This window comes from Parus major, chromosome 2 (assembly GCF_001522545.3).
Source record: "Parus major isolate Abel chromosome 2, Parus_major1.1, whole genome shotgun sequence".
In the NCBI taxonomy this organism is placed as follows: Eukaryota; Metazoa; Chordata; class Aves; order Passeriformes; family Paridae; genus Parus; species Parus major.
In genome coordinates, this window is record NC_031769.1 from 110,124,555 (window position 1) to 110,196,643 (window position 72,089).

The 72,089-nt window shown below is 39.4% G+C and overlaps 1 protein-coding gene and 1 long non-coding RNA gene across 2 annotated transcripts; one reads left to right on the forward strand and one right to left on the reverse strand.

Moving 5' to 3' along the window:
- The first annotated feature begins 39,278 nt into the window (after positions 1-39,278).
- On the forward strand, positions 39,279-51,864 carry LOC117243943. The gene is made up of 2 exons (XR_004496086.1): positions 39,279-39,381; positions 51,685-51,864. It is a non-coding gene; the product is annotated as an uncharacterized LOC117243943 (long non-coding RNA).
- Positions 51,865-55,660: 3,796 nt separating this feature from the next.
- SNAI2 (snail family transcriptional repressor 2) lies at positions 55,661-59,333 on the reverse strand. The gene is made up of 3 exons (XM_015649531.3): positions 59,034-59,333; positions 57,904-58,449; positions 55,661-56,941 (listed from the first exon to the last, which is right to left on the reverse strand). Exons 1-3 carry the CDS (start codon positions 59,110-59,112, stop codon positions 56,760-56,762), a joined length of 807 nt encoding a protein of 268 aa, XP_015505017.1. The 5' UTR covers positions 59,113-59,333; the 3' UTR covers positions 55,661-56,759.
- Positions 59,334-72,089: the final 12,756 nt, after the last annotated feature.

Sequence of the window (72,089 nt, forward strand, 5' to 3'; positions counted from 1 at the left end):
AAAGGATATCTAGATTTCAAATAATTAAGGTGATGGCTGTAAAACACTGTGTCCTCAAATGATAAAATAAGAGAGAAACTTAGATGCAAGCTGAACAAAAATTAAGGAATATGAAAGACTAAAAAGACAAATGTTGATTCTGCTGGCAACAAAGCTACATGGATGACAAAATAAACAGGTTTCTCTAAGTAGGCTACATCTATCCTGGTCAGAAACACACACACACACACACACACACACAGTCAAGCTTTGAGCAGTGGCTGATGATTGTTCAAGCAGTTGAGTTGTTTGCACAATATCAATAAATGTTTTCCATATAATCTCTGCATGCAATTTAGGCGATGCCACAAAGCAAGGATGTCTCTGAATAAGTAGTTTATATGCAGCCTCTCTGCTGTTTTGGGAAAATGAATATTGCAACCTTGCTGTTAGACTGACATGATACTCAGACCATAGCCTGGAATTTCCTGATACTGTGCATGATCTGGTTTATAATTTCATTGGTGCTTGCTGTAAAATTCTTTTAGTTCTCCTCTATGTCCTTTGATGGATAGAAATTTTCTAATTACAGCAACGTTATATATCTAGGCCCAATATAATCCCAGTGATTACAGTAAATTAGATTGCAAAAATGTGACCAAGTTCAAGCAACATACAATGAAAATAGCTTGAGGTAGGCATAGGTCATCAAGAAATTCATGAAACAAGACACTGGAGAGATTAGTAGCCCTGAGCTAGAGCAGGGACCCTGTTCTAGGAGAAAGTGTGGGACTATGTATGTGTGAATGTTCATGGCTTGATCTTAGGCAATACTTATAATTAGAAAAATTAAAGTTTCAATTAACTGTCACACAAGAGTGACATGTGAAGCTTCCCATGTAGAAAGATGGGGAACTACAAATCTTTGTAGACTTTGTTGGACTGTGCTCCAGTTCATCACCAAAACATCTTCAATGTGAAAAAGGAAGAAAAGTCACCCTGGCTTTCACCCAACATGCAAAGCCAAAAGCATATATTGGACAAGGTGGAGGCTGCTTCATGGCGAGCTGAAGATAGAAGCACATTGGACATGTAGACAGTGAGGATACAGAGAATTTCTTTAGCTTCAGGGAACACTGGGCAGCAGGAACTGTCAGTCCTACAGTGAAGAGGTAACAGTACACCTGTTGAAACAAGCACAGAACCAGTCAGAAAACTCCTGCTTCTGATCCTAGACATCTGTTAGCTTTTGAGAGACTCCAGCTGCACTCTGAAAAATGTAGAGTGTTTAGGAACTAAAGGGTGGGAAGAAGTTTGGTGATTTATAGGGATGCCTAACTTATCTTTCTAGATTCTGCACATGCTTATCAGAAGCCTGTGAACTCTTGAGACAGTTAGCACATAGTGGGCGTATGGTGAGATACCAACAAACAGGCATTTGAAGGAGTAAAGAAAAATGTAAGTGATATATCAGGCTTTAAGTACTATCAAGCAAAGCAGCCCTGCAACTATGGTGACTATGTCTACATAGACACACCTCTAAGAATCTGTGATTGTTCCTTTGGACCATGCACCACAAATTTATGCCCAAAGCAAAAACCATACAAGGGATACCCTAGTGTCAACAGTCTGCTTCCCTCTTCCTTAAATGCCTGCAGTAAATTACTACAAGTCTTTTTTTTTTTAATCTTTTTTTTTTTTTTATTTGAGGGGACATCAAATATATATAATGTCTATAAAAGTAAGAAGTCCTCAGGAGAAAAAAAAAAGAGTCAGCAAGAAACAAGATGGTTTCTGATAATGTAAAGCTGTTTGGTTTTTCTTGTGTGCCAGACCAGACTGGGGATAAGGCAGCCTGGCCAGGTGTAAGTGAAAAGCAGATGTGTCTGTCTGACTGACTCACACATGAGCAAAGCATGGTGATGATGTCCTTGTTCAGGATTTGTATATTGATTAATTTTTAAGTGCACCTGGCACTAGATGGAGGGAGGACTTGGACTCTGGCACTGAAGGCTGGGCAGTGTTTCTGGAGGGCTAGACTTTTAAATGCCTATCTCTGGCACTGGAGGAACAAAGGTATTTGCCCATGTGGGCACAAGATGAATTTAGGCACCTCTTAGAACTGAAGAGCAAGGTAAGATGTTGCATGGATACACCTTGCAGGGTTTTAAGAGATGGGCTGTAAGAAGTAAAGGAAGCAGACTACAGCAATTTTTGTCAGAGCTCTGATACACAGGGAAAGAGGTATCTTAGTACTGGAAAGGATGAAATTACTAAGATTTTGGAATACAGAAATCAAATTAGTTTACCTTTGGGTGGGACATGGACATGTGATCTCACTGAATCCATTAGAAAGCAATGTGTAAATAAGCTGATACTAAACACATCAAAACACTCATCCAGTGTAGTAGTCGAAACTACATTGATCATGAAGGAAAGAGTAAGGCTCATGAACATTTTGAGGGCTGACAGACACATATGCAGTATATCCATTTGTGAATATAAAGCATCTGGGACCCTGGAACAGAAGATCAAAATCCCCAAGTATGCTACAGTACCTTTCCATCCCTCATGAGACACTTCAGGCAGCTGAAACAAATGTGCTAGGAACAGCAAAGTGACTCATACTCCAACATTAATCGCTTCATAATAAAAGACCACAGGATGTTACTTCTTGTTTGGTGAGTAGTGACTATGGTGTGCAACACATGATCTTGAGTGCAGGGGGCCAAGCAATCACACTGTTGGACTTAGGATAGGCATGAAAGCTTAAATGAAAATGTAGGTCTTCTAGAGATGAGCCAGGAAACATACTCAGTGGCCAGACATGAAAGGCATACGTAGAACAGTGTGCATAGTGCAAAGTGCTGGCAGCAGCAGGAGACTCCTGTCTGATGACAGCCCAAGGAAACACTGTGAAGTGCTCTGCTCATACTGCAGAGCAGACACTCAATTGTTAAAATAAATTATAACCCAATTTCTAAAAGCTGGATTCTCTTTTTAGATGAAATCTTTGTCTTACAGGGCTATTTTTTTCCCTGCTAGTCATAATGTAGTACTTTAAACAGCCAGGAGCCAATGGCTGCTGGAAAGAGCGTTAGATGGATGACTACCAACTTTCTGCACAGGGAAAGCTGGGCAGAACTGTTGACTCACAGGTGTGTCACTCTGCCAGCTTGAATTGTTCCTCGGGTGATGCAGTCTGAGCACCACACCTGTCTAAGGGCCGTGCCTGCACAGATGAAGAAATATGAATCCAATTAGTTCATAAAGAGAAAAAGATTGAGAGGGGAGAGAAATGGATTTTTTCTCAGTATACATACACATGAAAGCAGGAAGCTGGAGGAAGTCACAAGAGCTGATTTAGGTAAAAGGACTCCTCAAAATTGTTCAAAAACTGAACATGAATACATTCAAACTGGAAAATTAGAATGAATTTCTTACTAACAAGTAATAGGAGGGGTAAAAAAGAGTTGTATCTTGTTCAGTAAGAAGCTCAGTCAGCTCAGGAAGGGACAATATTTTCTAAGTTTGCAGGAGATATATTCACAGCTCCAGGATTTCCCTTTTATCCTACATTCCTATATTTTAACAAAGGGAACACCAAGATTTGCATTCAAATATGCTAAGTGTAACTGTTTACAGCTGTAGGTATTCCTGCCAAGGATGGTCTGTAATACTTATACTTATGTACAAATGACCACTTGGGCATCTATCTTCTGGTTTGTGCAGTCATGTGGCTTCCATGTACAAAAGCAGTTGTGCACTGAAATAGACTTGCACAGAGCTGTGTGTACAGAGTCTATGCAAATTATGAGCTATTTAAAAATGTCTTGAAGTGAAGAGATAAAAAAGCCTTGTCTGCTATAGCTGTTTGTTTCATTGCTGATTCCAGCATTCTAAGCCTCAGCATATGAGATATGGACATTAATGAACCTATCTGTAATACATTGACAACACAGAAATAAGTATTTCAGTGTTTGGGGTTTTTCCTAATTTTTTAATAAAAAGACTGTTAGTGGAAAAGTTTCTTCCTAAGAGTGACTGGATGACTTTCTAAAATATCCTTCTTTTTTTACCAAAACAGCAGGATAAAGTCTTGATGCTATCCTTTGGGGAAATACAGACTTAACAGGCTACTTCAGCTAACCCCAAAGTCACTGGGAGTGAAGATCTCTGAAATCTCATGAGCTCCAGTTTAGCAAAAGACTTTAGCACATCCTTAACATTAAACATGTGGGCTGTGCCTTTGAAGTCAGTAAGTGTACTCACATGCTTTCGTCTGCTGCTGGATTGGGCTTTGACCACCTGTTTTTTATCTCAGCAGGACAGAGCACCCAGTCATTCCTGACATCCCCTTACTCATGCTAGTGGTTCCTGAGCAGTCAATAGGCCCACTGTGCGTGCAAGGCTTGCTCACTTCAGGCAGTGTTAAGCCCACCAGTAGCACTGGAAGTTTTGTACTGTTTGGCATTCTGCTTGGACTTCTTTTTTTTAAAAAATTTTGACCGATAATTCTGTTTGAGCTGCGTTGCTCCAGGGATTCCTGCACTCTTCCCCTCCAAAAGCCAGACAGTCTAGTTAATAAACATTCATAATTGCAGGCAGTCTAAGACAGAAATTAGCTTATCCCTTGTAAATTCATTTATTCACTTACTTGAGTCAAGCTTCCATTATTTTGTTTTTCTTATACCTACTGGAGGGAACAGAAATCAACGCCCTGAGCTCCTTCAGGCTGCATATTCACTAATTTTTCTTTTAAAGTGCCAAAATACTCAATTTGTATTTTCTTCCTCAGTCTGCAAGGAAAATAAGGTAATGGAAATCTAACTCCAGTGAAAAATCAAGTGCATATAAAGTGCAATCCAATGAAGAAGATTTATTTTGAGTGTCCAGAGATATGGCTGCTAATTTCCTCTTCTGGGGCCCAGACTCTGAAGGTACCTTTCTTTTGGGGAATGGCTGTGTGCCACTGGCTGGTATCACTGGCTGGTTGTGCCTGTTTGCTGCTTATGGCCTGCCAGCTCCAACATTTTCCTGTATTGACAAACAGAGTCCTTGACCTACTTTGGGAGACTGAGGTCTGATTCTCTTCTCAGACTGATTTTGAGACCAATATTGTTTTACTGCATTTGTTGGAGTAACTGCAACATGCAGAGAGAAGACAAGACTGCTGGAGGCAATAAATGGGATTTCACTAACAGTGTTTTTGGGTCTGTAGACAGTTTCTTGTTCTCTGCCATGCCACTGCTATCGAGTTGCACATGGTTTTCTGCTGACTGTTCTGGATATTCACATTGCCTTCTAATGCCATTGACAGATGCAATGATACATCCTGACACTGGCAGACTGAGGACTAACTTTACTACCTAGAAAACATCAGTGAAAAGGAGTGAATTTTCACAGAACAGATTCAGGATATTGCCATTTCTTCTATGTTTATGAGAGGAAATGACCCTTTTTCCCTGCACCAAATTTGCAGATGCTCCCTGGAACATTGTTCTTGATAAATGACAATGTCTCAATTTTCAAACCTACATTTTCTTGGAAGAATGATGTCATACTGGGCTATGATGAAAAATAATCTGCCTGGGCGGGAAAAGAAAAAAATGAGACTAAAAGAAAAAAGAGAATAAGGATGCTTACAGAGAATCAACTTATGAAAAAGTTCTGAAAAAAACCAAAAACAAACTTATGAAAAGCTTATGAAAAAGTGGGGCCTGTAGGTTTGTTCATTTCAATGTCCTACTGCATGAGATTTTGTTATTTCTTGTGGCACAAATATCAATCAGAAATCATCTTCTCATAAACAAATTGTAATACAAAGATGAAACATTAGCCTATTTTTAGAATTTATGGGTTAAGAAAAACAACCAAAGTGGAAAAAAAATAGCAAAAAAAAAAAATCAGACTTTTGGAGCTCATCTGACTCTTCTTTCATTTTACAATATCTTAAGGCATTTGTAAGGCAAATGTACCTCAGGAGGAACTCAGAAGTCAACAGATTGAGTATTCTATGAATTAACTCTGAGCCACAATTTTTAGTTTGAGAGACTAAATGCCAGCACATTGTGTTGATTTAAACAGCACACTCACCTATAATCCACTGTGTTGATAATGTAAACTGAATTAGAATCATATCTCAAAGCTAGCTCTAAACTAGCAACCATTTAATCTCTTCATGCCTCTGTTGATTGCCATCCTCCTGATTTATATTACCAATACATGAAATGCTCCCATCTCATGGCAATCATCTTAATTGAGAAAGCAGAAGTACAGGGATGATATTGACTCAGGAAAATGGAGACAGACAAGTATGAACTTTCCATTATTCTGGATGCTGGTTATAAATGTTTTTCCTCTTCTGAACTTTGACTTGTTATGGTTGGAAAATCATTACAGCAAGTAGCTGTAGATGCCATTCAGTGAATATTACATGTCTGTTTGGCTCCTCTTCTAAATCCTTCATTAAAGCTTCAGCCAATCTGTGTAACCATTTCTAGTCAGTCTCATAACTTTGTCTGCAAAAGATGGACTTCAGTGTCCATCCACTACAGCTTCCTTACAATGTAATGGTGATGTGCCAAATCAAAACACAGTGCAAGATTCCTTCCAATTCTCCTGAAACCTTATAAAAAGTATATTAACTCTCAAAGTAGGTTACTATTTCTGAAAACTGCTGTAGTGACAGACCTCCTGATTCAAGCCTTCAACCACACAACAGAAAGAGCATGGTTAGCAGCAATACAGCTGCATCTGGCCTGCCTATAGCAAACTTCTAGGGATGAGAGGAAAGTCAGTTTCCATGCCCATTAAATTTTCACCTTCTCTGTTAGAACAGACAAGCAGAATGCTAGTTTTGGACTTTCCAGCCTCATTTTAAGCCTGATCTGTGAAGTCTCATGACCTTAGGCTTATTGAATGAGCCGGGCAATGAATGGCACAGAAAGGCTTAGAGCAGAACTGTGATACATTTAGAATGGAGATGCAGGCTTGCTATATGAAAAAAATGGAGTACTTTGTACTTTCCACAATAGTATCTTTCACTCCACTGGGCCCATTCACACATTTGTAGATGGTTTGGCAGGGCTGGAAGAGGTCTATAAAACCTGGACATTTGCACTGACCCTTCTTCTTCTTAGCTCCTCTGAAACATTCTTCCAATTGCTTTAACCCTTTTACATACTATTTTTGATGGTCATTTGACTAGAGTTACAAATATTGAAAAAATAGGTCTCCAAAGGAGATTATACATTTTGTTGTGGTGGTGAGTTATTTCAATTTCCTTGGGTTGCATGGGCAAGGCAGAAAGAGAAGGGAAAGAAATGGTTCTCTGATGAGATACCCTTCCAACCATATGACTTCAGTGGGGAGAGAGGAGAGAAGAAGCTGACAAAGGATTGTAGAGACAATAAAAGGCAGCTGGTTTGTCATCATAAGAAGCTGCACAATGGAAGGAAGTTATGTATATGTATTAGGTGTATATATATATATAAAATATTTATATTAGGTATCAGATTGAGATCTGTGAAAAAAGGTGCCTACTTTGTCATACTGCATGTATTTAGTTTCCCTCTAGGAAATTGGCAGCAGTTACCAAGAACGAGGCATACATCACCTGAAGGACACAAAATACTGTGTGATTGCTGTATTTAATTCTCTCCTAGTCTGCTTTCACTTATTGACAAAATGAGATGATTTCTGCAATGAAGAGAAAGAAACTAATAAACAGGTTGTTCTTGCAAAGCATGGTAAATCAGAAGGAACACCTGGAAGACCTCAGAGATAACACAGACCACACAAGTCTTCCACACAAAGAGAGGTAGAAGCAGACTGGAAGCTAAGGGAGAAGTGCACACACAGGGGCAACAGCTCAGAAACTCAAGGAAATAGGAGTTAAACACAAGTTCATTGATTTTTGAATGGGTATAATCTGAACTGCAGCCTGAGTTTGTCAATATTTCACATGAGACCAAAGCCGACACTTTAATTATTCTTGGAAATGAACATTTTCCCCAATGCTCTCCTGTGTTGGTAGATATTGGTAAAGCTAAAAGCACTGAATTGACATCATAATACTCATATGGGAGTGGCTGGAAACAGAATCAAAATAGATTTTTCTTTTTCAAATCCACAAGATTTAGTTTTGTAATATTTATTTTCTGAGCATTATTTCAGTTACAAAAGTTCAGCAGGAAAAGGGAATTACTCCCCAGGTGATCTAAGGACAAAACATTCACATCTAAGAAGTGTCAGGTGACAATCATAAAAGTTTGCACCAAAAAAGTATTCAATTTCAGGATTTAAAATATTTTCTTATAACTATTCATCTTAATTTCTGAGTTTTCAACTTTTAGTTTAAAAAAACCCTAAAATTCTTTTTTTTTTTTTTTTTGCTAAAACCATCTCACTATCAAGATATTTTCATTTGCCTTGTTACAATTCTTTCCATAGTTGAACTACAGTAATTCTTTACTATTCACCATTATGATTTTTGCTGTATCATCCCTAGAATTAAAAGTAGAGGTAAGTGAAATACTATTTTCTTGCAGGAAAAGTCTTGGTTTTGTAAGCTATCATATCTTATACAGTTTATTCTTGCATTTCTAGAATTTCTGATTGCTTTCTCTGCTTTATAAATAGATCAAAATAGTCAGGCCAAGTCTGCACAATACATTTGAAAAGGGTTGGTATCTGTTAGAATAAACAGAAGTGAAATTGTGTTTAAACTCCTGAAAGGAAAAGATAATTAGCATGATATTTTTATTTGGCGAATAGAAATGATGAAGATTTTTAAAATCAGCGAAGTTAAAGCCAAAATATATCCAGAAACAGCATCCTGAAGAAACTGAAATATCTGTTTGGAAAATGACATGCAATCTTGTGTTGGGACTTAGCTGCCAAAGCTGTCTGGCTGCTTCCTGGGGATTATTGACTGCAAGTCTCCAGTGTCTTACAGTGACATGATTGCCACTTCTCTGTTTAGTTAATTGAAGATTTGAGTAACTCATGGTAAAGAGAGACAGAAAGAGCAATTGTCTTGTGGTTGCTTTGCGGCGCGAACTTCAAGGGCCGTACCCTTCCAATGAGTTAACACCTTGTCCCCAGAGTAAAGAAGGATAAAAATAAAGATCTGAACAGTATTGTTCCAGCTGAGTAAAATTAGAAGCCGTTTTTAACAGCCCTGGCTCCTCCATGCTATTGTTAGAACTTGTTCACTCGCTGAAGTGTTCTGCGTGACGCTACAGTGTGTGCTCCCTCCTCAGAGTAAGAGGCCTTTTCTGATCGCCTTCGGGAGCCAAGAATGTGCCATATAAAATGAAGCAGCTATTAAAATGTGCATGAAAAAGCAATTTGCTTTGTGCCTAGTTATACCTTTAAGGGTGATTGTTATCGATGTATTTAATCTGAGTCTCTGTGTATAATCAAGCACTAGAACACAATGTGATTGTAAGCATAATAAAACCATGGCAGTAGGAAAGCCAGTGGAGACGACCCAGTGATTTGCTGAAAAGTGAGTGGGGATTGAAAGAGGGGAGGGGAAGGAGGAGAAAGAAGAGGAACCATATGAAACAGAGGTTATCCTGTCATTCATTCTGTTTGAGTGTGCTTTTGTATAATTTATGCTAGCTGGTTAGGTGATTTTCCCAAACACTTTATAATGAGGAAGGATTTTTGCACAAAATTTGCATGAACTGTAACATGGACACTATATGGATAGCCAGCAGGACCCTAAAACAAGAGCACAACAAAGACCCTGCATTGTACTGGTAAATTGTTGGAACAGATTCCTTCCGCTATTTTTTGTTGAAACCTTCATTTGCATGTCTTAATAAACTAGTCATGCCAGAATGACCCCAAAAGCATAAATTTCATCATAATATTCTTACTCTTCTGGACCTCAATTCAACAATTACTAGCATATTTATGACATTAGCAGACATGAATATTTTGTTAATAGACATGTACTATTGTAAGTATATGCTATTGTTGCCCTCTTCCTTGCAAAAAGGTATATCATGCCATGTGCTAGAAAGCTGCAAAGTCAAAGGGAAAGAGGAAGGGGAAAGGGAATATGCACTCCTGGAAACACAGACAGAAATTCTAGGTATGGAAAAAATGCACATCCTGCCAGGAATTTATTCTCATTTCAGCATGAGTGGGATTTTCATGTCAGGGATTCTGCACTGATGTGTGTGCTGATAGAAACCTGTGGATTTAAATAGGCTTCTAGAATCTTGAGACAAGAAAGAGTAAATATTTGGTGGGCTTCTACATTGGTAGAGTTCAAGGTGACATCTGAAAGTAGAAGAAAAACATCCATGCAACAGCAACCCTTCCTTTTTCTGATCCTTTTCCTTTCTGTGAGCACTCCAAGTAATATAGTTTGTTGCAGTATGAGGAAGTACCAGCAGCACAAGCTACCTGCAAATTCCACAAAAACTCAAAACCACGGTCCTCTAAGATGCATTTGGCTCTGTAAATGTGCCTAAATGGATTTAAATGTCCATTCTAGAGTCTGGCCTCAAGATCATGATCCGCCCTTACAGAAAACCCCCAGTAAAAATGTGGGATAAATGAGGCACCGATAAAATCATATTCTTCTGCAACATAGCCTGAATGTAATCTTGACTTCAAGGATTGTGCAAGATTGAGGATCTGGAAGCCCTTGTAGGTGTCCTGAATCACTCTTTGCTTTTTGACATCCAGGCACAGGAGTCTGCTGAAGGGTGTACTATGTCATGGTGTTCCCTCAGAACTCAAGCCAGGCCTTGATCCTCTGGACTGTTGAAAAGCTAGTGGAAAAGATGCAGGTAGACAGTCATTCCCACATTGCTTCACACATTTCTAACTGAACAGCCAGGATCTAATCATATGTGTTTCTTACGTGAATAATGTATCTGTTTCCCCCTCCTAAGAGCCCTTATTTGACTTTGAACTTTCATTATATCAGATTTTTCTGCAAGTGATAATTAAAACAGTAAGTACCTTTGTCTGGATTCAACTTTGGTAGAATTCTTTTCAGAGAGATACAAATTACATTCCCCTTTTCTAAAAATAGCATTGGTGGAAGGAGACCTGATACAGTCTCTGTCAAATATTAGAAGGTCTATGAAACAAGCTTTGATTTCCTCTACATAGAAGAATAACCTGGCAAAATTCAAGGGAACTGCAGCCGTTGACTGGAGGAATTTCTAAGGCATTTGCCTCTCACTTACTGAAATGTGTTAGTCCTTGGACATGGTTCCTTCTCTGAATGTGGTAATACTTAGAGCCTTGTGTTGCCTTTGATCACACACTTTAATCATAGAAATTAGAGATGGAACAGACATATTCATTGATCTAGTCCATTTCCTGCTGCTGCAAGATTGGTCTGCAGTTTATTTTTGAGGGTTTTCTAGTTCTTGCATTTCTTCCTGAGATCAATGGGTTCCTCACCCAGATCAAGGGCAGTGAGTGGCTCATAACTTGTGAAACTCATACTGAATTGTGTTTTGTACCATGCTGGGTGGTAGAAATGGTGGAAATAATGGAGTACTCTTCTCACACAGGTTGAAGTGAAACATCTGATGGGGAAATAAGCATGGTTCATTACTAGCTGAATAGGAAGAAAAGTATATCACAATTAGATTTCTGTATATTTAGCTTTCTAAACATGAGTACCTTCCTGTCTTGTCTGTTCCTGTCTTGTCTGTGAAATGCTTTCAGTCAGCTCTTCATTCTTCCTTGATGCTTTTTCTACATTGAGGTGTAAAAAAAACCTTGAACTTGGTCTAGTTTTTCCTCATTGTGTTTTAAAAACACTGAAATAGTGTTTTGCTAAGTCAAAAAAGTATTAATTTTTAACTGACTGGTTGTGGTGCATTCCTAACATTTAGCATTTAAGAAAGGACAGTCATAAAGTTCTTAATCTCTTATGGTGAATTTTTAAATTTTGGCCTTTGAAGAAATTGCTAGTAATTTGCCTAATCACTTATGCTGTGAAAATTACAATAGAAATTTTTCCTTTGGGTTTCTGATAAAACAATATTGTCTAATGCAATGATCATGCAGTAGGTGCTGTTTACACTTTTTTTTTATTACTGAATTTGTTATAATCCCTGAACCTTTCCTCCACCCAACATTCCCCACATTAATTGTTGTTTCACCTCAGAAGGTTCTGATGCTTTGCAATATTCCCCTGGCTGCCATGATACAGTCTATCTGGCATTTCCTTTTTAGTACAGTACTCTTCAAAGTAATTAAAATATAAGCCACAACATGAAAAAGCCTGAATTCAGCTGTCAGGCATGTCTGCATATCATGGCACTGGTCCGACAGTAAGCTTCTTAAACGATGCCCTGCCACACAGTTCCACACCATGGAAGATTGCCAAACACTTTTTAATTCATATAATTTAAGCTTGGTGGCATGAATGACTAAGTGTGAAATACAGAAAACTGTCAAAAGAAGTCCAAATACTTGCTGAACTACAAAATCTAATGTGACTTTCCAGCTTTCTCTGTGGTTTGGAGTTAGTGTTCATTGTCCTATAACCAAACATAGCATCTCTAGTACCTGCTGCTTATTTAATGCAGGTAGAAATTCAGCAATTGCCCTGAACCATGGCAGTGGAAAAAAGCAGCAGAAGAAAAAGCAACAAACATGGAACTGCCCTTGCCCTAAATATATTTTAAGTGGGCATCTAATGAGCAGGACCAAAGGAATTCTATGGAGGAGGAAGTCTTAAAATAGTATGGTTGTGAGCTGAGCTGTGCGAGGTATTTGGCTGGCTCTCAACCCACAGAAGGCAAAGTGTCACACAACAGCCTAGTGTTGCTGGGAGCAGGTCATTGTTAGTCCCCGCAGGAAAGGGATTAACTAGACAATTGCCTTTCTGCAGAGCAGAAACAAACTTCCCCATTAATTGCTACCAGCCTCTTCCTGTTCCAGTGGGTTACTCTGGCTTCTTTCACTGCAAAACCTTTGCTATCAGAGCAGACAGTATCTATGGGCACAGGAGGCACTTCCCAATTAACTCTTTCTGTATTTGCTCTTCTGCATTGCAACTTGATGTGAAGAAACTTGCCTTTTAGAGATAACAAAATATCTTAAAATTTACCAGGGAAAATTGATCATTACTATTATGCACAGCATGTAACTACAGCATAAACTCCTGTTCACTTTCAGTGTAAGGAAAAACCCATGTTTTATCACACCATTTTCAGAAGAGAAATTAATTTGTATGGTATTTGGTTTATATTTTTCTACCTTCACTTGAATTGCAATTGCATGAATTTTCATCCTGGAGGAGAACAGTAAACTAACTGAAGTGTATTATCTTCCCTCCCTCCAGCTATGTTCCAGGCTGGATGCCTCTCAGGAAAGTGAGGCTGCATGGCTGCAGAAATGCATATTTTCTACCTCTTTTCTCATTATGCACAGACAGAAGCCTGTGTTTTAATGTATGTGCAAGAATCTTGATGTTTAGGTTAATGCTACGTTATTGCTGCTGAAGGATCAGCATCTTGTTCCTATGTTAAAAAAGATAAATAATGCTGCACTTTTATCTTCATCTGAGATTTGGAGAGGGGAATAACACAGTCTGATTTTGTTTCTTTTGTTTTGTTTTATTCTGTGTTTACTTTGGTATGGCTGAATATGTCGGAAACCATTCATTGAACTATGCTATCACTTTTAGAAAAACTTCTAGCTACTCATAGTGGTTAGTGAACTATTTGAATATTTACTTCTGCCTATTCTCCTGCCTCCTTCATGTACACGTATAACTATTTTTTTTTTTGCAGATATTAAGATTTCTTCTCATGTAGGTGTGTAAATATATCAAATTTCCCCACCATCCTGCTATTAAAATTTACCCCTTTGTGGGTCCAGGAATTTCCTGCATTTTCTGGATTCTTGCTGTCACTGAGCAGGATTTTGCTGACAATGTCACTCTACTCTCTTGCAAAGCTATACTTCCTGCCTTTGCATATTCTAGTATCTTTTTTCAGCATCTTCCAGTCTTTTTCACTGGTGCTTATGCTCTTTTACTAATGTTTATGTCCCTTCCTCAACCTGCATCAGACTTCACTCCTTACTTTCATACTGGTCTGTATGTCCTCTGTGCTCATCCACAGCCTGGGAGAATGTGTCTTCTTATTTCCAAGGGTTTAAATGTTGTGATCACAATTGCACATTTGGGGAAACTCTCCTGGTTTTATATGTCAAGCACCTTTCCTCCTTCCTCAAAGAAACAGGCAACCCTGCCAGGCTCCCAATGTGCAGTTCTCTTCCTTCTGGGAAGGAGAACGAAACTCAGGAAAAACTAACACGCAGTAGAAAGTTCCTCACTGAAACTCATTGCGTACCACACTCAGGCACTGTAAAACATGAACTTTTTACCTGAAATACTATTACTAAGTTCGGTAAAGAGCACAAAACCTTGATTGTTTCCCAAAAGTGTTTTTCATGTGTTGCCTGAAATGTGTACCTTGAACCTGACACTTCAGAGAGGGAAAAATATCCCATTTGGGGCACATGATCAGCTATACAGCACTGAAAATATTAGGATATATTTCTTCTTACATTATTATTGCTTATTACTTTGCAGTTCTCACTGGTAGCACTCTATATTCTAATTTTAGATTAGATAGCTTGAAAGTATATGCTAATCACTGTTTAGAAAATGGAATTAATGACTGAAAATGTAAATGACTACATATCTGATAAAGTTTGATTCTGCTATGATTTTTTTTCTCTGAAATGTAAGCTTTTTCCTACATAAACATTTAGTGTTTTTAGTTCTTTGGCTACTTGTGATCATATGATCTTCTGAATGCTCTATTTTCTAAGTGCAAAATTGATTTTCTACATGTATGCTGCCATGAAGCATGAGATCCTAGGCAGACATGGTCTGAACCAGTGACTTGTGAGATAATTGATGACTTCAGTTTCTGTATCATAATAGCTTGGTAAGTTTTGAAAACATTATTAATGGATGACAGACCCATGCATGATCAGGGACCTGTGTTTCTTAATATTATAATTGCTTTACAGAATTACATAGAACATAATTCAAAAGCCCCAATATTTTTTTTCCAGAGGCATTTTTTCTTGAAAGATGGAAGAGTTTCCAGTACTACCTCTAAGCAATGGTATTATTGCTCAATTAAAGTATATCCTTGGTTTCTGCTTTGATTTCTCCCCAAGCTATGAATTCATTGATTCTACAGTTTCAAATAATACCAACATGAGTACAGCATTGCAGTTTCTTATAAGATCTTCAATTCCAGACTCTGCTACAACAAAAACATGATGGTACTGTAGATGCATCAAGTGGTGGGCAACGGCCCCAAGCACAAACTTTATGTCTTGCTTGTCCCAAGGAAACTTCCAATCTCATTCCTATTACCATGGGCAAAACTCTGTAATATCCTTTTGTTTGTTGAATAGGATAATATAGTGTTGACTAATATGTAATGTTGGTCTAATAGATATATATATGCATACATGTACAAACATATATATATATATATATATATATTCATATACATGTCTGTCTATATACAGATGTATTGCTCTTGCTGCTGGAGCAGTAGAAATGTGAAATAGCATGTTATTCTGAAATATTTCTTAGAAGATAACTTTGGATGAGCGATTGGGAAGAGGCAAACACCTTTCAGATTTAAAGAAGGGCATGAAAAAGAGTACTTGGCAAAAGTGAATGCAGCAGGCCTTTTTTCCCAGAGTCCTGGCTGTCATCAGTGGGACTGTGGGAGAGAGAAAGACTATTTAAGTGAGTGATTTGCAGGGCAGAACCATGATATGAACCATCTTCAGACATGCATACAGCTCTGGAGAAGCCACTATCTGCTACTCACTTTGTCCTTCCCATTCCAGATGCTATAGAGTGTAAGATTTCTTTTCCCCCTCAGATCTCAAGAAATACCTGTGGTCAGGTCTCTGTAACCTTTAAATTGACCATGGCCACCAAATGAATACTTTCCAGTGAAGAGAAGTCTGCAGCAGAAACAAGTTGCTTGTACCCTTCTTCTGAGTTTTTATAAGAGAGAACTGGTCTGTCTTTAAGCAAGGAAGAGACCCTAGGAATTACAAGTAAAATTTTGCTAAAGCATTTGCTTCACTAGGTCATGAGCTTTTTCTGTAGAGATTGATTCATATAAGCTTGTATAAGAAAACTATCACATGGATAATAAACCAATAGAAAGCAAAATGTGACAGTTTCTAGTTCTGGTAGTGAACAGTTTATAGCCTGGTTTTCATTTGCAGCTTCATTAACAGATCAGTTAAGGGGCCAAAGAGAAATCCAATAAATGAATACATTAGAGAGAACTTTATGAATGTAATTGAGGACAGAGATGGAAAAAACCCATAAACAACCAATGTAAAAAAGTTTCCTTGAAATGCAACTGATTATTGGGCTACTTAAATTGACTGATGAAATGAGGTTAGGAAAGGTTTTGCCTTTTATTACTGCTATGTATCAGAATAAGGAAAAGTTGTGGGGGAAGCTCCTGGTTTTCTTTCCCCTGTACTGTGGGTGTGGTCTGTTTGCTGCTAAGAGCTTTCTCTACCAAATTCACTGCTTTTGAAGGGGCCCTGGGCAGTACAAAACATTGTTTTTCATCTTTACAACTGTTTTGGAGTTGTTAGAGGGCAATGGAGTAATTTTATGGCCTGAAGAATAAGGGGAATCAGCTGAAGGATCAACACTCTGTGGAGCTTTCTAAAGGAAACACCTCGAACTACAAGGGCAGAATTCATTGTGCCTCGTGACCCTAATGAGTCTTGCATTCCCATTGCCAGCCAAGGGTTATCAGAAAGAAGGTCTATTTGCTGTGTGTTAAAATGAAAGTGAGAGATTTCTACTGAAGGGATCCACTATGTTTTTCTAACAAGCTGATTCTTTGTTTTGTCAAACCTTGAAGCATGTCACAGTCTCCTGATGATCTAAGACACGAGTCTCAAAATCAAATAATAAGACTTTTGTTCTAACCCAGTCTTATGGAGAACAGAACATGAGCATCAGGCAGACATGATGTGTCATGTTGCAGATCTGAGAGAGCTCAAAAACCCCAGAAATGAAACCTGCCACGTTTTACCTCTGATGCTGGAGGGCTGAGTGGGGGAGGAGGAGGCAAGGAGCCAGCAGAAGGAGCGTGTGGGCACCAGCCACTCGCTGCCCGGCTGTCTTGTTGCTTTGAGAGCTGGAAGGGAGAAATTATCATTTGAATCTGCCTTTTGTCCCAGATACGTGGCACCAGGAAATCACTAACTTGAGAGAAGGTGCTCTCAGCTTCTACTTACATCTCTTACTTGGCCCAAAAGGCTGCTAAGAAAAGCACACTCTGAGCTCTGCTGGATGGAATGAGACTCAGTAGACACCTGGTACTTACTGCTGACCATCATTTGCACAGACATAGTGACCTGCTACCTATGAACATCATGTGTTTTATGGTGTTATAATTTCTGAGGGCTTATCTAGGTAGCCCCAATAAGCACTGGAATCATAAATTCCACTTATGACAAACTTCAGTTAAATCAAATGTAATTGCAGTCTGTTAGATCCAGGTAAATATAACAAACCTTAAAAAAAAGTTGGTTTTTTGTTTGGTTTTTTTTTTTTTGTATAGTATTTCAATGCAAAGTAACCAACTCTAGACTGTTTCTCTAGAAATTTCCCCATGTATGTTGCACGTGTGACTACTTAATAATATGATACCTAGGCATTGGATGTTGGAACACGGTGACCACTTTTTCCGTGAGGCTGACTGCTACAAAGCCTGTAATGGGCTCAGTCTTAGCCCTGTTTGTGCTGAGGTACTGAATTTAAGCACTTGACATCAAAATTTTATCTTTAAGTACATTTCAGCATTATGCTCAAGGCTAAATTTTCTTCAGTATAAGCCCTTTATACATGCCTGTGTATGGAGAAAAGCTTTGGGATCTTTAAAAATAAAATTTTAAATACCTAGAGGAATTAAAAATTATAACCCTCCTTCCCCCCTTATTTTATATACTTATCTATATCTATCTATCTATCTATCTATCCATATATATATAAATATTTTGACAGGACTGGTCTTGTACAGAAAGAATAGTAATATATGATAGAGTAAATTATTATTTAAATTATTATTTCAGTGTGCTGAAATAAGCTGCCTTTGTTAAGATGCAATGATTTTTTATGTTCTTTTTTTTTTATCTTCTTGATAAGAGTTTTCTTCCAGAAAAATATCCTGAAATTCACCCTTCAGTATTTTCCTCTCGGAAGTACCAATGGATATTTTAAAGCCTGTATGAAAACTTAGATTATGTCTCATAAAGACTGACTGACAATTTTTTTATTTCCAGAGTCTGGCCTGAATCTGTGTCCTGTACATATATGTAGAAGGGAGCTAAGTACAAATTCTAAGTTTCCTAAGTGAATTTGGCTTTACAGTAAATATGCCATTTCAGGTTATTGAAATTCTTGGAACACTTGCAGTTCCAATTCTAGTAAAAAAAAATACAATAACTAGCAAGATACAGCAACATGCAAGTAGCTTGCATAGAAAGCTTTGAGGCACCATGCCAAAAGATCAAGGATGAGTAGGTTTTCTGAGTATGAAATATTTCTCTGTAATTCATGCTCTGATATAGAATACAGAATTGGTAAGATCATTAGGTGAATGAGCTTTAGGTATTGCCAAATGAAATACTAGGCAGCTAACGCAGAAAGGTAGATTGGGGCTTCTGCTCCCTTTGAATTTAAAGCAAAAACAGAGGACAAATTAGCTTTACCAACAGTGAAGATGTTGTGTAACCTTTTTGTGTCTAGATCTGCATGTTTTAACAGGCTGTGGACATTGCTGGAGGACAGAAACTTTGGAAGTTGAATATATGTTCAATAGTTTAACATTGTTAAGACACAAATACTCTGTTATTTCATCATTATTTGTAAAGAAAAAGCATTGGCAGTAGACATCTGTCACAGAAACATTTAAATTTAGTCAAATGTAATGATATCTGACCTACCTTCAAATGTCCAATTTGGGTTTTGGCTCTAGAGTTTGGAAGCCTTCTTGATGCCTGAGTTTTGTGACTTTTAAGAATGTAAACATAAGCAAGTGGTACCAAGTCCATGACTATAGTCACATCTTCTGTTTACCCTGATGAAGCAGATTTCAGCTATTGTCCTGCAGGCTTCCAGCTGGAAAGGAGATCAGTAGTGATGTCCCACCTAAACAGAGAAAACCTCCACTTAGTGCACTTGTCTGTTTAGATGGCATACTTTATTTGTGTTTGGACGTAAAGGCCTAGTTCCTTAAAGGGGTTTATGAAAATCATTTCTGGACAGGTACCTAATTTCTCATGAAATTAAGCACTGGTATTTAAGAATTTATGGTGTTTATCATCTAAGTGCTAAAAGTGCTGAAACAGCAGTGAAATAAAGCTGTCTTAACATTTTTCCCCTCTGTAACAGCTCTGAAGCTTTTTAAATACAGCTTTTCTATTGTGGAGATAATTTCTGGGGTATGTTATAGAAGAACTTTAAAAGCTTGTTTCTTTTAAAGAGGTGGGTAGAAGTAATTTTGGACTGGAAAGGTCCTTGTCCTCTAGTATGTCATGCTGGTAAGATTTTGTCCACATATCTTTATATTAATGTTTTTCATGGAAGCATCCTACTAGGGACCTCTGTCTCTCTTCCCAATGCAATCACATGTTTCTTAAATCTCATATGTCCCTTCCCAACTGAATGGCTTTGGCCAGAGTTTTGCATGCTCACAGAACAAAGCTGAGGCATCTCTGTTCAGTTGAATTTACAACTTTTGCATGTGGAGAATAAATGGATACATGAATGAACTTTTTTAATTGTCTCATTCACCTTCTAATTATCTCTTTGCAGAATTTAAGAGACTGGCAGAAGTATTCATCTTCTCTGCCTTTTCAGGGGGTTTGTGTTAGCCAGAAAAAACAGAATTTGACATTTTACCAATGTAACCGAGGGAGAAAATGGCAAAATTAAAACAAGACTAAGTTCACTCAGGGGCTACACTGATACTTGAGGGCAGAGAAAAGAGGTATTCAACAAGAACTTGAACTACATAAAATAATAAGCCTGAGGTTCTTAACAAAGGCTTCTGGCACTTACAGAGTGTAAGTAGTGAAGATTAATAAATGTGATTAAATTGAAGCAGATTTTGATACAGGATACTGAAAGGTTCAGAAACTTTCCACTGTCCCCGTGTCTCCAACAAAATTTAATTGTAGGAACTAAAACAGCTGTATTTCTTCATTAACTAGAAGGTGAATACAGTTAATAAACCACTGATTAAGGCACTTCTGGGGAAACCTAGGGAGACTGGATGTTTAGACCTCATAGTCCAATTGTTAATCTGGAGAAAGTGATAAAATTTTAGGAGTGATTTAGATGAATAAATCATAATTTTCTTAGGAAAAATGTTGCCTACAGAGACTTGCTCACAGTTCTGACAAAGGTCTGTTGTCATATCATAAAGAGACAATTTTTATCTCCTTTCACTTGGTATTATTGTTCATAAAAGGGATAAAAGTGGTATACCTACATCTTATTGGTTGAAAACATAATTCAAAACACCTTCACATAATATCACTGTTCTTTTTTTTCTCACTAGAATGGAAGAGGTAACAGAACAAGTAAAGCAGCCATTCTAATATTACTGAGTATCTTTTGGAAATACTAATATGCTCTAAATGTTATGGATACTAAATGATGCTCTGAATAAGCAGAGGAGAAAGAAATATAGTGACTGCCTTTTAAACAGAGAGAGGAAGAAGACTTGAAAAATTAAGTCCAGCTGGCCTCATATCAATACTGGGAAAGATACTGAAACAATTTACTATGCAGTCAATTTATAATTACTTAGGGATGATAAGAAAAAACCAATAAGGATTTATCAAGAAAAAGAATGTCAAGGCATTCTAATTATTTTCTTTGACAAGGTAGCTCTCCTTGTAAATAAAGGGATGGACTACATATGATATGTATGTTAATCTTGCATTTTGACTTTTCTTCATACAGTTTTCTCACAAGCAAATTAAAGGAAAAGGGTCTAAATAAAAGCATCACAAGGTGGCTGAAAGTCTTTGGAAACAGGTGTGAGTAGTTACTCTTAAAATGTGTAGTTGGTAAATCCATTCTGGTCAGTGTTTCGGATGAATGTACAGACTGTCACAACAAAATCTCCAATGTCATGAGAATAAGAGAGATTGTGGGCGCTTTCTGAGGCAGAAGGGATACTGAAAGTTATTGTGAAAATTGGAAGAATGATCTGAAAGGAGTGTCAATAAATACTAGTGTGAAGCACTGTTTCCAGGGAGGGACAATCACACACAAACTGCAGGAGAGACGGGCTAGACAGCAGAGCTGCAGAGAAGGGGATGAGGGGGATTATGGACTACAGACCAAGGATGACTCCAGAGCACAATGTGTTTTTTTGAACAGCCACTTTGTTCTGTGGTGAATTAAAAGAAATGCTGTGTGTCAGGCAGAGGTAGGAGTTCCATCCTACTTGGTGCTTTGGGTTCTGAGCTAGGAACTTGACCCAGCTTCAGGCACCACTTTTTCAGAGAGTTGCAGACAAATTGGCGAGTGTTCAGAGGAGAGGAACAGGAATGATAAGCGGTTTAGAAAACATGACCTGTGAGGAAAGATTGAAAGAATTGGATTTGTTTAGTCTACAACAGAAGAGCCTGAGAGGGACATGATAACAGTCTTCAAGTATGTAGAAGGTTGTTGTAAAGTAGACAGTGATCAATTATATTCCAAGTCCACTGACAGAGCAGAGAAAAAATGATTGCTTTAACTTGAAATGAAAAAGTTTTAGGTAAGATATTGGAAAAATCCCACAAAAATAAAAATCCTTTTACCACATTGAGGATAACTAAGCACTTGACAAAGGTACCAAGGAAGTTCCAAAAGTTTTTAAAGAATTAATTTTAAATAATTAATTAATAAAATTAGTGAGGGTCAGAAAAAATGCAGAGGTTTTCAATGCAGGAATCCAGTAGGTAAAGTCTTAGGGTTCCTTTTACTCCCCATATTCTCTGATGTCTAAAAAAATCTGCTCTGCAAAAGTTACCTAAGTTTCAGCAATGCAAGAACTAATGGGTTTCCTAATTTATGCTAGGGTAATTTACTTTATTTGCATGTCTGAATTTGTCTTCTGGTTTCGTTTCTGAAAAGGGGTAGAGTGATTCAAAAGAATTTCAAGTACTTACTTAAAAAAACCAACAAAACACAAAAAAGCAACTCTGTGCTATAAGAAATAAAACTTTAAATGCCTCATTTGCTTAGCTTTACAAAAACTTCAGATAAAAATGGCAGTACTGTCTTGCTACACACAAAGGCCACCAGTGACCTAGTGGGTGTATTTGTTTCCCAGATAGCATTAACTTATTTTTCTGTTGCTGATATACTTGTAACTATGGAATTTTCCCTACAGAACGGCAAATATGAGAACATCATTATCACCATCTGACCTTTCCAGCACATTAGCAAGGGAGATATCAGTGAAGGTGAGGTAAACCTAGACTGTGTATTGAAGAGACTGATAGGCAGACATGCCCCTCTGCTGAATCTGCTTTGAGAGTGCTAAGTTCCAGCAAAGAAATAACAGGACAGGTGAGAAAAGACAGCATCTGAATCCACCAGAGGAAGATCTGCCAGAGCCAAGTGCCAAAGACCTGTGGCAGAGCTCTGATGTGTTCAGGAGGCATAAAAAAAGGTGTCTAATTCCCTTCTGTAGCTGTTTTTTCACCTTCCAGTGGCTATTTGTGATTTGCTTTCTACACAGGTTAGCTAAGGGAAAGGAGATACTTATTTGTTACAGGTTAATACCTACAGATGGAACTCAAAGGGACTTCCTGGACGAAGAGAACCGAGCTCTGTTACTGCAAATTTTCAGTCCATCTCTCGTAAAACTAACCATGAACAGCAGTAAGAAGCTCAGCCAAGAGCATGTCTAGCACCTCCCAGCTGGGACTGCAGGTCAAAAGCAGGGAAGGAATTGATAGATGAATGTTTCTCATTTCTAGGTTTAACTGATTTAATCTGATTAATTTTAATTAATTTTATTAAATTAATTTTAAACTGATTAATCTATTGGAAGGAGGAAAGTTAAAGGGGTTAGCAAAGCATTTCAATAGATGACAAATAAGAGGTATGAAAAGAAAAGTTTTGTTTATAGCTAGGAGTTGGCTGTCATCATTTGGTGTCCATCCATTTATATGTTTAATTACATGTTTGTGCATGAAAGTGCAATTAAGACCGGGTAAAATTTTTGTTAAAAATTATTTTCACATATATTTGGATTAACTTTTCATCTGATCTGGACAGACTCCTCTGCTATTTACCTTCTTTCATGTTTTATCTACTTAAAATGTTGTATCACCACTTCCTTTCCCCCTGAGGTTTATGGAACCTGCAGGAAATATTGCACCTATATAGTATATCACTGACAGAAAAGTCAGTAACCAAAAGGGGCTTCCAAATTTGAGCTAGCATGAGGCCTCCCTCTTTTCTGTGTCCTCCTAGTGGTCTACTAGTGGTCTCCTGTCTATGAGAAATCAGTCATTTACAAATGGTAAGCTGGACAGAGTATCAGTTTATCCAGAGCAAAGGAGCTCAGAAATATTACATCCTCAATTCAGCCTTAAACTTTGTCTTTTTTAACCTACAATCTCCACAAAAGCTGTTCTTTTACCTGATTTATTAGCATTGCAAAGTATTGCAAAAATGCTAGACACAACACTGCTGGAGACCTGGCTTTTCAATGATACCTAAATCATTGCACATGCCCACCATGATCCTGACAGCATCCCTAAGATACCTCACTGAAGTTCATGTCCAGGTGGACTTTCAGCTCTCATCTTTCTGACCCTGCTTGAAACTCCTCATTTGACTCACCTATTTCAACTCCCTTCATTGTCTTTTCCTTGGTCACTGTCTTAGGGTCACCTTTCTCTACGTCTTTATCCACATTTTTCATTTTTTGATGTCCCTAGAGTCCTCCACTGCCAGTTTAGCTGGCTATTCCTTCCCTCTACATGGACTGAAAACTACTTTATTTTGTAAAGAGACAGCACCACATTCCACTGCAGGATCCACCAGAGCTCATCAAATGACATACTAAAGGTTTAGGCATCGGGGTATTCATCACATTTTCCTTTCACATACTGTTTGACATAACACCCTTCTCTCCAAGTAGTCATGCCCAAAAGGTCTTCAAGTATAGGGATGTTATAGCTGTGTTTATGCTGATAAATCTGTCATGGACAGGGACTGTTCTCTTGTCCCTCTCACACAGCATGTGGGGCTGTATCTCCTCTGAGCATACGGTTTCTTGGTGGATCTAAGGTATACTTTAAATGGTTTTCTTCAGGTATTTTCAGTAAGGTGAGGACTGTCTACCAGTAAGAATGACGGTTTCATAGGTTGAAAATTGTGGGGTTATGTTGCATGCCTTGGTGCAAAGGTGTGGAGAGATCTTTGAATGCACAGAGGCTGTGCAAGTAGTGTCAGAGGGCAGCACAGGCTCTGATCTGTCTGTTGTAGTCTCACCCACATTACTTGCTGGTAAGTGCTCCCTACCATATGTGCTCTCCCATCAGTCATGTCTGGGCATTATTACTGAAAAGTGGTAGTTGGCACAGGCAGCTCAGTGATCAAGTTCACTCCCTGGCCTTGATTTATTTAGTGATACAGTCTATGTTTTGAACATGCTGTACAGACCATTATCTGTTTTATTTTTGCTCTTATGTACTAAGGCAATGTGTAACATATCAGACGCTAACATTTTTTAAGATATTTTCAACCACAAGATTTTTTTAATGACAATAATAGCAATAATTAAGAAATGGGTGCCAAAATGTAGTTCATGTTTTGCATGTTATAGCTATTCTCCAAATCAGACAAATGTCCTGTGCCAGGAAATAAGAAGCAAAGGGTGGCAAAGTTCATGGACAGTAACTTGCTTTGAGCTGGAGACCTTTCTAGACATGTTTATTATCATTTTGTTTTGATTCAAATGCAGGTTTAACAGCAAAATAAAAAGCTGTCTTGTTTAAAGGAAGATGTAACTCATTTTATGAACAAGAGCTGCAAACAGCTGCTTCCATATGCTGCTAGTATCAGGAAAAATTCTTTGTTAAATGGCATCTTTAAGATTAAACTCTGTGCTGAAAATAAACACAACAAAAGCGTGAGATGATTGAGGAGAAGAGTGACCCGCTCCAGGAGAAAATACACTTTGTTTCAGCTGGTGATGACTCTGCATGACCCAGACAGAGAGTTCCAACATTGACTATCACTGTATTCTGCAGTATTTTGACATGCAATATAAATGTCTGTGATAAGGGATAAAAGGCACATTGGGCCATCTGCGTTCATTTTAAACCTGTTTGTCCAACTTTGGGATGTTGTAACCTTTTTTTTATTTGCTAAAAGTGAATTTTTAACATAGTTTGGACCTAATTCTGCTTTCTGCAGTATCTCTATTAGAAACCGTTTTAAGTGCAGCCCTCTGTTAGCCAGATTGAAACACAGTTCACGAAGGTGTCATCATGCTCTCTTTGAAGTTGAAGGGAGATGCATCTGCCTTGAATGAGAGCAGGAACAAATCACCTAAGCAAATGGTTGATTAATCAAATAGTGCTAAGGAAGCCAAGTATGGTTTGAGACCTTCTGTAAAGGAGACAAAGCTCTGGCTTCAGTTTTAACTATGAAGTCTTTTCCTTCATAGTGGCAAAAGTGTGAATCTCCTGCTGTCATTCTCATGCCCTCAGATTTGCTTTCAGTCTTGTGGATCTTTCTTCTCTAATAAATGCACAGAGAGCAGTGAGATTTGCAAGTGTAGTTAGGGCTGTCTAGTTCTCATAGTCTGCTCCTGTAACCTCTGATCACCTGCTCCTTCCTATACTTTCATACTATCCTCTCTTTACAAATTTTTTTGCACTGCTTCAAAGGGTTTTGTAGCACAATCTAAGGAACCATATATATTTGGTAATGTGTATCATTTTTTGATTGAAAAATAACTTTTATACACTCATCTTTTACATGGGTAAAATTCTGCTTCAAAACTGCTACTTGAAGATTAATTGAAGAATGTGTGGAAGGCTAGGATGGGTATGCTTGTCCAGAAACATACACATACCAGTTAGATAAGCTTCATGATTTTTTTTCCAGACATTTTCAGAAGAGAATTAGATTTGATTTTGCATTATTGGTTTGCAATATTTTCATGATACACAGAATGTTTTTGGTTTTTGTTCGTTCGTTCGTTCATTTATTTTTTACTTTGGTAGGCATATATTTACCTTTTATCATGAATGGATGGAAATTATTGAAAAGATGAGCCACCTACTGACAGTGTGGAGAGCCTGAAACAGCAGCTCCGAGGCATTTGAGTTCCCATTTCAGCATCATGCCGAGTCCGACTGCAGCACCAGTCAGACCAGTCTCAGCCCAATAAGCTGGATGGCGTAGCCAGGTCCCTCCCAACCCTGCATTTCTATTGATCTGGGATTTCAGAAATGACTGCAGTCCCAGGATGTTGCTGGTTTATGGGAAACCCCGTTGTGGGTGTGTTAAAGACACTAATCTGCAACTATTTAGCCTTCACTACACTACTCCATGGTTTTAAGATGAACACAGGCAATGTATATGTTGCTGTGGGTTATATCATCTGTCTTCTCTCTTTTGTGAGATTTTTGTTCTTAATTATGTCACTCTTGCTGTGTTTCATATTCATGCAATCAGATGCATGCCCTTTATGGTGCTGAGATCTGAACCGAGACCATACATTTCAGGCTTGTATGCATCCAGGCAAAGGGGGCAAAGGAGAACCCAAATGACAGCAGCTATCGCTTTCTGTGTCTCCTGTGGAAGATTTATCTGGATATACAGTTTTATGCCAGTTTAAACAGGGAAGCGACATTTAGAAAAAGTCCACTTTGGGGGATGTTATTGAAAGAACTTAAATGCATGTTATGATTAACTTGCCAAAGCTACTAGGAGTAAACACATCCTTAATGTAGACTAAGACGTCTTCACATAAAACTCTTTCCCACATCCCACTCCCTCCCCTTCACCTCCCAAGTTTCATCCTAGCCTAAGGCAGTAAAATCCGTAGGGTGGGGGTTTCCTTAAGCACATTGTATATGAGAGTATGTGACTTATCATCTCTGTGCCTCATTTACAGTGAGACTTAGCAGCTGCTTCCCAACCATGTGATACATTGAGCTTTGTATAATAGTTCACTTGAAGGTCTTTGCACAGTTCAGGCATGTCAGCTGAGTACCTTCAAGCAGTGCAGGGACTTGTAATTAGAGTGGCCCGAGGCTGCTTTTTTTTCTGAGGGGCTTTGTCTTCCCCCTGGGTCCCAGTGGCATTCTGTATCCAGAGGCTCACCATCGGAGTGCACCAGCCTGGGCTCAGCGGGCGGTAGGGGGGATCCGAGGTATGCCAGGAACTGAAAACAGGTATGAGAGTTCAAGCCTAGACAAAGGTCTTGTTAGTCATTTGAACACAAAGCATGCAGCACCTTGCCTCTCTGCTGGATCCCTCAGCAGGTAAAGAAAGAACTGCCCTGTGCTTTACTTCAGAGGAGTTATGCCCCAGTCCCTTTCCAAAATAAACAATCCACTGTGTTTATCTGTAATGACTTTTGCCACTTTGAGCAAGTTGGCTGATGCAGACATTCTTGGGAGGATGTCAAAGGAAGAAACACACGGTTTTCTAAGATGGCCTTTTAAATGACTGCATCACTTCTGCAACACTGAAAGCTTTATATCTTGCCTGCAAGTTCCCATTCATTTTCCCTGAGTGTTTTTGGAAGCACAGACTGAGCAATTTGGAAGGGATAGACCTGAACTTCCTATTTCTATCACTCCATTTCTGTTATCCACTAAGACAGAGGAGGGAAAAAAATGAAGGAAAAGAGTGAAACAGACTTTAGATGGAAGACAAATTTTGGCCACTCAAATTTACAAAGGCATATTAAATACCTTAAGAAAGGAAGATATCAAACAGCAAATCAGCAAAGCATTGCCATCACCAGCTGCTCTAGGAAATGGAAAATATATTTTTACCTCATAAAAGGGTTACTTTTGATGGTTGGGTTAGGAGGAATGGCTCCTCACAACTACAAGCAGGCACATTCTTTTCATCTGTTACTCTCCTGCACTGGCTCTATAGAAAGTATAAATCAATGCATAAGAAACCTCAGGTCTGACTGAGTGCAAGAAAGCATGTTTACCTGCTCTTGTACCTCTGTCTCATGGCTCACTGAGCAAGAAATATTTCTAGTGCCCACACTCACTGCTACATGAGAATTTTTTTTTCCCCTGCAGAGCTGCAGAGAATCACCATTAATCTGGGTACAGCAGTTCTCTCTCCCTAACACCTCCTATGCCCACTTCCTACTGCACCTGGCTGTGCCATTCCATCACCTTCAGAAGGGTAAAATGTGATGCATGCCCAGCAAAGTGACTGAGGTGGCAAACAGGTGACCCCCTGTTCAAATAAATCTGAACTGTCACTTTTTATGAATGAAGAAATAGATTCCCTGTCAGTACTGCTGGGAGGCACATGTCTCTGCCTCCTTGGAAAAGCAGGGCTTAGGGCACCACATGCCCATACCCACACAGCATATAGCCCTTGTGGCCATATTTATCCCTCTAAAAACAAAAGATGGTCATGGATTGTCCTCTGGCCCCCAGCCTGCTCAGGGTCAGCTGTCCTCAGGGCAGGAGGGTCTGGTGAGCTATAGCTTTACTAGTAAATGAGATGTTTGGATTAAAAATAGGTGGATTGGCAGCACTACTGCATTATGAGGCTGGTCCCTGTCTGAGCAGTGCCCACCAGAACTCTCAGACATTTGCCAGAGATGGTCCAGAGGTCATCATGGTCCTGAGACCATTCCCAGTAGGCCAGCTGGGCACAGCCCTCCTCTTCTAGTGGGACAGGGCTGCTCTTCCTTGCCAGTTGGCCTCAGAGCCAGAGGCCAGTCCCAGGCATGCTTAATTACCAGTATGAGTAGCTGGACTTTGCACCCCTGCAACTCAGAGAGAAACTTCGGGCTTCCTCTGGGCCATGGGGTATCTCTGTGACCCCAAGACATAATTACCATGTCAGTCTTGGTTTTTCAGTTCAAAGCATTGGGAATAGCTGAGGGATATGTTGCAAGAAGTGTTTTTATAGCACAGATTGAATGTGTGTGCTGCATACACAGAGGTGTGCCAGAAGGACATGGGAAGCACTTTGAAGAGCAGTGTCTTCTGGGATAGCAGAAGATGGAGAGAGACAAATGTGATACCATCTTAACCACAATGCCCTCTGGAAGTGGTCCCTGGGGGGAACTAACCCCTTACATCCTCCAGCACATTCACTACCATGTGCTGGCACCTTTGCTGCACCAGTCTGCTGCTCTCATTCCTTTTTCTGATGTTGTTCTGCCAGCCCTGCCCTGTCTCTGCCACCACCTCCAGTGAGCCAGGCAGCAGCAGACACACAGACACACTCCAGACACACAGGGCTCCCCTCAGCTTTGTGTTGTGCGAGCTCGGGCCGTGGGCTTGCCGGGCAATACAAACCTGGGATATGTTCCTGGCACTCTGAGCAACAGCTGGGTTTGCCTCCAGCCCTAAGCTCCTTGCAGTTGTGGGTGAAGTGCTTGCTAGAATGAAGCTGGATAGTTTAGCACTGATTTTTGAGTGTCTACACTGCATTTCTGTCGTGGCAGTCTAAACAGATATGAGAAACATTCAGCAAGCTTCTTGGGTTTTTCTTCTGCCTCTAGAAAGAGCAGGTTAGAAACAGCTCAAACTGCTGGGACTGTTCATCTAGGTTTGGGGTTTGGATACTGTAGGTCACTCATTATTACTTATACCCTCCAAACTCCAAAAATGCTCTGTAATCTTGAATAGATTTTGGCCTGGTAGATCCCTTGTATATCCAAAAATAGGGAAGCCTGATGAAATAACTTCTGTGCCTGTCCTGGGTTAGTAACAAAAAGTTTTGACTTCGGGCATTGGATTCTTTCTCGTATTTGGAAATCAGAATCTCATTTTATTAACTTGAATGTTCTGAAGCTTATCTAATTACCTATGACATAAGAATATTGTCACTTGGCCAGTTTTCCTCTAAGAGATAATATTTTATGAAATTCAACATATGCATTGCTGAACTGCTTCTTGTTTTTAACCGCTCTTGGAAATAAGCATTTTATCAAACTCATCAAAGAATTAAACTTGCAGATTCCCAGGCACAGGGCTCATCCAGCCAGCTTGTATCCAGCTCTTGTTCTTTTAACACTGAACTTGTCTGTGGTGTTACTCTGACCGATGTCAGTGACAAAATCTCATTGATTTAAAGGAAAGTAGGATGGAGTCCAAAATGCTAATTCTGTTGACTTTTTTGTTGGACTTTAGTTTAACCCTACAGCACTAAATGCTCTTTCATTTCCTATGGCTCAACTTTATCTGTTCATCTCAATACCCCAAGTTTACATGACTCCCTTTTTCATCCCATCAACAAAGAATTATGCTGAATTACAGCTTTGTTACTAAAGGGGAATTGTGTGTTTGAGGTATATTTTTCACAAGGCATTTTGGCCAAGTGGATGAGGTATTAATATGAGAAACTATAAACAAATCTTGGTTTTCTAAACTGCGGATAGAGTGATTGGCTTAATTTGTTTCTATACACTGCCATCTTGAAAACTAAACTGAAGCATCCAAATTAAACAGGAGATGTAAATATTAGCCAGATGTTCCCTGGTGTCAGAACTCTTTTTTGTTTCTTTTTTTTTTTTTCCTGTTAAATGGGTATGCTTTTTTACATCTAACATAATGACCTATGTTTTAGATTTTGGTCCTGGCCTAATGGCTTTTTATCATATGATTATGATATCATCTAATCATGTAAGCGTCATGAGATGCTGTTCAGCTTTGCTGAAGCACATGAGTGTCAAACTGCTTAGTTTAGGCTGAACCATTTGTCTGACTGTCTTAATGTGGGGAGTGAATGTGCTGTTAATTTAGGAAATGCCAGCTGAGGCTGAGAGTTTAGTGAGCCAAGCAAAACAGAGCAGTGACCACAGATTGAAACATTACAGAGTTCCTTAATGGTTCTGTCAAAAAGAAATATAACCTTTTTTTTCCCCTACAGAAGTTGCAATAGTCTTCTGGTGCAAGTAGCAACCAGTAGGGCTTTAGCATTGATAAACACGGATGGAAAAGACAGGCACTTGACTTAGCTTTTGGTTAATGCTTTTTCCTGAAGACATTTGTTTGAATTTGATGGTGGTGAAGCTTTTGGTTCCATTCCTCACATTTAATGTTACGAGGCCAATGACTGCAGCTACTAGCAGATCAGGATTTAGCAGATACAAATGGAAGATTTTCAACGTAATTAAAATTGTAACACTGACTTTATGAATTTAATGCAAATGAGGAAAGCAAAATGACAACTCTTTATTGTTTTTCTTTTTCCTTGATAGCTTTGCTCAGAAATATACTCTTTTTAGGTTTCCTTTAGTGCAGGTCTAGATTTGTGAGACACTGAGAAGCCTCAAGAGCCTTGAATCTTCTGCTAAGCACTGACAAACCTCCATGAATTTGGCCAAAGAGCTTGAACAGGAGTTTGGGGTTCTGCTGAGAGGGTTTTCTGTGACAATCCTTACTGTAAGACCCCTTTGTTCCTGAGTGGCATGTCTGAAAGGGTTCTTTTGCTTTAATGTTGCTTTCTGTTTACTGATCTCTTCAAAACTTTGCTGAACTTGGTTGGGACAAGAAATAGTTTTGTGGTTTCTGCTTAGCACCCCAAGGACTTTGCTGGGTGAAAGAGAGAAAGCTTAATAAATAGAACCACTATTATTATTCTTTATCTGTCCAAAGCTTTGTTAGAGCAAAGAGGCTTGCCTGTGAACTCTCCTCTGCAGAAATTCTCATCACTTAGGCCATTTAAAAATAGACTGGACAAAGCACTAGGGAGCACACTGCAGAGGGCAAGCCTGCACTGTCAGTAAGAGGGAGTAGATGACTTTCCCATATCTGTGCTATTTTATTGTAGTGAGGTAATATGTTACCATTGTGTCCTCTAAGGCAACAAAAAGAAATAAATTAATCTCAAATGCACATCTGCCCTGAGATTTCCACCACAGTCAAGCATCTGGAAATGACCAACTAAGAATATTGCTATTAGTGAATTGCAAGATATCCTTCACAGTAAGGAACATCAGTGCTTCAAAGCGAGGCTTTGAAGGTCCTTCCAGCTTATGGGAAAGCATTTTCCAAATCATCCTTGTGAAAATGATGTAAATGGTCTCTTTTCGCCTTCTCTGACAAAAGGTGTGAATTGCCTCCAGTGACACTGCCTCCATCCATCTTGCCAGTATATGAAGTATGCAGCTGTGTGAAACAAAGGAGGTGGATGCCACATCCACTCCCAGAAGGTTCTCATTGCATTGCAGTATCAGGCTTTATTTTGGTTTATTCCTTTATTGCCTGGAGTATGTGAAAGAAATTAGGCTGTATTTCTTGTAGAGGAAAGCGTGTATCTGTGGGAACAAGTGCACCAGAAGAAATGGATCAAAATCTAAAGAAGCCTTTAATTTTGTTACTAAAGACACTTTATATTCTGTAAAGCATATTTTATAGCACTTAAAATAAGCAGAGTGGGGCTTTAAAATCGTTGTTTGTTTGGCCTCATACATTAGGCAAAAGGTCATCACTGGGTTTGAATTTTGAGAGGCCCCCTGTACAGCTGGCTGAAAAGATGGGATTTCATAGTGGTAAATTAACCATTCTGAACAATCCCAAACATGCAAACCACCACAGATGAATTAGCAAAATGTGCAGGTGCCACAGATGACTAACTTGTTATACTTCTCACCACCTCCCTCTCTCCTTTCTCAGAATCTCTTTGTTTCATGTATGAAATGATGTTTTAAAAATCCCAGTAACTGAGCCCATCTCTGTATGTGCCCAGGAAGATTCACACTCCATTATTAGAGATTATTAATTTGTAGCTCCCCGTACCACAGTAGTCCTAAGGAAAAGCGCCACCACTCACTAGAAGATCAAAAATGTGTTCAATTCATGTTCAATCTTTGTTTATGTTGCCTACCTAATGTTTTCTGAAATAATATAGTGCAAGTTCTAGACTTGGAGTCCCCAAAACCCCAAAATATAGCCTCCAGTCAAACTGGTTTTGCCCTGGTCTTGTTAAAAAATTACATGGTGAAGAAAATACTTAATTGCACCCTGCATATAGAGACAGAATGTTTTCCATTTAATATTTTGCAAAGTATATACAATATAATTACTTTATGAAATACTTTGGTTTTTTTTAGTAATTCAAACTGTAGTGACAGGAGGAGGGGTAGTGTTTAAAGTGAAAGAGGGGAAATTTAGATTAGGTGCACAGAAGAAATTCTTTATTGTGAGGGTGGTGAGGCTCTGGGACAGGTTGTCTGGAGAAGTTGTGGACACCCCATTTCTGGCAATGTTCAAGGACAAGTTGGATGGAGCTTTGAGCAACCTGGTTTAGTGGGTGATGTCCCTACCAGTGACAGGAGGGCTGAAAATAGTTGATCTTTAAGACCCCTTCCAACACAAACCAGTCTATGATTCTATGATTCTATAACTCTATAAAAATACTTCAAGAATATCCTTGTGATTAAAGTGTGATGGGACTGTCCCTTTAACTGCCTCTCAATTCTACCATTATTTCTGCAATATTAAATTTTAAAATGATAGCACTCCTATTATCTCAGGTTTGCAATCACAGCAGCTGTATTATCAATGTTTCACTTAAGTGTTATTAGTCACAAAATGCTGATATCACCAAAGCCCTGTGATAAATGAAACTCTCTTATAATATCACCAGTTTTACAAGTCCCATTTAAAGCATTTACAAATCACAGATAAAACACTGGTTAAAAAAATAAAACAAAACAAAACAAACCAACCAACCTCCCTCCCTCCAGAATAAAAAAATCTACTCCAAAAAAGCCAAACAAATACCCAAATATACAAGGAATGAAGATCCTGCAAGAAAAATTGCATAGCTGCAAGATGGAACTAAGCCTGACCTTCATCACAGTGACACAGCACTTGTGCCTATCACCTTGTGCGACTTCACAACTGCCCAGAGTGGGAGATGTAAAACACTCTCCCCTGCATATCTCCCCAGAGTGCACTGCAGCTGAACTAAGTAATGTCTCAACTATTTTCTGAACCTATCCAAGATAGGACTTGAAATCCATCCAGGTCCAAAAGGCTGTAACCACTTTAATCAAGGTTTTTGTGCTCCCTTGGCAGCACCTTTGCCGTGGACTCAGAGCAGTTCTGGGTGTGAGCACTGCAAAGGATACAGAGGCTGTGGGAAGAACTGTAAACTCTTAACTTACCAACATCTTCTACTTTTAACATGCTGGACAAACAGTGTGAATTATCTATAGGCTTTACTCTAGCTGTAAATCTGCATTGCTGCCCAATGCTTCAGCCAGGGCTTGGGACTGGATTTCAGAGGTTCCTAAGTACTTTGGGGGCAATATCCTGGAATGACCTTTCAAAGACATAGTGAACAGAAAAGGCTACAACATTGCTAAAAGAAGAGTTCTTCATGTTTAGAGAAAAGACAATTCAGGATTTAAAAGTGCAAGTTTGTAAAAGGGTGATCTACTGGTATTCCCAAGGGGATGTGTGATTTCTGTTTGTTGTATGATTGTTTTATACCATATTTACACTGGCCAGGAAGGAATTCCCATTTCCTTTTCTCCCTTGATGTATATCTTGGTCTCTACAGTGTTTATTTATTTTCATTCCTTTGAAGCATTTAGTCACTGGCCATGGCTAGAGACAGGTGAATGGATGCACTAATAGCAGATGCCAGGTGTTTGCATGGCTTTTGGTCCTCACACAGATCAAACCCACGTGCCATTTTGGCATCAAAATCCACTGCTCTCTTTCCAGAGGTTGTACTGGCAGAGAATTTTCAATGTTTATATTTTCCTTTCCTCTGCTATGGATTTAACCCCACAGATCACCTGTTGTGACAGACTATGGATGATGACAATGTCTTTAGTTGACCCCTTCATTTTCTCGTCACATTAATCATCGTGACTCTTAGCCTTTTTCTGTTGGCCCTAAGTTTGCTGCAGAGTTATAATGACCATTCAGAGTAGAACAAAATACAGAAAGGCCTTTTAGTTGCCTGCAGTTTCTGAAACCACATCATGTTTTGACACCACAAAATCTGTACAAGAAATCCCTATAATTGTGCAACATCACTCCTAGAATCTGATTCGTGGTATCCTTATAGAAAGTATAAACCTGTTCTATTTTATATAAAGGGGACTTAACAGTGTTTGAAAAACAACAACAAAAAAATCTCTGAGAATCTGGACTAGTCAAATAAGGCAGAATTAATATATTTGTTATTACTACTGCTTTGGCTGTCTTATAAAAACATAACAAACACCACTGATCTTAACAAAGACAACAGGAGTTCAGTATGAGATACAGAAAATGCTGAAAAACATATTATTTTGTCCTATTCTGCAAGGTAAAATACCATTAGGATCTTGTCCTTGCTGTACAATATTAACTGCAGGCTCCTAATATGCCCTACCTGGAACTGCAATAAACTCTGCTCATCTTTGTGACTGCATCTGAATGTTCCTCTTTAGAAACTGTGGGTAGAGTGTATGCAATTGCCTCACAGAAGGGGGTACATAGGCTCAGAAAGTTTACATTTCTCAAATTCACAGAGACTCTTGTAGGAAGGCCACAAAAAAGATTCTCAGAGCTTCCAGATGCCATTTGACTACTACAGACACAAAGCTACACTTCCTATGATTTAAGCCAATAATTACGTCAAGGATATGTTGATCAGGAAGAGTTAATCAAGGTTTTTTGTGAGTTTATGTCTCAGTAGATGCTAACTAACATTTAGAGAATTACTATGGCAAGCTGCCATTAGGATTTTACTGAAAAATACAACAAAGAATTTAAAAAACATGTACAAATAGGCACAATTATGTGCACCACAGGAAAAATTTCATGTTGCAAGACAGAAGTGGGCAGTTTTAATTTATGATAGCTGAAGGAATCTGAGATTACTACTGACAGGATTTCCCTCTTTCATAAGATCACAGTAGTATAAATAGAGGTGACATATTGCTTCACTGAGAACTATAAAGTGCAGGTTTGTCTTATGCAGTGGTTTGCAGCAGTTGTTTGCAGATGGAAAAATGTAGGAGTAAGGTGAGGAGCTGCAGACAAATCTTAATGTCTGCACAAGGTTCCAGGCCTTAAGGTTTCGGAAGTCTATTTTTAAACTTAATTTCTTTGAAAAACCGGGACCTGCTACGAATGCTTGTCATTATGGTATAATGATCTATCTTCTTGCCAGAGTATTTGGGGATTACATTTCACAGAGAAGCAGAGCTATCTGCCAGAGATTGTTCTTCATGTTTGTGTCTGTTTTCTCTCTTTCCCAGTAAAGTCTATGGCCTTCCATAGCTCCTAAGGCTTTAAAACAAACTGTGCAAATGTCTTCTATTCCAGATTTCCACATACCTGTCTCTGCCCAAGCTGGCTGTTCCTGGCAGCCTGCTCAGGGAGCTTAGTGTGTCAGGAGCCAGCATCCTTCTGCTGCTGGTGTTCAAGCAGCTCCTTGCTGGGCAGCTCACCTAGGTCTGCCCAAATGGTCTGGGTATCAGCAAAGATCATTGATAGACTGAGATAAAACAATCAACTTCAAGAGAAAACAATAGGAAGTAAAAGGAAAAATGCCTCCTGTTCAAGGATACTTGTCTAGATACCATTCCACAAACAATACCACAATTAAAGACCTCTGAGCAAAGGAAATGAATCTTCATTGCCCTGATTTCATGCTCAGCTTCTAATTTCACATAGTTCTAGATAGGGAGGAGGTATTAGTGCATTCGTATTCAATATGTTTGTATGCTATGCCAGCAGAACGTTGTGTGGCTTCTGAGACAGGTGATAGCCCTCCAAACCCTCTGGAGTAGAGAGCCAAAAAGCTCTGTGAATGACAAAAGACCTCTGTGGGTGCCATATGATCTCCATTTTGGGTGTGTGATATGGCAAATGCATGAGCTGCCTACTGGCTATGAAAATACTTGGAAAATTTTTCACATATGGGGGCTTAAGCATATGATTGCACCATAACATGATAAGTTACACGTGTCTGGGCACTGAAGAATTTTGATTGTGATACTCAGGTGCATATTAGCCGTGAGGTCTCAAATCCTTTCCATGAGGTGATGCATTCCTCCAACCTTAAAGAGCTCTTCACTGTGAATCAAATACTTCACAGTGATGAGGACTATTTTTCCATGGGTTTATTTATAGAAAGGAATTATTTTCTCACATGTTTTATCTATCGGTTATACAGTCTGACTGAGAGAGATGCTTCAGGTATAAGACAAGTAGATCCACCAGCCAATGCTTGCTATTCCCTTACAGCAGAGATGTAGACAAATGTGCTTTGTAACTGTGACTATAAACTACTTGAAAGTAGGATTTGAAACAGTCAGGAGAAGTAATGTAACAGAATTTAAATGAGAGAAGCAGATTGGTGAAAAGCACAACCAATATGTCCTTCCTATCTTGGCAGTTTTAGGGTCCCAAATACAAGTTTCTCTGGTTTTATTCTCTCCCTTGCTTGACATACAGAAACTTGCAGCAGTAAAAGGAGAGCTAGGGCGAATGAAACTGTAAGTAGATAAGAAGACTTCTGTATGATAGAAGCATTGCAGACTTGATCTACTCCTTATCTGTTGGGAAATAAAATGAACAGGAGGATGCATGCTAAATTTGAAACAGGGGTCAGACTCCTTCCAATTTACAAGAACTGTTCCAGATTAAATGGTCTGTTCAGACTTGGAGATTATTTTGGATGGAAAGAACTAAAAAAGCACTCTTGCTGTTTTTTAAAATACTCTTACTGCATCGGTTTCAAAACTCAGAAAGAAAACCAAAACTGTATGTAAAATACCCCCCAAAATACATCAACACACTAAATGAAGTGGATTTAGCAGTGATATAAAGTGATCATAAATTGCAATTAAAAACACTGCAGGGAAGACAAAGTATTAGTTTTTTCTTGGTTTTTCAAGACCTTGTTTTAACAATGTGCTTAATAGTCTGCCTACATTTAGGCATGTAATTTAAGTAAATTGGATCTAAATTAAATTGCTGGCAACAAACAGCAAACTGTGTTTTCAGAAATACATCAACAGTTTTTTAAGATGGTTATTGTTAGTCACGGCAGGGTAGCTCACTGTACTTCTCAGTCTCCTCAGTTTATTCTGTATCCTGATTTGATTCTGCAAAAGTCATTGGGCTCCTCTACCTGCTTGCCTAAAGAAGCAGCTCACATATATCTTCATGCTCCAAGTTTTGCTCTCGTTCAATGGAAGGTTGAAAACTCAAAATAACTTCAATTTCACACAGTGTTAGTACAAAACTTTATGGGACTGGGACTAAATCTGCACTTCTGCAGTCAATTGTGGCCACATTAGGGCCATTATCAGCTCAGGCAGTTACTGAAAACACTAAAATAGAGTTTCACACTACTTGTCCTGCTGATGTGTTTACCAGGCCATATTATCTCCTCCACATGAATCCAGATATTGGGGATGCTGTTAGGCAGTCATAAAGAAAGAAAACCAAGAGAACAAGAACTACCTCCTTCCCCACACTCCTGCCCTCCCCCTAGCTCTCCCCCTCTGATCTTTAGTGAGCTTCTTTTAGACAGGGGTGTAAAACCAAATTTAGTTCTCTGTTACGCTGGTGTGTATCTGATTAAACCCACTGCCATCATGAGAGATTTTCTGGTTTCACACTGTTACAGGAGATAGTAACTTTTGGCAACAACCTTTATGTAGCATAGTGTAAACAGCTTGCTCTCATGCAAACAAATTACAAAATTGTGTATAGAGAAAGAGAATCCCTGCTTTTAAGCTGTCGTTCTCAGGAAGAGGAATTAAGTCATCCAGCTTCAATATGTGTAATCCTCTTGAATTCTTTAAATTTACAACTTTCTATCGCTGTGTAAACTTGACTTTCCTTGTTGAGATGCTGCTCTCTAATTGTTTGCTTCTTGAGGATATGATTTTAAAAGATCATACTGTATCTAGTCATCTTGACCATCTGATGCAATTTAAGGAAAAGAAAAAAAGACCATTAAATATAGTTAACACAGCTTGGCTCTGTCTTCTTGTTACTTCCCTACAGGCAATGGAAAAGGAGCCCAGAAAACAATTTGTTTATTATAAGCAGGTCAGTCCTCGGGGGGACTCATGGAATCACGCAGTGGGAGAGGACAATCATGGCACTGAAATGGTGGGTAATTTTATTTGTTCCACTTGATGGTCACAGTGGCATCATGCTGGCCAATTACTCTTGAGTCAGCAGGTTTCAGAGGTTAAGACCCCCTTGTGGGTTGCAGCACTGCAGGCAAAGTATTCAGGCCAGATTGAAACCGTTTCAACAGCAGAGACGCCAGCCGCCTTCTCCCTTGGAGTTCTCCTTTTTCAACTGTGTACGAGACATACATGTGATAAAATAGGCATGTCTCTAGCATCGAGACAGCTTAATTATTGAGAGTGGAAAAAATGCCAGCTTCAGATAAAGAAAGGAAGAAAATCAGCCAGAGAGACAGGCTATGCTGAGGAGGCATGAAGTGAACAAATATTGCAAACTTCGACACCAGGCTCCAAAGGAAAGATCATGTCTGGGAATAATCCTCATGCCAATAGTCTACTAGTGTTTCAAGGCTGCTGAACCTTTCACAATTTCATCACATTTTTCTCCAGTGGAAATGTTTCAAGCTACTTCTTCAGTGATCTGTAATTCTAAGGGGAAAAACAGCAGCAAAGCATTTGCTTTACCAGTAGAACCTGCCACAAGTGATTGGGCAGAGGCGGATATGAAAACCAAGAGAGCAGAAATAATATGTGTAAGGGAATTGGGCAGGAGAGTTGTCCAGGACAGGCTGAAATTGTTCCATTAGGCTTAGATGAAATTCATTAAGTGACTCACATTTCATTTGGATTGGGGTATGGGAAGCAAGGAAGTGGCATTTTATCCTCTTAATGATAATACTACTGTTATGATCTCAGAAACAGGGGAGGCTTCTCAGGCTTAAGCTCTGTTGTGTATGTGACATTTCAGGCTTAAAACATCTCAAGTGTATATTTCCTGTCAGAAATATTATGCTGTGAGAGCTATTCAGTTTCTGAAGGATTCACTGGAGAGTTAAGATCCCTGCTTTAATGTTTTTTTTTGCTAACATCATGCCAGTTTGCAGTTTCTGGAAAACATCTCAAGAATCTTAGAACCAAGACATAGATATATTATTATGATTAATAGTGGTGCTAATTTATCCAGAGCCTGCTCTTATGAGACAGAAATGATCAGTGGGACTCTGATGTCTTGCTCTGCAGAACTGGATCGATGACATTTTAAGCTTAATATAAATGTCAGGCTATTTGAATTTGCAGAAAATATTGGGATGTAGTGGAATGAGACAAAATATATATAATCAGAATTTTATTTTTTAATAATTTTATTATTAGGAGTAATTTTTCTTACTTCAGCAATAGGAGGTTATGAGAAAACTTTGATCATGACAAATCCTGCAACTAACTTTTTCAGATCAAAATGCATTTTGATCTGTAAAACACTGGTGCATTTCTCTTTTTCGGAAGAGATTTCCCAACGAAGGGAGGAATCCAAAGCAGGAAGTTTTTTTAATCCTCTTCATTCCTCTAGCACCACTTTATATGACACAGACACTGGAAAAGTCTCACAATGGCAAGTGCTCACACTGTGGCTGTAGAAAGCCATGTATTTGGGCATCAAAAGTGAAGCGAACCTCAACTCAAACTGTTGTAAATCAGGTACATTTTACACTGCAGTGAATTGAACAGTGGCAGAAAGTTAAACACATACTTGCTTGAGCTGCTTTCTAAGCTCTGGTCACTGTGAGTGTTCAGTCATTGTCACAGAGTTCTAATGAACAAAGGGCATGTGAGAATTCATTAAAAAAATGAAGAGAATAACTTTAACATCTTAATAATGATCTCTTTAACAGCCTGGGAATCTTTTTATTTGAAAGTTCAGAACGTGCAACAGAACCTATGAGAAAGATCAGAACCAGTCTTTTCCAGTTGTGTTTAAGTGCTTGAACTACACATTCACTTCTCCTCCTAGAGGGCTGTCAATTAACCCCTGCACGACACACTCAGGCAATGAGTCTGTACAGTTCAGAGGTAGTCCTTCTCTCAGCTGCACCTGAAACACTACTTCATCTTCCAGATTTTGCCCCTGCCTATTTTACAACCTTGGATTCCAAACCAGGGAAGATGCTAGACAAAGACTAAATTAGCCTGAAGAAAGAGCTCTAGGAGGAGGGAAACTAGAGGAAGTATTTAGTTTCTCTTTCCACTGCTATTAATAAAATACCAAATAGGAATATTTACTTTTCATTCTTTACAGTAGTGGAACAAGAGATATTGCTAAGAACAGTATCATTTATTTGGTTTAATTGGATACACTGTTTTATTAAGTGTGTATATTTAGAATAACATGTTTTAGAGATGATTGTCAGTGATGGTATGGAGCTTGTTGTGCTTTGGATTCCCTGGGAAAAATAAGGCATAATTAACTGTAAATACTCAAGTTCATTTTGATGGCCAATATTTTCAACTTTGGTTGAGGAAGCTCTCTTTATGAGAAAAAAGACCTGAAGGAATAACTGATACATGCAGCAATTTTGTAAATCAATTAAAGAATGAAGAGGGATGGCTTCCTGCTCTACTGGAACAGGCTTAAATAGATTGTGTACCAAGTTAAAAGAAAAGATGAGTGGTGAATTTGCCTAATTTTCCCAAATCAGGATAATAAACTTAATCTCTTTTAAAGGCTTTTACCATAAATAGATCACAAGAAAAAATAAATAAGACATGAGAATATATTTTTAATTATAGGAACCTGTATTTCAACATCCAGCTTGCTCTCTATTCCTAATGCTTCTTTGGTAATTTTGTCTAATATTATGATTTTTCTGGGACCTGCAGGATGGGATGATAAGAAACATGTCAATGAGTAATAGAAAGAAAAAAATGTAGTGGTTTGTGGGATTTCCAATCCTGTCATACACTTCTGCTGAAAGGTTGTGTAAGATTTTATCATTTACTTCACCAGAATAAAATAGCAATTAAATAATTAAATACACCAAGAACATTTCAGGGAACCATGAATGTCTGTACAAAAGTTTTGTTGTTTTTTTTTTTTTTTTTTAATGATATACTGTACAAATTATTAGGGCAAAATCTGTCACACAGAAAAGATATTTCAGCCCTTAGGTATATTCATGAATATGCAGAAACAACCTCAGACGTGGAGAGTCTCAGCAATCTGTTGTAAACATGTGTCCTTGTGTATGGATTTTCATGTATGTACAGGTATAGATTGATAAAGATCTACTGAACTTAATGCTTCAGGGGAAAACAATTCAGGACTTCAATAAATTTCACTTGGAAGACTTATTTCTGAGACATCTTGAAGTCAGGTTGATAACATATGGAATTGGCCCATCTCCTACACATCTCAGACAAATCTGCACCTAGTCCCCTCAGTAAATGTCACTTATTAGGGACTTCACCACTATGACAATAAAAAGAATAAGAAATCTTTCCTTGCAAATTAAAACCTCTGTGAATAGCTGGCAAAGGAGAAAATACATGATTAGTCATTGCTGAAATGCCTCTTCATGTGAGGGGAAAGCACATGATTTCACATCCAGTCACACTGCTGCCACACACATCCATCAATTCTGTTTTACCTCAATAGAGTGAAAACAAGGCTAGAATTTAGAAGGGTTCAGTAACTTGAATTAAGACCATAACTGAATTTGAAGTTCTGTGGCTGGAACAATAAATACATTTCATAAATCTGATCCAAAGGAATTTAATTTTTCTCTAGGGCTTTTTTGTTCACATGAAAGAATAATTCCCCCTCCAACTTTCTTTTTTATTACTTAATTTTTAACCATAGAATTGAAGAATTCTTGGTGTTGGAAGGCATATGTGGACATTGTTTCATTGAAGCCCCCTGTTCAAGCATGGCCAGCTAGAGAAGGTTTCCCAGGATGCTGTCTGGTTGGGTTTGTAATATCTCCAAGGATGAACACTCCACAGCCTCTCTGAGCAACCTGGCACAACTGTTCCAGTGCCAGTGTTGCATTCAAGTTATATCTTTGCAGCTGCCCGCAATAAAAGGTCAGGAGGTGTAAGAAAATATTCACATGTCAGAAAGAAGTCATCCTCTTGCACTGATTCATGGCCTGCTGTGAGCATTTGTATCTGGTTAGTCCTGGGAACTTCTGGTAGAATTTGAATCAGCTTTTCTCCTTCAAGTCATCCAGCAACCTCTGCAAAGCATCCAGGTGCAAAAAGGAAAAAAAAAAAGGAGGTTGGGCTCTGTTTTATGTGCATCAATCCATGCACAGTCCAGGGAGAGAGATTCAAGCCCACATTATGATTGATAGGAGAGTTTAAATTTTAATTTAGAGCATTGATGGCACCTCCCAAATATGCTATACAAGTCAGGATGCACAAGGCTAGATTTTAGGTAGACCAGCATTTAAGTGTGGTTTTCTTCCTGAAAGCTTCTGAAACCCTTTTAAAAATAGCAGTAGAAGGGTGGAAAGTTTTTGCTGTTAAGCCACTGCCTGCAACTCTCTTCAGGTCTGTTCTCCTGTGAGTTTTCCACATAAAATTTGCAGAATGACAGCTACCTGTGGAATGGAGAAGCCTGAAGGACAAGCCACATGCAGATCTACTACTGTCCTTTCTTTGAAACACATCCAACATGCTGCAAAACACACCATTTCCACACTACCTTTGGAAAACGCTTTCTTGACAGAAACATTTTTGACCTTTGGTCTATAGAAAACAGATACAATATTAATAAAATTTGGGATACAATGGCTCCAACTAGACTCAGGAGCAAATTCCCACGTTACAGTGTTTGTTGTCCCCTACTGTAGGAGAGGAAATCTACTGAAACACACCTTGTTTATTTGATCAAGATTTCCTCTGTAGGAAAGTGACTTTGCCCACCAATGTTTTGCCCTGATGCACAGTGCGAATGTGGCCAGATGCGGACCTAGAGACTGGGTCTGTGGGGTACACAGGGAAATGCACCCACCCTGTCCTGTGGATAGAGCCTTGAGAATCAGCTTTCCTGTTAGCTGTTACCCCCTGACCTTTCCAGCATTTGTCTGGCATGTTCTGCAGCCACTACTTAGTGGGGAGCCAGAAAAGAGAAGACTGTGTCTATTCACTGGAACCTGGTGCTTTGAAAACTCCAGCATAAAACTAGCTCTGCACTTGGCAGCTGGATGCTGGATGTGTGCTGTATGGGGTGAGAGGTTATAATTCACAGCCCCTGGGCTGAAGTGTGGATGAAGGAGGGTTGGATTTGTGATGATTATCCTTTGCATGTGTAAGAGGAGTCTTATCTCTCACTGTTATCTCTGTTAGAAGGTGGACTGCAGAGCTGTATGGCTTAGATTCCTCTTTTTCAGAGCATCTGTGTAGAAGTAGGATATATTGGTCTTGATTTTCCAGAAGGTTTCAGAGTGTTTAGAAAATGTAAAACTTCATAGGTTCATGTGAATTCTGGCTTCAGTGCAAATTTGGAATAGGTCTGATGTGATGCTGCGAGTGCTCTGCAGCAACACAGGCTGTATTGCTCACACCTGGTAAGACCAGTGTTTCCTGAATGCATCAGATTTCCTGAGCACACATGATGTATTAATGTGCACAGGAAGATACCTGGCTCTTTATTCTGCTCTGCTGAGGCTTGCTGAACATATAGGAGAAATCCAACCCCAAAACCTCAGCTGTGTCCCAACTAAATTTCAGCTAGAGTAGGATGATGCAGGTGCGTGGTAAACCTACACAGGGACATTGTAGTCATCTGCTGCCATTAAAGAGTCAGGGAAAAGTTTGAGTAGACAATAAAACCTGACTGTATTCCATAAGCATAAGGAAGATTTCTTGACTAGTATGGGAACAATGTGCCAGCATGTTGGCTCTGGAAGTCAGTCCACAGGATGGTTCATTGAGCCATGCATTTTATGTGGCTCAGAAGCAAGAACAGAATGTAAAGGAAAGGTGGAAACAGCATTATTTTTTTCAGTGCTGAGAATCTCAGAAACCTTCCAAGAAGATGCTACTCCCAGTGAAAGTTTTCTGTTTTTACAAATGTAATCTTGTAGGCTGTTGCCTGCAACACTAAGGTAAAAGGTCACATTAAATGGTGAAGATCTTCACTATGGTGTTCTCCTATGCTTTCATTCCATGCTTTGGTCAGCCAGACAACAGGTTCCTCTGGTAATATTTGTCATGTCCTTGGGGACTGTCCCTATGGAAGCCTTTCTGAATGGAGCATGTCAATACTTATCTTTGAGAATTGTCTGCCATTGCAATCTGTTTTTCAGCTGCTTGAAGGTGACTACAAGTCTACTGGTTACACTTGATTGCTGTCAAGTCTGGTTTTTTCTGGGTAACTATAGGAACAAGAGACACTTTGTAGGTTGTTTTTTTTTAAATAAAATGTAAGATTTTTGAATAGAGAGAATGGGAATGTGCCTCATGTTAATAATACTGCTCAAAAAATAAATTATCATTTACAGTGTCACTTTAATTTTATCTCTGCTTATGTGCAGAAAATGCTTCCATATATATGTCTTCATGTAAACATTCCATGTATATATGTACTCGCATTTGTATGTATGCATACACATATACGCTTAAAAAGGCTTGTTTAAATTAAAAAAAAAAAAAGACGGGAAATGTAACATAGCTGGAACAGTTTAAAACAGATGAGTCTAGGTGGACCAGAAAACATACTGCACTGATAAGGATTTTTTGTTTTTAATTCAATCCTACCATAAAGTAGTTTATTACCCATCACTTGTTTTTCTAGAAAGGCCAGTGCAGCACCATTTGCTGTCTGATTGACAATGTAACTCTCTTTTCACAACTTGTAATTTAAAACAGGAAGGCTGCCATTCACATCAGTTAAGAAGTCTACATTTTAGATTACCTTGAAAGATTTGTCTTTGGCATGAGTTACTGGGTGGTTCAAATAGGTAAAATCAAAATGCAGCATTCCTAGCTCAGCATAGTCCATGCATATGTAGTGACATGCAAAATCTAAATCAGGAGTAACTAAAGAAATGCATTTCATTTCAACTCTACATTTCTACCAACTTAGAAATTTTCCCTTTAAAGAGCAGCAGAAATTGTCATTTTACATTCCTCAACAGCAACTGCAACAGTTCAGACTCTGCAAGCCTGGCTTGTCACCTGATCATACATCGAAATCTGCAGCTAATCAGTACTGGTCCAACCAGGAAGGGTCACAGCAATCCTGCTGAACTATTACTGAGGTGTTACAAGACATGGACATTATTCATCCTCACTAAAACCAGGCAAGGAATAAATAAAATGAAAGCAAGGATTAACTATTGTATATTTGCTGTAGTATCACCATGAGACGATATGTTTCCAGCTTTATATCTCCCATTAAATGAACATTTTCTGACCCTAATTCTCATCACAAGCCATGTCAAAATCCTACCTCTTAAGCATTAATGTCTGGGCTATACTTTAAGCCAAATCCTGGGAGCAAGGTGTGTAAGATGTACTGTCCTTAGACTCAGATCAGGTCTGTGTCAGGAACTTTTCCCAAGACTGTAGCACTGATGTTTTTAGGCTTTCTTCTCTCTCTTTTGCCTTTTCTCCTTCAACACTTCTATACTGATGAAAGTTGAAGTCTAGTGGTGTGATATTAGTGTGCAAGTTGGTCATGTGCTTGGGGAACCAGGAGAAGCAGTGCTGGACACTTAGTCATTATGAGTTGTGTATATGCTGGTGGAGTGTGCTGCACAGTTACATCAGCAAAATCTCCTGGAGAGAAGGATTGTTTTTGGATACTTCACTGAAATACTGGCCTGTTCTTTTTCCCAGCTGCACCAGATCAGAGCATGATAGCTCCTGGCACATGTTAGGCACCACTACCAGAGATTAAAAGAGCATGGGAATAAGGCTAAAGGACAAGTCATTCACAAGAGTGGCTCTGGTTCAAGGGAGGAGAGAGTCCTTCTCCTGAACAGTTTGACTTGGTCATAACCTGTCAGTGAAGGAGCAATGTAAATGCATGGTTTGACATCACATGGTACCCCTTCAAAATACATCTTCCTTCTTTCAAAAGGAGGGACTGCGTGGATACTGTACTAGAGTGCTCATCTGTGTAGGTAATATACGCTGCAATTCTAGTTATGGGCTCCTTAAAAAAAGTACAATGCCAGATTCTAAGATCTTTCTCAGAAAAAACTCTCATGTTTAGGAGCAAAGCAATGCGAGTAAGAGATTATCTGGACTGGAAGTCCTAAAAACTGTTTCCTGTTTAAAGGTGGGGACAAAAAACACTCATGTGATGGCAACATATTTGTGTTTTTACAAATGCCACAGAACAGATCCTTCCTCTCCATTAGTGACCTAAGAAGCAAGCAGCCATTTATTTTAAGAACTATGACACTTCTTCTCACAGGGTCAAAGCAGCAGGCATTGTACATGCAGCAGTTCCCTTCTCGAACATATCAGCTTAAAGTGCAAAGAGAATAGCCATTATTTCAGGTTGTCTTCCAGAGATCTCTTGTGAAATTTTTACTTTTTATTTTAAACAGGGAGATATAAGCATGGTGGAAAGGCATTTACCAAAGTGTTGTCATCTAACCCCAGTCAGCAGCTAAGTACCACACCAGTCACTTTCTCGTTTTTCTGCATGCCTGGTGGGGTGGGGAAGAGAATCAGAAAAAAGGCAGTACTCTTGGTAGGTTAAGAACAGTTTGATAATTCATACAGAGTTAAAAACATGATGAAAAGTAAAGAGAAAAAGAGAGAGGAATAAAACCCAGGAGAAATAAGTGACGCACAGTAAAATTACTCACCACCTGCTGACCGATGTCCTGCCAATTCCTGAGTTGTGGTTGGCACTTCCCAGCCAATGCCCCCGTTTATATACTGGGCATGCTGTTCTGTGGCAAGGAATATCCCTTTGGCCAGTTCAGGTAAGTTGTCCTGGCTGTGCTCCCTCCTGTCTTTTTGTGCAGCTGCTTGCTGGAAGAGCACAGGAGGCTGAAAAGTCCTTGATTTACTTAGCAACAACAACAGTGTGTTATCAACATTACTCTCATAATAGATCCAAAACAGAGTACTTTAACAAGTACTAAGAAGGAAATTAATTATCTCCCAGCTGAAACCAGAACACAAAGATGAACAGAAAACATTTCTCAAACACACAGGAGCTCAGATCTAATTAATCTGAAGTTATCTGAAAAATGGTGAGGAATTATACTTTCAAAAATCACTTGTACTTGGCCTAAATAATTAGTCCATATTGTGCATTCTTTCCATTAGTATGTAACAAAGACCAAGGAGAAAGATGTTAAAAAGGCTATAAACTTACCACAGAAGCTCAGAATTGCAACATCATTCATTGTTAGCCTAACATGTAGCAGTGCAGGAAAAGGCAAGAACTCATCATAGATAATTCTGATCCACCTCTAGCCTGGGCAATGGAGGCAGGAAAAAGGGGTTTACTAGAAGAAAGGATCCATAGAGCTCTAAATAGATTAGTGTTTTAGGAAGAACAAGATACTTAGGCTTGCAGGCTTCTGGCTATGCTCCCTTCTTAGCACTATATATCAAAACAAATATATGTGATGCAGTAAATGGGACTACACTGCAGCAAAGAATTATTCCATTTGTGTCAGCAAGTGTCCATGTGGATTCAAAGCCTTTTGGCAGGGGTAAATGCAAAGTTCAAGGTGAGAAAACCACTGTATGGGACAATCCCAGGATGCCTTGTGCATAGAATTGCTTCCACCAGAATGGCACACCAAGACATAAAAACTGTAGAAGCTTTCTATCATGAGTGTCAAAATAATGCAGTGTCCTTCAGGTACCTATGCCATTTTGACCAAAAGGAAGCATACTCCTTGTCTGATTTTTTTTAAACTGGAAAAAGAATCCTATATCTAGGATACCTCCTTTTAAATGCTGAAAAACAATGGATTTTATTTTATTTTATTTTATTTTATTTTATTTTATTTTAGGCTAACATAAAAACTTATCAGCATTGTGGCAGGGCTGTTTATTAAAGTATTTCCCCAACTTTAATTCTGCATATTTGATTTTACTTGTTTTTATATAGATACAAAAATGTATATAATTTATCATGATTTTGGATGTTCTTGTTACTAGTAGTTTCTACATGTGTAATTAAAAAATCTACTACAGCCTTCTGACTCTATTTTGTGGTAATAAGAGCAATGATGAGACATACCTAATTTATCAGATCAGTCCTAACTGGAGTAAAAATTTCTTCTCAGAGCTAAGCAGTGCTGATTTTTTGAGATTTTCCTGGTACAGAAGACCTGGAAGATTATTTGTAATTGATATTTGCGGCTTGTAAATATCTTCTAACCACCATGTCCTTCTATTAATTGAAGGCTGACATTTCAACAGTCCCTGGGACTGTTTTATCCTTTTTCCAGAATCCCTGTGTGACAAGCTGGTGCATTTGTCTGTGGACTCACAAAGCATTTGGGTTCAAATGTTTGGGAGCAGCTCTTAGTCATCTGCTGTGACCACCAAACTGCAGCCATGACTTTCAAACCTCTGAGAAAAGGTCCCTGGGAAAATTAAATTATCTGCAATTGCAACTATGTCTTTTTTTCTGCCAACACTCAGTAAAGTGGGTACAGAGAAGAGGGCTAGAGCAATTTCTAGAAACTACCTAGGAGCAGAAAGCCATTTTCCAAATAAAAACCGATTTTTCTGTCATTAAGTGAGAGCTGTCAAAAACTCCTGACTGTTTTTGAATGTTGGCCTTGTCCAGTCAGAACTAGTTAGGATCTGGGCTGAGATGCCAAGCTGTTTTAAAAACACCACAAAATGTCCATCACGAGTCACAAGGTTCTTTTTTCAATTTCCTTAGGACATAGCAACCTGGCCTGGTTTCATGTATTACAGATGAATAGCGAATACTTTGCTATAAATCTTGGTGAACTGTCTTGCAAAATATCTTTTTATAATGCTTAAAAATGTAAAAAATTAATGACTTAATGCCAAATACAATGAAGCTTTAACTGAGATGGGAGGATTTTTATTAGTCTTTTATGCATAATATTATTACTTTGAGTTGCTGATTGTTTTTCATTCAATTTTCACTGAAGTTACTTAATAACTGTCACTTTTCATTCTTCTAACTCTTTACTCATTGTCAGCTGTGGATGATCTGCCAGCCCACATGAGAGGGCAGGTTACATTCAAAGGAATTTTCTTTGGTTTAGGGACATGTGCAAAATCTGAGCTAATTGCAGTGCAACTTTATACTTTAACTGCTTCTTATTAGCGACTTAGCAGATGTCTGATGGTACTCAGATGTTCAGAGCTTGTACTGGGAGCCCACTGGACTCAGCAAGATGTAGGCACTGCTCTGAGAGGAATCTGTGAGACCAAGCTCCTGCATTCCCAGGTCATGGCTTTGAAAAGGTGTGGAGAGGTGATGGTCAGGGGCTGCTGCCATTTGATGGCCCAGCAAGGAACATTTGTTGTTCATCCCCATGTCTAGGGCTGTGTAGAAGCCACAGCAGTGCCCACATCTCTCTAGCATTAAAAGATCCATGATCCCCTGGCTCTTACTCCCTGTTAGACACATCTGGGAAGGAGATGATTCCTATGGAAGGCAGAGAAAGCAGTAACAGAACAGGCTAAAACATGAGAGGCAAGGAGAAAGTAGGGGCTTTGCAAAGAGAAGAATGGCTTTCCGTAGTCTCCTTTGGTTAGGCAAAAGGCTCTGTTCTATAGGATAAATAAAATAAAGATGAATTTCTAGAAAACTAATCAGAAAAATTCTAGAAAACTGATCCAGAATGTGTGGCATTCTCAACCATTCCTATGCCGAGTGGATGAACAAACAGCTTGAATAAAACCTTCCTTTGACTTTGCCCTTCTAGACAGCATCCTTGTGTTTGTATTTAAATCCACTTTTCAATTGAGGGGTGCTCTAGCAACAAAATGAGGGACCTCTCTGAGGGACCTTCTGAAGTAGATCCCCCAAGCCAGGGCTGAAGTGAAAGAATCAGTGTGTTTGAATGTGCAGCTCTATGTCTATTTGTGTGACAAAAAAGTGTGAATATCTGCCTGTACCTCAGTTGCTCTTCCTTTACAGATTTTACAGAGTGAAGGCTACTAAAAATACTGGAAACATGTGAATTTGAGTTGGTATTTCATGTGATTCCTGTTTTCCATGTCTTCTTTTGACAATAATAAAAAAAAATTTAAAAATATGTTTGTATAACTGAAAGATATAAAAGGTCTTTTATTCCTTCTTAGTAAGGGCTGCCTGTGACCTTCATCCTTGCAGCTACTTAGTGTATGTAGTGGACAGTAGAACAAAGAGGTACACAAACAAGAGATGGGAATATTCAATACCCAGGTAAAAGGAATAGACATGACAGATGAAACAGAAATCAACTGTTGCATAACTTTTGTCTTGCAGAGATGTGGGGAGAACAAAAGAAGGAGGACCATGAATGAGAGCTTATGTTTTTGTACCCAAAATGGTGAGTGCATCAGAAGAAGAAAACATTGGTTTGGATGACATTCTTGAAGAATTGAAAAGATAAGTGAAGAGGAATCAGATGACCAAACTGCCAAACATGTAAAACCAGCATCATTATGCAGTTGTTAATTCTCTTTTTTAATCCCTAGTCTGGTTTGGCTGAGGCACCCTTATGCTGCAATCTGCAACTGGACAGGGCAATTCTTACTGTCCCTGGAAAACACAATCCCACACTCCACACCTTCAAGGGTCCTGAGGACTTTGTATGTATTTAGAATGAATGAAAATTTTTGGGAAGAAGCAACAGAGAATGCAATTTTTGATTCTTTTTTACTGCTTTGGCTGTTCCCACAAATTTTATGCATCCTCTCAGCCTCCCATGAGAAACTGAAAGGTATTTCCACCTCTGCTCAGTGCTGGTGCAGCCCATCAGCAGCACTAGGTCCAGTTCTAGGCCAACCAGTTCCAGGTTGACATAAGAATACCAGAGTCCAGTGAAGGACCACAGAGGTAATTAAGAGATTGGAGCATCTCTCATGTTGGAGTCACTGAGATTTCTTGAAAAGAAAAGGCTCAAGGAAGATCTTATTAATGTGTATAAATTCCTGATGTGAGGGAGTGAAGAATACAGTCAGACTCTTAGTGCTGCCCAGTGACAGGAAGAGAGGCAGTGCATACCATCTGAGGTACAGAAAATTCTATTTAAATGCATTTTGGCACCATAAATGTGACTGAACACTGGCACAGGTTGTTTGGAATGGTCATGGGGTCTCCATTTTGTGAGATATCAAAACCCCATCTGGACACAGTCCTGGGTAAACTGCTTTCCCCACCCTGTTTTGAGCAGGGGGTTGAACTAGTCAATAATGCAGAGGCGATTTCCCACCTCAATCATTCCATGATCCATGATTCACTCAAACAATCTGTTCTTTTTTTCTTGCAGCTATCATTTGATACTACAATATGTGCAGGTTGGAGTGCACTTCTCACCTTCCACTCCTCATATTTCTGTGAATCAGAGTTATAATTAATATAATTTAACTTTTAGAACACCTACTTCAAAGAGAAAACCAAGCACTTGGGACAGCTAGTAAAACCCATTATTTCCAAAGCAATAATAATTGTAACTGAAAATGTCTTATTCAAAAATAATAAAATGTTTTCAAATTAAGCATTGATTAATTTTGTGGCAGAGGAAATCAGCTGTAGCAGAAGACATCAGAATTAAATTACCAGGTTTCCCATTGTTTTCTTTTAGTTTGAATTATTGGATCTTTCCAGTGTTTCATTTTTATATGATTTTATGGGGCTTAGAGTAATAGGCCCTGAGTTTACTTAATGACAATAGGAACTATAATAATCCAAATAATAGAGCAAAATACAGAAGAAAGATTTAATGGTGCCTTAATCTGAAAGGCCCTTCTTTTAACCCTTTGGTGAGTGTATAACATACTTTTCCTAACTCTGCATTACATGGTAGGATAATTGCAGTGCTTAGAGCCTAAGTGTACTTTGTTCTGTCTTCATTGCATGCACATCTCCCTTCATTCTGCAGCCTCTGAAGTGAAAAACGTGCCCAAACAGAAGCAAGGGAAGAAAGACATGAAAACCAAAGTGAATCAATTATTGCCTTCAGCCTTGAGAAATTAATATATTTAACTCGTAGCTTCACAAGCACTGAGGTGCTTCTATTCTTCTCTGAACACTGAAAGAACATTGAAAGTAGGTTAACAGAACATCCTAAAGGAAGGACCTGGACCACATTCTGTAAAAAAAAAAAAAAAAAAAGGTAAAAAAAAAGTGACAAATTTCAGAAAAGAAGCAGTGAGGATATTCAGAGTGCAGGGACCATGTTTCCCTAAGAAAGATTTTAAAAGATTACTTTTATAATCTTATATAGAATAAGAGATGTGTTGTGAAAAAAATTTGACCTTGGAGGGAGCTTCTCCATCATGTGTTGAGAAAGTCATAGGACTCATCAACCGGCAGCTCAGAACAGAATTCAATTTACATTGATAAATAGCTTGTGCAGGTGCAGAAGGGCATTTCTAAGATAATGAGGTAAAACTATTAATGGGATATGTTTTGGAGAAAGTCCTGACAGGGAGTAGAAAGCAGTCACACAGGAAAAGCAGAGAAATTTAGCTGCTTGGGAAGTTTATGCTGCAACTGGACAGAGAGCTGGGATCTGTGATAGAGTGCTCTGTTTCAATTACAAAGATGAGCCAAAAGAGCTTCTAGCCTTTCCCATCTTTGTGTTTTATGAGTACAGGTGTTACAGGCATGCAAAGTAGCATATCTTAATTGTCATCTCCAAATCAGACCAGTTCCACTTGTGTTTGGTTTAGCATACTGTATTTTGATGAAGTTTTCATCAGATTTCCCTTGAGGACAGCAGTAGCATTTCCACTCACTCAAGTCAAGCTCTTACACTGTTTAATTTACTATGGGTGTAGAGAATTTGGAGTGTGAATTAAAACAATGGAAACATCTTTGTGGCACAGCACAGGAGAGCAAATCTAGAACAGTACAAATAGCTGTTGACTGCCAGAGCTTTACTCATACTCCAGTAAACTTTGCTCTGGGAAGAAGGAGCTGCACAAAGAGCTGCTGGAGCCTACAAACTTCAAAGTGAATGACATGGAAGTGCAAATCAATAGAGAAACCACATGAAACTTTTCAAGGGTATTTGATGCCTTCATGTGTTCATTTTGAAATGTTACCTCACAAATTCCCACTAACTCTATCTTTCTTGAACTCTCCAGCTATTTCCTGAAAAAAAAAAAAATCAGCTCCTAGGGAATAATTATTATATGCTTGGAGAATACAAAAGCTTAACTTGAGCTTCATTTTTCAATATCATGCTTTCTGTGGAGAAAAGGTTCAAAACTTCTGCCTATTGCCTGCATTATTCCAGTGCAGTCCTACTGAAAACCCTCCTCCAGAACTGGGCTGGAGGAGTCAGAAGACATGTATGATCTAATGCATTATTTTTCTGAAACATACTTTTTTCAAGAAATGTTCATCTTATGTTTACACATCAGTAACATTCTTGGTAAATTGTTGTAATTTTATTTTTGCTATTATTTGTTCCGGTTGGTACCTTAGTGCAGCTGTAAGGGTCTTCAGACTGGATGCCAGCTGATGCTTGTCTGTTCTCTAGCTTTGTACTTTGCTAAAAGTTGAAAATGGTGTTGTTTCACACCAGTCAGTAACGATGAGACATGACTTGTTGAAGTTGTAATACTTTCATGTAGTTCAGGTCTTGGAGTACTTAGTCAAATCACCTGAATAAAAAAGATTCCTACTTTTTATTACAGAATAATTTCTTTCCTGTGATATATTAGCTGATATACACAGTTGTAATGAATTCACTTGATAGTTCTGATATGTATGACATTTTAATAAAATATCTTTAATCATCTTTAAATTGCTATATAAAGTATATTGTACTGTGACTTGACTACTATTTTAAAAGAGCATCATGCAAACATTGCTGAACTCCTGTAAGGCTCCACTGACTTTAATGAATTTTGGATCAGGCCCATATTCCCTGATGTGAAAGTCTCAGGGGAAGTACTATAAGGCCTCTCTAATAGCATCCTTTCATCTGTTAAAATGCAAGAAAAATGCATTGCTCTTAAATGTTTTTGATAAAATATATCTCACAATGTTGTCAGACTGTTGCAAGGAAAAAGCAAGTGCTTTAAAGCACAAATTAGGAAAATGTGCTGTAAGATTTAAAATCTTTTAAAATGCAACATATATATTATTTTCTAATGTTTAGAACTTGTGGAGTAAATATTCACATCTGAAATTCACCTTTGTCTTCATTTGGTCATGTGGAGACATTCTCATTTTTCTATGTTCCAAAGCACGCACACAGTTGTTTAATTAGACAAAACAACAGAAATCTTACTTAAAAATGTTTATTGTAAAAAAGTGGCTAGAAAACAACATCAATTTCACTTCACACTTTCTTCAAGTTATCTATAGATGCTGCTATGGGCAACAATTTGCTTTCATTCATAACACATTCAATCATATAAAAATAAAAATATTTACATTATGTCCACATACTTTACAAAATCATCAATAAAAAAGGCACTTGGAGGGGTAATGCTGAAAATATTGCATTTCCTTTGTGCATTTAAAAAAAAAATAATTGTAAAACTCCCGTGGATCCCCTCTCTTGCACTTATTCCCGTTTTTTAAAACAAAAATGAAGTTTAGAGGAACTTATTCCATATTAAAGAATGGTCAAGCATGCACCAGGAATGTTTGAAGCTACAGTATTATCTTTTTTTATTTATTTATTTTTTAAGGCACATGCAGTTAATTTGTGGCTTTTAATTTTTTCGTACATTCTCTTATACTTTTTTCCCTCTTTTAGTTATGCGGTTTTAAAGCATTTCAGGTCATTAATGAAGGCCTTGGCTTCTAATAAAATAAAATAAAAAAACACAGCAATGAATAATATTAAACATTTACTAAGGTAAACTTGGAATACTTTTTAAGGCACCTGAGATAAATGGTGTCTAGCAAAATTGATTTGGGTAGTATTTTCATTAAAATTTCCACTTAAAATACTGTTTCTTTGGTTGAAATGGCTTGGCAGGAATGTATTGTTAACTTTGAAGCCTTTTCTAAGCAAGAAAAGATGACCTACATTTGGCTTCATCTATAAAGAAAGCTGATAATGCTTCTTCCTTTAGATCTACTTGAAATGTCATGCATGGCGTCTTTCCCCCTATTTCAGAATTCACACTTAAGAATGCAAATGTATGGCAGAACAGAAACTACTTAAAGCTCATTTCTACTGACATTCTAAGTTCTTCCACTAGTTTATTTTCTTGTTTGGTGGCGTTTTGGTTTCTTTGTTTTTTGGTTTGGGTTTTTGGTTTTTTTTTTTGGCTGAAAAGTAGACGAGAAAACGCCTTTGGATTTCCACTTATCATTTGGAACAGAAGTGGAGAAATGCATTGAGTCCAGGTAAACATTGACTGCATGACTCAGTGTGCTACACAGCAGCCAGATTCCTCATGTTTGTGCAGAAGAGACATTCTGGAGAAAGTTTTGGAGCAATTTTTGCACTGGTATTTCTTCACATCTGAGTGGGTCTGCAGATGAGCCCTCAGATTGGATCTGTCTGCAAAAGCCCTGTTGCAGTGAGGACAGGAAAATGGCTTCTCTCCTACAAAAGAAACATCAAGAGAAAATAGGATAAGTCTTAAGAAAAAAACCCCCCAAAACAGGTACATATTTAGCACAGGTAAAACCTACTTTTATCCTAAGAAAAAAAAAACTAACCAGAAACAACTTGTTATAAGAAGAAAATGTCTAATAAAAAGTTAATCAGGCCACAGATACAGCAGCTTTCAGCACTGCTGGCTCTTTTGCAGAACCCCAGACTATTGAGAACATGCAGTCTCTGAAAACAAGCTGCTGACACCTTCTGCATCTACAGGTGCATGCAGTACTTTTAGACTGAGCTCCTTCCAACATTTTCAAATATTTTCATAGAACATTTTCTGCTTAGTGCTGTGTGAATTACTGGGGAACAAGGGTTTTGACTGAAAAGCAGCAAACAGCTGTACAGACATTACATTGTACCCAGTGTTATACTCAAAGCCCATTTCTGCTTCAACAGAAAAAACCCAGCCACTTGGCTGTTGATGGGTTGCTAATTCTTAAGGACTTGAGGTAGCACATGCAAAACTTGCCAGCTGCTTAAGGAGTCAGAAAACAGCCCCTCATGCATTCCCTGTTTTTTGCTTCCTGATTTCAGAGTCAGCTGGAGCCTTCCCAAAGCTAGCAATTTCCAAACCTGAAAGTTAACATAAAATCCTCAAAGCAAAACTTCAGCTAGTGGAAATGGGCTAAACCATCCTAAAACTATGAAGGAAGTAAAGCTGATTTATGCCAGTATCTGGCCTGCAGTTTTGAGACCATGCTAAACACCACCTCCCCACCACCTTCCCCCTCTCCCTGCAAGAGGGAGGATTTAGCCTTTCAATGATTCATTTGAAATTCTGTGAAAGCATTTCAAGGTTAGTTAAGAAACGCTGCCGGTTTTTCCACCTGTGGAGAAAAACAGCAAAAAGGCATCCCGATGTTATAGCAACAAGAAACTGCAAACGTAACTCCTGCCCTTACCAGTGTGAGTTCTAATGTGTCCTTGAAGTAGCCAGGGTCTAGAGAAAGCCTTGCCACAGATCTTGCAGACACAAGGTAGCGTGTGGGTCCTGATGTGCATCTTAAGCGCTCCCAGGCTGACATACTCCTTGTCACAGTACTTGCAGCTGAACGATTTCCTAGACTGGGCATCACAGTGCAGCTGCTTGTGTTTGGCCAACCCAGAGAAAGTCGAATAGGTCTTGCTGCACAAACTGCACTGGAACTTTTCAGCTTCGATTGCGTGAGGGTCTGAAAGCTTTGACTGGATTCTCTCTTCTTCATCGCTAATGGGGCTTTCTGAACCGCTGTGATCTTTGGAGGAGGTGTCAGAAGGTGGAGGTGGGCTGACTCTTCCCAAAGACGAGGGGTATCCAGAAAGAGGAGAGAGGTCATTGGGTAATGGAGACGGTAGCAGCCCAGTTGTAGTCCACACAGTAATGGGATTGTAAGCTACTGAGCTCAGGATCTCTGGCTGTGGTATGATAGGGACTGGATAGCTTTCGTACAGGTATGGGGATATAATCACTGGAGAAAGAAGAATATTTTAAGGTAAGAGAACCAAAAAGTTTTTTTTTAAAGAAAGAAAAGCAGCAAAATTAACACTTTGAGGTTTAAAAGCTGCAGAAATGAAACACTCAATAATCTGAATATAAGGGGGATTCAGGAAATACGAATTCAGGAAATATATGTTTCATACATATATTCTGATGGGTAGAGACAGTGCCCAGGCAAATTGCAGCTGGAGAGTCCCTTCAAGGCGGCATGCTGCTTCTAAATCTGCGCAGCCTGACACAATGAAGCAGTGAAACTTCAGTGAAACTGAAGGATTTGAATTAAAGTTTCAATTCCACCACCAACAGATACAGAACAGGAAAACTCCGAATCCCTTCTGAGTAACTTGAGTTCAAGTGGATGAGCAAACTCTCATGATTCATTCTGGTCAGCACTGACATATTTCTCAAAACTCCCTCCTTGCAAGCAGGAGAAAACAGAGCAAGCGACGAACTAAGCCGTCCCCTGCAGCCTGCAGAGCAATCCCACCCCTCCCCACCACTGCAACGAGCGCAGCCCCAGAAGCGACGCGGCGGCACCAGATTTCGTTCTGTTACCTGTATGAGTGTCCAGCTCGCTGTAATTCGGCTTCTTGGATGAATTGAAATGCTTCTTGACCAGGAAGGAGCGTGGCATTTTGGAGGCAGGCTCTGTGTGTTGGGGCAGACTGTGTGCGGTGGCGGGCGGTGGCGGGTGGCGCGGCACAGCACACGCGGTGTCACTGCGGGCGCATCGGAGCCGCTCCTGTCCCTACGGCCCCGCGCAGCCCATCCGCTCCCGCCTGTGCACTGGCAGTGCCGAGGCGCCTTCAAAAGTGCTGTAAATACCCACGAGTCAGGTGCAGGGGGGAAGGGTTTTCCGCTCCTCCAATCGCTTCGGGATGTTCTCAAGCACTTTTCCAAAGAGGCTGTTTTTCTGGGAGGGCTCTGGGGCTGCTGGCTGAGGGATCCAATCCCTGTCGGAGGGTTTGGTTCAGGTTTCAGCTCCTCCCGCTGGAGACAGCTGTGAACGGGGGAGAGAGAGAGCTCTAGCAGAGCGCGCTGCCCTGCTCCGAAGTGGGGGGATGTGGCTCTGCAAAACTGCAGTCTACAAAAATGTATTGCTCAAAATTCTTGAAAATAAAGGTCAGTTTAATGATTCAGATGAAATATCTATATATATTTCTATATATCTATAGATATATAGATATATTTTCTTTCTGACAGAGCCCTGGATAAATCACGGGCACTAAATCTTCTTTCTTTCTTCCTCCCATTTTTTTTCACCCTTTCCCCCCCACTTTTCCTCCTTTTCCCCCCCTTTTCTTTTTCCTCCACCCCCTTTCCCCCCTTTTCTTATTTTTTATTCTTCTTTCTCTTTTTGTTTTTCTTTTAAACGAGTCTGGTTTCCAGATGTTTGATATGAGAATTACAATGGGACAAACTGTTCACTGAGAGCAGGAGGGGTAAACACACACAGAAACACACAGACACAGACACACACGACACTACAAGATAGCAAGTTGGCCGGCAGAACTAATGGAAAGCTTTGAACTGAATGTGTGCCTGCTCTATTTTGGAGCTGCCTTTGAATAGTTGTGCTTAGGAAAGGCTGGAGACAAGCAGCCTGCCTCCCTAACCTGCACCCTTTCAGGCAGAAGGACCAGACAGATACTGCAAGTGAGTTCAAGGAAAGGAAGAAGCCTTGGGAGGATTATATTTCAGAGCAGGGCGATAGTCTTTATATAATATGCATATTGCTTCAGACTGCTCATATGAAGGATACTTTCTCTTTTACTTTAAAAATCTGCAGAATGCAAAACCTCGACCTTACCTTCCTTGGGAGTAGTTATGTCACTCTTTTGCCTATCCTCTTAGGACACTGCCAAGGAAATTTTCCTAATTATCCAAAGCAGCTAAGAGATGCCTAGATAAGCAAACCCCCCCCAAAATTATAGACTGGCTAATTTAAATGTTTCTTAAATGTCCTTCTCCATTAGTATATTTCAGGACCTCTTGATTTCTTATGAAGGTATAATCTATGTTATGCATTTCACTTAAGATGAAAGTCTCTTAAATGTGCCACAGAGTGTTCTGGTTATCTAGATTGATTTAGAGGAGATATTTAGTCACAGATAGGTTTTTTAATTTTAAAATATTTGCATTTTGGAAATATGGACAGCTGAACGCTGGTAAATTTCTAACACAAATTACACTCTGATTGACTCTTGGTCTGCCCTCCCCACCCCTTCCCCCCCTCGCTGTGTATTAGCTACACCTGCCTGGGCACATACCGGCATGCTGTGCTGGTGTGACGCTGGAGCTCTCTCTCCTCTGGGGAGAGGTGTTTTACAGAGACCACCCCAGCCCGTTTTTGCAGCAGGTGTTGGATTAGATGTGAAGCAAAATAAAAAAAAAAAAAAAAAAGCCCAATGGGTCTGTTAAGACATGCAAGAGCAAAGTGCTTTGTCAAGCTGCATGACTTCTTAATCTTGGGGAATACCAAAACAAGTGCAGGGAATGTTAGCCATTTTCAAGAACCGATTAAAAAGATTCATCTGTTCAGCATCTAACTCTGGTGTCTATTAGTGAAAGGTGCCATATGAATTTCCAAGTGGCTGGGAACATACCCAGGCTAGGGAGGAAAGGGAAAGTGGCAAAGAAAGAGACTTTGCAGGTACTTGCTTTGCAGCTGGGGAAAAAGGAACAGAGGTGGTTTTTCCAGAAAAGAGAGCAGGGCTTGCAGAGACACAATCCGTTACTTTCCTCATCGCCACAGAAATGAACAAATCCACAAAGCATTTTTAAAAGGTTTTCATTTGCGGTCCTGCTTCCCTCAGCTCTGTTCCATCTGACAAGTCCCTGTCCCCTGCCAGCTCTGGGAAAGCATTGCATTTCAGGATGTGAGGCATTAGTCTGTATCTAAATAGTCTGTTACATGAGCTGTGATTCAGACCTTGAGCTGGTTTAAGTTTGTGTGTTGAAATGAATGGAGCCATGCAGATTTTCACTGGCTCGGGATCTGTTCTTTTGTGTGTTTGTTAAAAGTAAAGGGTCTGATTCACCAGTGAGGTTCTCCCTCTCGGGGCATTTTCACCAGCATAGCACCGGAGTGATGCAGTTTAAATTAATTGCACTTATATAAATCACAGGAGTGTAAGCAGTTAGCCCACTGGCTGAGCTGATTGAAGGATGTTAGGAATTGGATGGAAGGCATGTTATTACACGGTCCTGAAAGGATATTAGCAGCACATACTACCTGAGTGAGGTCTGCTGTCAAAAAAAGGGAGAGTCTGCATGAGGAGTGGGTGAGTCAGAGCAAACAGGTGTTCTGGGTGTTTACGGCAAATGTGGATGAGAGGGCACTTGGAGACGTGTGGCATCCATCCCCGTGCAGGAAAGGCAACACAAAGGTCGAGTGCGGGAGTCAGAAGGTTTTCCCTCCTTGGAGGAGCCAGGGAGGTGTGGAGGGTGGCTCTGATTGATGGTCACGCTGCCTGCAGGCAAAGCCTTGCACCCACCTCCGAAAAATCAGGCCTACAGCTTCCCTCTCACATTTTACAAGTACTTGGTCTTTTAGGGATTCTTTATGTTTTTACTTTGAAAGCTCACGTAAAGCTGTCTTGTTAATGCCACTGGGCTGCTAATTGCCACTCTGCAAAGTGCGTAGGAAATGATCCAAGCAATTCTGCTGCCTGCAACATTGGCATGTGCTTTGCAGCAACTAAATGATTAGGACCAGAGCTTCAACCCTACTGCAGAAATGGCTTTTTTTTTTTCTTTTTTTAACATCAGGCCACTTGTTCCTGTGCACAAACTGTGAGCTTCACTTTAGTCTCCCCATTTCTGACAGCTCCATCAAATCCCTTTCCTCGTCAGGCTTTCTGAGAAGGGCAGTAACTTTGTTACTTGATTTTCTGGAAATGGAAGGGTGTCAGAATTATGTTTATTATCACAGAGGGAAGATGAGCCCAAGCTAAGCCATCAATAGCTTAATTCTTCCTAGGACAGCATTAGTGTCCTTAGCCAAGCATCAATAGTAGCAAGAGTGTGGATCAGAAAACACCAAATATCTGGGTAAACCACAGCAGAATCAAGAAAAATAGTTTCAGAATATTAAATGAGTTATGTTGGATTACTCTTCTCATATTTCTCAGGCAGTAGTCTTAATAATTTTGACTGCCACGGAGTCCATGGAAGGCAGAACAGCGAGGTTTGGAAGAACCCCCAGGAGGCACTGAGCCCAGAGGAGCTTACCAAAAATAGCTCTGGAGGTTTATTGATGCAGGTGACGACTTCATCCTGGAAGAGGTAGAAGCTCAAGTAACTCACACCTACAGCACAGCTCTTGTAATTCATAAGCCTCCTACATTTCAAAGGAAAGTGTGAAATGGTTAATATGGGAAAAGAAAGATGGGTTTTCAATAGTCAGCTGAATGTGGAACATATCAGCTCATGCTTTCATATTTCCCCTTTAGTGCCAGCTGATATATCCTGGAAAGTGTGACTTTCAGAAGCATGAAAACTTTAGCAGCCCTAGAAACAGAAGTATTTCAAATGTGACTAGATTGGATGTCAGAGGGAAATAAACCCAAAATTAAGAGAGTAGAGGGAAAACAGGCAAGGGTATTCTCTTCCATCACCCCAACACATACGCTTTAATAAATTTTGAAACAATTTCTAAGATTATATTTTCTTTTGAATTTTGATCTTCTTTCCAAATACTAACCTGAACTATCAGCAGAAATGGCAGCAAATTCAATGAAGGACTGCTATGAAGTCAAGTCAAGCTCCAGTCTTTTAGGTCCTAAGCTCAATAAGGTCACAATAAATCCTTGTAATTTTGAAGATTACCCCCAGTCAAGTAGAAAATCTCCACATTTTGAATGTTTTTCACCCGCAAATACATTTTTTTTTTCTAAAATCAGTAACTTTGCCAGAGTTTAGACATATTTAAGAGATGGTGATTGAACAGCAAAAGTCTAATTCAGTCTGAACTTTCCAATAATTCAAGGCTCTTTGAAGTGTGTCTCTTAAAGACTTAAACTTGTCTGTATTTTATATATATATATATATATCTGTATGAAAATAATTTTCCTTAAATTTAAACTTGCATTTATTAATAGATGCAAAATAGTTCCTTTTGGTTCAACCAGTTCAAACAGTCCTGGCTTCTGTGTTCACACCTGTGTAGCTTCACCGACTTAAGAGGGGTCATTTTAGAGTCAAATTAGCCCACGATGAAGGAACCTGGTCATAGTTCAATTTTCCTACATTGTTTCTACATGAAGCTATTTTAACAATGGGCCAAATTCCCCTGTCATTCCCATCTGTAGTATCTCCACTGGCTGCAGCTGACCTATTTCAGGTTCACTCAAGCAGAACTGCGATGCGATTCTGGTCCGATGACTACAGCCCCGTTTGTGTGTGTAGTGCTGTGCCAAGCGCTCGCTCCCAAAAGCGTGTTACACCCCAGCCCAAGACATCGCACTCCGGAAAGCAGCGCCCACCTTCCAGCTATTCCTCCTGCGCTATTCCGAGGGGGAACAAAAGATTTGAGCGCTGTCCTGGGGATGTTACGTGGTTGGAAAGAGCCACCTGCTGGGCACAGGCGCTGGCGGGACAGGGATGCTCCGCGGAGCCATGGCCGGGCCGGCCGCCCCACCGTGTGGCCAGCCCTGGAAACGGGGATGCGGCACCGGCAGGGATCGCTGCCCTGCTCACTGATGGGGGCACCGGCAACCAGGCGGCTGAATCGCTTCCCCGCTTTTTTCCTACCGCCGTCTATGACTTGTGTACCTTTTCCTCGTTATTGTTCGCTGTCTACAGCAAACTGAAGGCATCATATGAGATTTCTTGCTCTGGTAAATGCATGTCTGTGTGTGTGTGTGAGCACCCAACAGAGGTCATAGAATGGTTTGTGTTGGAAGGGATCTTAAAAATCATCTAGTTCCAGCTCCCCTGTCATGAACACATTTCATTAGACCAGGTTGCTCAGATCCCCATCCAGCCTGCTCCTGAATACTTCCAGGGAAAGGGTACCCACAACCCCTTTAGGCAATCTTTTCCAGCTTATATTAAAAATTTCTTCCTAATACCTAATCTAAACCTACCTGCTTTTAGTTTGAGGCCATTTTCTCTCTTGTCCTATAAAACCCTCTAAAAATTCCTCCTTTTCTTGCAGTCTTCCTTTAGGCACTGAAAGGCTGCTCCAAAATCTGCACAGGGCCCTCTCTGTCATGTATTTATATGTATTTTACATAACACATTACAGTCTACAACATCCTCACGAGGGGAAGCAGAGGGGCAGGCACTGATCTCTTCTTCTCTGTGGTGACCAGTGACAGGACCTGAGGGAATGGCCTGAAGTTGTGTCAGTGGAGGTTTAGGTTGGATATCTTTAAAATGTTCTTCGCTTGGAGGGTGGTTGGGCACTGGAACAGGCTCCTCAGGGAAGTGCTCACAGCACCAAGCCTGACAGAATTCAATAAGTGTTTGGACAATACCCTCAGGCATATGGTGTGATGTTTGGGGCTGTACTCTGAAGCATAGTTAGTAATTCTGTTACAGTCTAAAGTCATCATTTTGCAGTGTCAATAGAAGATGAGAGTTACTAGATTTGCTGCAGTGTCACTCTTTTGCTTCATCTTGAGGCCTAAGGACCTTCTGCAATCCCTGGTGCTTAAAAACAACAGTAATGCCACAAGGCTGGTTCACCACCTGTATTGCCTACTCTTCATTCCCTCTCTAAGTTCATCTATTGCTTATATACTGGATTGCAGGCAGATGCTGCACTTGGCTATTCTTAAACTTCTTATATTGACTTTAAGAACTTCATGTTTCTCAAGGAGCATTTGGAAGACCCCAGGACCACAGAGATTTCTGACAGTGCAGGTCTCTCTTCTCCTGAGAACCAGAATCTTTAAGTTTAGACTAGTACTCTGCTCCTGGCTCTGTTAAGCTCGATAAAGACATCCTGTGGTATCCTCTGCTATCTTCTTAGACAATAATCATTGCCAGCTGCAGGCCTGATGTCTGAAAGTCCTGTTTTGTCTTTATCTGTTATCGCTGGAATAGCTTTGAGGGCAGCCTGATGTCTGGAGCCTTTTTTTTTCCCTTCAGCAGTACCTGGCAAAAGACGTAGTGCAGATTGCAAGGGACTGGGTGATTCAGCATGCCAGAATCTATTTTCAACATTGCAACCAGAGACCTTTTTAGTTCCAGACAAATCAAGCAGTATATCTTCAGGATTACCACACAGTGACTTCTTTGCAGAGCTGCGTTCCCTGATGGGAGGTTTCCCAAATATCCAAGACATTTCTGAGGGCTTTTCACCATCATAAAAAATGTTAAAGACTGCAAAAATGAAAAAAATACATCTGCCAGCTCTGGCTTCCATGAGTTTGAGGGTGTCTGGGCTTTCTGCTCTCCCCACTTCCTTCCTCAGCAGCTCCACCAGACCGGAGGGATGCCTGTAGTTTGAGTTTCTTACTAGTTCTTGTGACAGACTTCGTCTGACTACAGTATGTGCTGGAGGAGTTGATCTCCTTACACTACATCTCTGTTAGGCTGCTAGAGAGGGCACCAAAGGACTGTTATCTTTTCCTTTCATGGCGTGGACAGTCAGACACGGCATTTCAGCTGAAATGCTGGTTTGATTCACTAATATTTTGTGACAATGGTTCCACCTTTGCATCAACTATTGTATTGTATTGTGTTTCAAGTAATAGTAGCTCTGTTTGTTAATTTAATTTCTGTGTTAACAGCTGGCTTACAAAGTGTTTTCTAGCATATTACCAGCACTTGGCCACACTTCTTCCTCCTCATGTTTTGTTTCCTCTTGGTTGTGGTGGGAGTGAGCTGCAGCTGTCTCTGCACATTGCCTAGAACTATACATCATCGATCTCAAAGTTCAATTAAAGCTGTGTTAACATGGCCAAATCATCAGCTGAATTTCTGATATGTCTCTGTAGCATACTTTTCCATGGTTCTGAATATTTCTTCTGCAATAGGTCAGTGCTCATGCACTTTTTCTGTTCTTCATGTATAGAACCATGCTGGATTAGTGTTTCATCAGTATTCAGCTCTGCAAGGTGGTATGAAATGCACAATGAATGACTCTCTGGGGAGATAATTTGGTCCAATACTACTTGAAGATTGCAGTAACCTCAATTTTGTGATGAAAGTATTTTTTCCCCTTTTTGGGGATATGAAACCAGTATTTCTCTGCAGTCCTGTTCTGTTTAATACTGCTCATTCTTCCCCAGAGCTGTGACCTAATGGTGTCATCTCACCAGCATCTCAGTAGCCTTCCCCACAGAGGCTGCTGAGGATTTGCATTTTGTCTTGTGGAGTGTCTGTGCTATGGGTCTTGCCTTTCCTTCCAATTCTTGTTCATATTTTAATTCTTAGTGAATTGTATCTTTTAGCCTCACTGCTATAAAAGACTGAGTGGCAGATCTTACCTGGACTCACCACTGCCAGTAGGGTTTATGAATAAGATAGATAAGGGCACTGAGAACCTTCATTGCTGCAGATGAATTGTGTATGTACAGGTTCTGATATACATGTTTCTACATGGAAGAGGCTAGAGAGGCTAGCCTTGAGGTTTAGGCTTGCAGCTGACTCATGTCTTCGTGTGTAAACTGGCCTGAAGAAGGGTGGCTACAGCTAAACTGTCTATCAGAAACAGTCTTATTAAATGCTGAAGGATGTTTAATCCTTAGCTGAGACGAGGCTAATATTTAGTGTCCAAAGCTATGCTAGGAAAATGCTAAAAATGAAACAGTTTAGACATTTTCGATCCTGTGCCTTGCCTCTCTTTCATCTGCTAATCCAGACATAGTTCATATTCCTGAAATCAGACTGATTCTACATTGAAGGAAATATTTTCCAAGATGCTGAATGCAGGTATATTAAACAGGACAAATTTCTCTCTAGTGTCTCATACCCACATTTCTTTATAACTTCTTTTTTTTTGTAACAAGTTATATGCATTGTACTGTGTATTACGTCCTGACATATATCTTTTCAGGGAAAAAAAAATAAATTGATTGATGTATTTTACTCAAATTATGTTGTAATTAGATGTAATTTCAAAACTTCTGAATCAGCCTGTGAATTTCCAAAACTCAGGTTATAGATTTTTCCACTGCTACCCCTGCACTTTAAAATTTCGTTGCAGCTTCATCCACTGTTATGAAGCATCTATTTCACTTTAGTCCTAGCCTCTCACCTATTGCTATCTTCCTAGCCTGTAATCCTCACAGCTACTGGGAAACCTCTAGGTACTTGGTAAATGACTTAAAGAAGACATAGATATTCATGACACCTGGGGAACAACTACTATTGATCCCAGATATCTCACTGCTCTTCATGGCAGATGTGATAGAGACAGGTGATAAGAGGAAAATGATGAGTTCCATGTTACAAGCATCACCAGGAAGAAGAATGAGTAACCAGTACGACCAGTTTCCATCTTTTGAAGTGGAAGTAGTAAAGACTTGCAAAAGGAGGTGGCCTGTTCCAAAATCAATTCTAGCAAGCATTCTGTGGCTGAAACATTTCACTAAAGAAGGCAAACATTTTGTTGGACCACTCTGTGTTTGATAGCCTGTATTTCAAGTGGAGAGGTATTTGAACACCTCTTCCTCTTGGAAAAGTAACACCCTTAAAACTTCAAAGATTACATCTTTTTCACTCATGATAGGACAAGAGTCCAAATAGCAGGGTTTTAAGATGAAAGGTAACTCTATAGTTAAGGGTTGATTCACTTCATCTTGAGAAAAGTTTCATGTTTGATCAACCTGAGAAACAGGTCCCTGTTCTGCTGCAGATTTCCACTGTTTCTGTATCAGCTGATGTTTCTCATTTCTAAAATGGGGCTTGTGACATTTCCCAATCATCTACGAAGTTCTCAGGACTACTGCTTTAAAGCACAGACAACATTAACAAGGATATTAGTAGTGCCTTGGAGTGGAATGAAGTCTGGAAGAAAATTCAGATGCGGATGAGGAGGGAACAGAGGGAGGAGGAGAGAGATGCAGCTTGAATGTGCAGCGTGAAATTCCTTCAAGGTTGTGTCAATTCCCTCCTGCCCGCAGAAGCAAGAGGTGGTGCCGTGTTTCTGTGTGCCTCTCCCCTCTGCCTCTGCTCCTGTACCTTTTGTGCTCGTGTTCTTACCCCTTGGCACAGTAAATAGGAAGTGCACAATGAATAATTTTTCGTGCTCCTCCTCTGGACTTGTTCCAACAGGTCAACATCTTTCTTGTGTCTCTGAGGTACCATTGTAAGAAATTGTGCGCTGAACAAAAAAACCCCAAACCTCTCAAGCAAAAGCTGAGGTTTTAGTTCCTGTGCCTCCTGAGATATGAATGAATTGCTCCTGTCATGTGCTATTGCATAATTCATGACTAGAAATAACTACGAAATGCTTTTCTGAAATTTTATAGATCAACAATGAAAAATTTCAAAATTCAGTTTAGAGCAAAATACAGAAAAGAGAGGCCTTCGGAACCTCTAAGAGCTTTTCACTTTTTCTTTCCTTTATTTCAGTTTTGTTTTCTCATTAATTACTCTTAATTCATGAGTCAGTACTTAGGCTGGTAATAACACTGGCTATACCAGCTGCTAGAAATTGCTCATTTCAGGCAATTACCTGTTTTGAAATTGCCTAATTCAGAATTCATTTATCCCCATGCAAAATAGACTGATTGGAAGTGAGATTTTCACACTTTTACTGACTTAATTTGTAGAGGCTGATCCTTGAGGAGGTGAAAGACAACTTTGCTTTAAATTTGACTTGATCTGTGCCCCCATCAGCAGTGACTGCCAAATTACCTACATTCCACAGGGTGATTTAACTCACTTGATCATTTTTTCTTGTGGAATAAAATGCTGTACCCAAAAATAATCTGTGGTCTAATTAAAAAGAAAAAATCAAAACCAAAACAAAACCCTAATTAAATGAACAAATACTGAGACAGCTTTAAAGCCCACTGAAAGTCAGACTGAGTGGCAGAGCATATGAAAGCAAATATCTGCTGTTCTATGCATTTTCCAGCTACCATATGAGTTTGATGTGCAGATCAGATATTTCTGTACAGTTTATTGTTTGTGGACTGCTCCTGCAGTATTTTTGTTGGGACTCTTTGTGAAATGTATAATGATAAGAAAGTTTCATGCAGTAGAATCCGACAAAACAAAGAGAAGCATACCCATGAGAAGAAAGAATGAGAAAACCAAATAAATGTCAGGCTACTGATCTCTCAGATCATGAAAAGCCATTGAAAAATATGAAGTCTCTTTCAGATTAAGTCCTTTTGATTCCACTTTACTGACCTCTAAGTGTCAGCATAATCCTGCAAACATGACTTTTGCCACCAGAATTGCTTTAGGATCAGTATTTCAGTTCATTCAGATTCCTCAAATGTTCAAGTGAGCATCTCACATTTAAAAACTTCCTTTTTCTTTCAGCATAATTGTTAAGATCTTTCCATAGCTTCTCTATCCTAAATGGTCATACACCCTTTTTTTTATACATTTCCTTAGTTCTTTGCATTTTGTTCTTCTGTGAATGGTTACAATTTTTCACATATGAAAAGGTGACAAATGAATGTGCAGTGTTGTGCAAATTACTAAAACTTGCCTTAACAATTTAGGTGACCTTTCTTTGCCAGAGTATCCAGGTATATCTGTGATGTGATGGGAGAGGGATGCAGCAGGACACCTTAGGGCTATTTTGCATATGCCTGGAAATAATGACAAACATGTACAGTAAATTACTAAATCTGGCCTTTCTGAGGAATATGGTGTATTACCATGCCAGCACAGTCAAGCTGATCTGCACCTGCACTGCAGAAATACCCAGGATTGGCAGCTGTCCTTCACCAGCCTCGAGGTCATCAATAAATGTTGAGTCCTCACATTTCATGCAGACACACCTTCCTTTTGAGAAAAGGGGTTTCATCTGAGAGGAGCCTGTGACATCTGGTAGGCAGGGATGGAAAGCCAGTTAACTCCATTTTGGTGATGGAGTGGAGCACTGGGGCTCCATTTAAAAAAACACAAGCAAAGCCAGTAAAAAACCCTGTGTGGGAGTAGAGCAGGTCTATTAAAAACAAGAATAACTATGGAATAATCTTTATTTTCCTCAGCATTACTTTAAAACCATCCTTGAAAGAGGGTGGTTCCATCAGCAGGCTTTTGGTCTGCATGCACTTGGGAAAGTCCCCAAGTGCAAAGACAGCTGTGATGGACAGTGACTGAATGACACATTTTGTTAAGATCCATGTAATCAAGTTATTTCTCCAGTTACATGCAGTGTCAACTGATGTGATACACCGTGTCTCAATAAAATCTAGAGAATTAAGCTACCTGGAGTATTTGAGCAGCATTTGAGAAGACATAATAGCACAAAAGATCAAGGGGATTCACTCTTAAGCACTGTCAGGGATGTTAACAAAATTACCGGTGCAGAAGAAAAAATGAATCAATGATGACTAATCATGTACTATATCAGGTAAGTCAAGCCTTTGTCTCTGCAGTAATTAACTGTTCCAATGATATGGGCTGGCAATGTAATGAGGAAGCATCAGTGAACACACACTAATTACATTTGCTTTCAAATTCAACAGAAGCTGAACAGCTGTTTGGTGCAGTAGGTAAATTAAGTGCACCAGTCAGATCCAATTTTGAAGTGAATCCTTGATGTCACTCAATGATTAATGTGTAGGCTGAATATTTAAAGGCATGATTCAGCTAAAAAATACTTTCACTCCATGTCTTATTACCTTCTCCTCTCTTCATCACACCTTCTCTGTACAAAACCTACTTTGGGGTATGTGTGTGGAGGAGGTAGGAAAGCAGCAGCTGAAGAAAGTGACTTCTGGTGCTCTCCTTGCAGATATTTCATGTCAATCATTTGTGGAGAGCAGAAGAAGAACAGAATTTATCCTCTCTTGTTGAGAAAGCAGCTGTGGAGATAGCTTGCAAGACTGTAGTTATAGCCTGTACCTGGAGCCTACTGGACCAGAGGTAAACTAGGGCATTCATCAGAGGAAAGAGGTGTTCCAGTTCACTGGATCACATTAAAAGGCATTTTAAGTAGGGAAGGAAAATTTTAACTATGTTAACACATGAACTCCTCAGGAATTGACTGAGTGTTTCCATGGCCCACACCACTGCATCTCACTAGCTTTTGTATTACAGTGCCAACTCCTACACCAGGGACTAGGACTCTGGGCTGGAGTAATGAATTGTAATAACATTTTTCTTTTGAATTATAATAACAGTTTTCTTGTTGTGTCCTACTATGTCTCCATATTCTACTATGTATTCCATATTCTCATTGTCCTGGTTTCAGCTGGGAGAGAGTTAATTTCTTCTTAGCAGCTGGTACAATGCTGTGGTTTGGAATCAGGATGAGAATAATGTTGATAACACGCTGATGTTTTAGTTGGTACTAAATAGTGCTTGCCCTAAGCCAAGGACTTTTCAGTTTCTCATTTTCTCATGCTCTGCCAGCGAGCAGGTACACAAGAAGTAAGGAGGGATCACAGCCAGAACAGCTGACCTGAACCAAAGGGATATTCTGTGCTGTAGAATGTTCTACTCAGTGTATAAACTGGGAGAGGG

Bases quoted from the DNA above. Each gene is read 5' to 3' on its own strand.
- SNAI2 (XM_015649531.3), bottom strand. From the start codon at position 59,112: ATGCCACGCTCCTTCCTGGTCAAGAAGCATTTCAATTCATCCAAGAAG. The intron at 58,450-59,033 runs GTAACAGAACGA...TTCTTTCTCCAG, and splicing joins CGAGCTGGACACTCATACAG to TGATTATATCCCCATACCTG. The intron at 56,942-57,903 runs GTAAGGGCAGGA...TTTCTTTTGTAG, and splicing joins ACACATTAGAACTCACACTG to GAGAGAAGCCATTTTCCTGT.